General features: G+C 39.3%; 1 protein-coding gene and 1 long non-coding RNA gene across 8 annotated transcripts; both read left to right on the top strand.

The window, feature by feature from the left end:
- Window positions 1–8,636: 8,636 nt before the first annotated feature.
- Window positions 8,637–12,351, top strand: LOC147636376 (uncharacterized). Of its 5 annotated transcripts, none has more exons than XR_015266521.1 (11): window positions 8,637–9,235; window positions 9,353–9,533; window positions 9,709–9,842; window positions 10,012–10,124; window positions 10,272–10,398; window positions 10,484–10,633; window positions 10,732–10,874; window positions 11,328–11,407; window positions 11,501–11,550; window positions 11,669–11,779; window positions 11,864–12,351. XR_015266521.1 is itself a non-coding variant. In XM_086801803.1 (11 exons), exons 1-11 carry the CDS (start codon window positions 8,786–8,788, stop codon window positions 11,944–11,946), a joined length of 1,635 nt encoding a protein of 544 aa, XP_086657929.1. In that variant the 5' UTR covers window positions 8,637–8,785; the 3' UTR covers window positions 11,947–12,351. The 5 variants fall into 5 exon arrangements, 4 of the variants coding, with proteins under 4 accessions (XP_086657929.1, XP_086657928.1, XP_086657930.1 ...); XM_086801803.1 differs by having other exon boundaries at window positions 10,732–10,887; XM_086801802.1 differs by having other exon boundaries at window positions 10,732–10,887; window positions 11,501–11,573; window positions 11,617–11,779.
- A 6,097-nt stretch (window positions 12,352–18,448) lies between these two features.
- LOC147636375 (uncharacterized) lies at window positions 18,449–29,569 on the top strand. 3 transcript variants are annotated; one of them, XR_015266399.1, is made up of 3 exons: window positions 18,449–18,992; window positions 19,082–19,199; window positions 29,168–29,569. It is a non-coding gene; the product is annotated as an uncharacterized LOC147636375 (long non-coding RNA). The 3 variants fall into 3 exon arrangements; XR_015266400.1 differs by lacking the exon at window positions 29,168–29,569 and adding an exon at window positions 27,475–27,648; XR_015266401.1 differs by lacking the exon at window positions 29,168–29,569 and adding an exon at window positions 24,121–24,715.
- The last annotated feature ends 36,484 nt before the right edge of the window (window positions 29,570–66,053 follow it).

Below are 66,053 nucleotides of genomic sequence, written 5' to 3'. Positions count from 1 at the left end.
CCTACAAGGGATGGTGGTGGCAGTTACATTTTTGTGGCACCTGTTGCCTATCAGTTGCTGCGCCTCTGTAATCGATTGTTCATCGTAATCTTACAAGGAATGGTGGTGGTAATAACCATTTTACATCATCTACTGCTATGATGAGGATGGAAGACTCCTCCCCTATGTCTCATGACCCATATATTAGAATGGAGGTGGGTTCCTTAACTCACTTTGCACTCTGCCTTTTTATTGACCATTACACGATGTCTCTCACCCTTGCCTCTATAGGGGGTCCTTCTACCTAGGTACACAAGTACTTAAGAAAAGTAATGTTTTTTCATACCTGAATAAGATAGGATTTTGCAAGTAATTAAACTAATATATGGAACTATATTCTTGGGCATCATTATGTCTTTTAGCTCTGAATATTGTTGGATCAAAGCTTTATTTTAATTGTTCTGCATGGTAAGTATTTGAGAAAAACGAAAGAGAGTTGCTTTGAACTATGAATACACATGGTTATGAACATGGGTTCATTCTAGCCATGATCATCAATCTGTTCAGACTATATCTGATGCGCTCAAACTAAAGATACGCTATAGATGGCTACGAGTTGCCTAGCACAGGGCACATAGCAGATTTACAACTATCCTCTGAATTTCTGCTGATACAATCTGACACCTTACTCTCCTTAACTTGAATGAGTTGATCCTTTAAAATGTCTTCTTAGGTCAGATATGACTCTGAACAACCTTGATCTTCAACCCTATCTCCTCAGCTGACCTTCTCTGACAACCTACTAACAACCTATTGACCGAAACGACCCCAGCTGACTCTGAGCTGACCACTACACCTGATTGTAATATCTGATTTAGCTAACTATTGTTGAACAACCTTGATCTTCAACCCTATCTCCTCAGCTGACCTTCTCTGACAACCTGCTAAATAATCGAAACTCACCTCAACTGACTTTGAGCTGACCACACTACCTCATTGTAATCTAATTCATCTAGCTGCTGCTAACCTCTATCAGAGTCCTCCAAACCCTCATATTTTTCTCCGGAACCAACAATCTTCAATCCTCAAATCCCTAGCTCTAGGACCCTACTGAATATGTTAGTTGTCCTCTACTGACTCTTATTTCACTTAGTTCTGACTAAACTGATTCTGTTGACTCCGCTGATTCAGATCTCCTTAAGTACCTCTATGTCTTTTAACACTCACAAATCTTCAAACACTTCATATCCTATAAAGATTGACCACTATAGTCTCTTACCTCACTTTAGCTGGCCTTCAGCTATGATGACTGCCTGAATCCTATCTATTTCAACTCATTGATTTGACTCAAATCTTGCCACTTATGTATCATCGAAGGATTAAAAACCTTCCAAAACCTTAGCTCTCACAAAGATTCAGCCTTATAACCCCTAAACTGACATCAGCTATCTTCTAGCTCACTCTGTTAGATATCCTTCAGCCCACAAACTGTTTGACTGACTTAGACTGACTTCTGACTGTCAAACTAGACCCAAAAGAGCTTCCTCTAAAACCAACAAGACTGAGTCTATTCTTCCACACCCTTAGCTGATAGGTTTTGACCCTCACGTGACCCTATTGGACAACGGATGACTCTCAGACGTTGCTATATGACTCAAACCTGATTCAACACACTTTAGATCTTCACTCACAAGTGTTTTTACAGTCTTACTGAGATTATTATAGTCTTACTTAGTTTTGAAAGTATGTTTCAAATAGTAACATCTTATTGAAACCTACAAGATTTAGATCTAGGGGTGCTCCTCCTCCCTAGAAATTGTATGTAGGAGCTACATAGCAATGAATACTTTGCTACCTTCAGCTCACTTGGTCTACTCTTACTAAGAGGAAGTAAGATATTAATGAACTTGCTAAATGGAGGTTCTTTTAACATTAATTTAATGGTGACTGTTGGATAAAGACATAACAACTCAACGTTTCAGTACATGCTGTGTTAAGTGCTACTTGTACTTACATAATTTATGCATTACCTAGCCCAAGGCACACAACAGATTTACAACTATCTTCTAAATCTCTGTTGATACAGTTTGACACCTCACCCTCCTCAGCTTGAATCAGCTGAAGCTGTGAAATGTCTTCTTAGGCCAGATATGACTCAGAACAACCCTGATCTTCAACCCTATCTCCTCAGCTGACCTTCTCTGACAACCTAAATTGACCCTACCTGACTCTTAGCTGACCACTACCTGATTGCAATCTTATTCAGCTAACTACTATTGACCTCTATCAGATTCTTATCATCCATATCCTCAGATTTTCCTCTAGAACTAGCAATCTTCAATCCTCAAATCTTTAGCTATAGGACCCTACTGCATACATCAATTGTCCTACTGACTCTTATTTGACTCAGGTATGACTAAACGGATTCTGTTGACTTAGCTGATTCAAATGTCCTTACGTCTGTGTCCTTTGACACTCATAGCCTTTAAATACTTCAGATCCTATAAAAATTGAACAACTACAGTCTCTTACCTCACTTTAGCTAACCTTCAACTATGATGACTGCTTGAGTCTTATCTAATTCAGGTGATTGATCTGCTCAGATCTTTCTGCTTATGTATCCTCTAAGGCTTAAAAACCTTCAAAACCTTGAATCTCACAAAGATTCAGCCATATAACCCCTAAACCAACATCAGCTATCTTCTAGCTGACTCTGTTAGATATCCTTCAGTCCACACACTGTTTGAATGACTTAGACTAACTTCTGACTGTCAAACTAGACCAAAAATAACTTCCTCTCAATGTAAAAAGACTGAATCTATTCTTCCACAACCTCACCTGTGATGGGTTCTGACACTCACCTGACGCTGTCGGACATTGATGACTCTCAGCTGATGCTATCTGACTCAAACCTAACTCAACATACTTCAGATCTTCACTCACAAGTGTTTTCAGTCTTACTGAGATTATTACAGCCTTACCGAGTTTTGAGAGTTTGTTTCAAATAGTAACATCTTATTGAAACCTACAAGGTTTAGCTCTAGGGGTCCTGCTCCTTAGAAATTGTATGCAAGTTTGCTAGTTACATGGCAATGAATACTTTGTTGTCTTCAGCTCACTTGGTCTACTCTTACACTGAGAGTAAGTACACTCTCCTTTCACCTATTTGATCTAGTTATGTTCATGTCCTCCTTCTAAAAACATATCATTTTAAAAATATTAAATTATAAGCACTTCCTCTAGGGGTGCTGCTCCTAGAAATTATATGCAGGTTTGCCAATTATTACATAGCAATGAATACTTTGCTATCTTCAGCTCACTTGGTCTACTCTTACTGTGAGAGGAAGTACACTCCCCTTTCACCTATTTGATCTGGTTATGTTCAGGTCCTCCTTCTAAAAGAATATCATTTCAAAAATCTTAAATTATAAGCACTTCATTAAACAATCATACACGTACATGCTCTCTCTCTCTCTCTCTCTCTCTCTCTCTCTCACACACACACACACACACACACACACACACACACACACTACATAGGAACATTAACTAAAGATATTACACACACAGTACACTAATACATAGGCACACTAACTATAGATGTTGCACACACACGCGCACACACACACACAAACACAAACACACACACACATGCACTACATAGATGTGAATATATATACATGAAATATCGATGATGACCAAAGATGAATGAAAGGAACAAGCCCACAAAGTAGGAAATTCTTGATACTAAGTCAAAGTCACCCACAATCTTGAATGAAAGGAACAAGCCCACCAAGCTACACTGCCTGGCAGTGTTTGGTGCTACAACAAACAAAAAAGAAATTGTGTAAAGCTCCTTGGGAAGTACAGTTGTAATTGGTAATCTCTGGTACAAAGTCACAAAAAGCACCAAGACTCCTCATGCCCATTTATCGGAAATTATGAACTCAAACTTTACACACACCCATATGTTTTTACACAAAAGAACCTAAAGTTAAAATGCTTATCACATATAGAATCTCCTAGTACACCATCTCCCATGACTGCACATGTATCAAGGAGGGTCACTAGCAACAAAACCCTCTTGCCCAAGTTACTTCCTTCTAATACCTCCTTTATTTTTGTGCTAAAACAATAGGGTGAAGCAAGATAGTGTGGTACGCTTGTTGGCGGGGCAAAGACCAATGGGCAGTTGTCAAGTGCAGGGCGGGTTGGAGCATGCAGGTGTGAGCGAAAGTGCATGAGGTTTTGATGTGATCCATGAGTAATGTACATGGATTAAGTGAGCCATGTGACTATGAAGAGTGAGGCCATAGGTGATGCCAGGGTAAGTCAAACAGTAGTGTGAAAGGTGGCCATTGTGTGTGGTGTGAAGGGTAGGAGATGGATGGTGTGGGTGAGGAGGCTAGGTCGGTGTGGAGGGCGAGGCAATGGAGAAGTAAGGTGAGCACACGATAGTTTGGAAGGCATAGGCATAGCCTGTTTGGATGGGCTTAGGCGATGTGTAAAGTCAGGGGCGGTGTGAAGGCGTAGTGGGTGATTAAGGTAGTATTGTCACGACAATTATAAAGTTAAGCTTGTGGCACAGTGAAGGGCAAGGCCCGCAGGCAAGCATATGGCATAGAGATGGTGAACATTTTACAGGTGGCCCTGGCAGCTTTGGGACGATGACTACAAGTACTCGAAGAAAACCCTCAAAGACACCTTCACAAAATGCCAATGCCACACTAAATCCATCATTTTTTGGTTGTCACTTTAGTGATGCAGTAAGTCCATATTTTTTCGGTTCTCTTTAGGGTTTTGAAGTTCTCTTAATTATGCAATCTTCTAAGCTCGAAGATGCTAAGCCTAGCTTTGAAGTGTGGGCTATACTTTTGCATCATATATTGAGGTAGATCTAGGACAGGATCCAATATATTGAGGTAAATCTAGGGGAGGAGCCAATACAAATATTAGTGGAGGAGCCAATATAAATATTAGTGGAGCTAGGTTAAATTTAGTGGGAAATTAAGTATTGAGCTTAAGGCGGAGGAGGGCTTGCCTATATGTGGTTGTGTGTGTGTGAGAGAGAGAGAGAGAGAGAGAGAGAGAGAGAGAGAGAGAGTATCATTTAACCATATTAGGGAGAACAATACATCTTTTGATAATTTGGGCACTGCAAGGTGCAGAAGGAAGGAGGAAGAGAGGGTGGGGTGAGCCCCTTTTTGCTTAGAGGAATATGGGGGGCCATGGGAAAGTCCCCCTTTTTAAGTAAAAAACAAAGGAGGGGGAGGGGGGGACCTAGTGGGGGTCAAGGAAAGCCACTTTTTCTTAGTGAAAAAAAGGGGGACCAAGAAAAATCCTACCTTTCAGTGGAGTAAAAGGAGGTCCAAGGAAAGCTCATGTTTTCTTAGTGGGCCAAAGGGGGGGCAAGGAAAGCTCCCCTTTTCTTAGTGGACCAAAAGGAGTGGGGCGGCAAGGAAAGCTCCCCTTTTCTTAGTAGACAAAAAGGTGGGGCCTAGAAAAGCCCCCCTTTCTTAGTGAGAAAAAAAGGAAGAAAAGCTCCCCTTTCTTAGTGAAAAAGAAGGGGAGACAAGGAAACCCATTATTGAATTCACTTCTTGAAGGAGATGAAAGAAGTGAACGTCACAAACTCCCCCCTTTTTTTCTCCTTTTTTACCACCTTTTACTACAGTGCATGTGCATGTACATAATATAAAGGAGCAAAGAAAAACAAGAGGTCTCCCTTTAGAGAAACCTTTCATATAACCCGCTTGAAAAGTTATAGAAAAGGTGGGTCTAACCTACATATATTACGAATATACATACATGCATGGATGGATGGATAAGTGTATACACACACAGAAAAACATACATAAATACGTATAAATATACATGCATATGTATGCATATGGCATTTCGTGTAAGTATGCATACTTTGGGGATGGAATTTTTAGAATGCCTAGAGTAGGCCAAGTACAGAAGACAATTATTAAAAGAGTTATATTTGATATGTATATAAATAGTTTATATTATCGGTATCTTATATTTTCTGATGATGGTGTTATGAAAGACAAGAACTAGTGCATATTTTTATATCTTTAAAGTTATGAGCATAGTGACGTAGTATAACTTTATCTATAATGAGTGGCATAGACTTGACTATGGCCGGTCAATTATTGAATGTTCTAAACCATTGTTCACATGTGTTAGTGTCTATGACACATGCACATGCACATAGGACATGGGTTTGGCCCACTCTTAAAAGGAAAAATGTATAAATATAATTATTTTTCCATTTTCATCACATCATGTTATATAAACACAATTGTCATACAAACATCATGTTATTTTCATCACATCATGTTATATAAACACAATTTTTTTCCCTTTTCATCACACCAACCTCTCTCTATCATCAAACTTTATTTATGCTATAGTATGTATGCATGTCAAACCCATATGCATGCTTAACCTTCTACAACGAACGTGAAGGTTTCTTTTTCTCCTGTGGTACATCAACGTATTTGAAAACCTTGAAAAAAATAAACAAAGAAAAAAATACTATTTTCCTCCACCGATTAGTCTCGACGTACTCTTGGAGGTGCCGAGCCCTAGAAAGAGAGTAATGCAATACATACATACATACATATATCATATTATACAAAGATTATAATGCATATATATCTATCTAGGAGAGAGAGAGAGAGAGAGAGAGAGAGAGAGAGAGAGAGAGAGAGAGAGAATATTGCAATACACACACACACACACACACACACACACACACACACATAAATACATACATATATTGAAAGAGAGAATATATATACATATATAACTATTTAATTATTTTAAAAAATCAACATATTTATCATAATAAAACACACACACAAATACACAAACACATTATATATATATATATATGAACGTGTGTGTGCATATGCGAATGTATATGTGTGTGTGCAGGCATGTGAATTTTTTTATGTGGGCATGTTTGTGTCTATGTGTGTGCACACGCATATGTGTGTGAGAGTGTGTGCATGTACACATGCAAATATGTGTGCACATGTGCATCTATGTATACATGTGTGTGTGTGTGTGTGTGTGTGTGTTTTATGTGCATGTGTGTGAATTTTTATATGCGGGCATTTTTGTGTCTACGTGTGTGCATGTGCACACGCATACGTGTGTGAGAGTGTGTGCATGTACATGTGTAAATGTGTGTGCGCATGTGCATCTATGTATACATGTGTGCCTATCAATGTGTGTGCACATGTATTTGTGTATGTTAGTGTGTGTATATGCATGTGTATATATGTAAGTTCATATGCATGTATGTGTATGTGCGAGGTTAAGTGTGTGCCTGTGCATATTTGTGTATGTGCACATGCGTGCGTGCATGTGTGTGTGTGTGTGTTTTTTTTTGTGTGCATGTGTGTTTGTTGTGTGTGTGTGGTGCATTGTGTGTATGCACATGCATGTGTTTATGTTGGCATACATTTAAATCTATTTATATATACATACCTATAAATATATATATGAATATGTGTGTGTGTGTGTGTGTGTGTGTGTGTGTGCTTTCTCACCCATGTGCACATACTATATGTGCTAGTGTGAGCATGAGAAACTCTCATATATGTGTGTGTGTGTGTGTGTAATATATTATATATGTAAGTGCATGTATGTGTGTGTGTGTGTGTGTGTGTGTGTGTGTGTGTGTGTGTGTACTTATATATATGAGAAACTCATTCAATATGCAAATGACTTGATGATGACAACTAATTGTGAGCCCCAATGCATCTAGTCTTGTGGAAAAAAACAGTTCCTTTTAAAAAGTTAAAAAATGTGAAACTCTTATATATATATATGAGGTTCTTTCAATGAGAAAAAGACTCATTAAAAAAAATCATTTCTCCATTATGTGAAGGCCTCTCCTTCTCTTGCCAAGTGGGGCTCTCCTTTACTTGCCACATGGCAGGTTACAAATAAGTGATATGCACATACATGCATGCGGACATGTGTGTGTTTTTTTGTGTGCATATGTGTTTGTGTGTGTATGTGGTGCATTGTGTGTATACACATACATGTGTTTATGTTGGCATACATATAAATCTATTTATATATACATACCTATAAATATATATATATAAATATGTGTGTGTGTGTGTACTCTCTGACACGTGCACATAATATAATACTATGTGTAAGTGTGTGTATGCACACATGTCTGAGTGATTCTATGTGTGCTAGGGGGAACAAATGGGAATATGAGAAACTCTCATATGTGTGTGTGTGTGTGTGTCTAATATATTATATATGTGTGTGTGTGTATATATATACATTTTTATGTGTGTGTGTGTGTGAGTGAGTGCTTATATATATATAAGAAACTTATTCAATATGCAAATGATTTGATGGTAACAACTAATTGTGAGCCCCAATGCATCTAGTCTTGTGGAAAAGAACCATTCCTTTTAAAAAGTTAAAAAAATGTGAAACTCCATTATATATATATATATATGAGACTCTTTCAATGAAAAAATGACTCATAAAAAAAAATCCTTTCTCCATAGGGCCCTCCTCCTCATGCCAAGTAGGGCTCTCCTTTACTTGCCACAACTTAATTTATGAGTTCAAAGGTTAAGGTAGGCCTGTTAAGGTAAGCCTAAACTGAAGGAGTCCTTAAATTTAAGCCACTGTTCGCCGTCATTTTGTGCACGTAGCAATATGGAGAAGATCACAGCAGGAAATGCCTTTTGAACGGGGAGAGAGAAAATTCTTTGGCCCGTGACAGCCCTCCCACCCCTTCTCTCTCTCTCTCTCTCTTATGGCTGTGATGCCCATGGGGTGGACAACTTTACCCCCTTCTCCTGTGATCGCCGCCCTCTTGCCAGTGGTGCTGGCAATGACCTGTGGCTTTTGTATCTCGGCGCATGGCCTCGGCCAGCTGCACCGCTCACCCCAGTTTATGCCCTCGAACACAGCAGCTTATTATCATGAGCTGAAGAAGAGATCGGCCTCCCCCTCCACCTACATCTACAGTTATCAGACCTTGTTCTACACGCAGACCCTGGACCACTTCAGCTTCACGCCTTTCTCGTACCATACCTTCCAGCAGCGCTACCTGGTGAGCACGCAACACTGGGGAGGCCCAGAGCGCCGCGCGCCCATCTTCGTCTACTGCGGCAATGAGGGCAATATCGAATGGTTCGCCAACAACACCGGCTTCCTCTGGGAGATCGCTCCCCGTTACGCTGCTATGGTGGTCTTCACGGAGGTAATTATTCTATGCAGAGATTAGTCGCTTCATCATGCGGAAGCTGTAACATCGATCTCGGCCTGTTGTTGTTTGCGCATGTGTGCTAATTACAATTAAGCTTCAACATTTATGCAGCATCGCTATTATGGTGAATCCATACCTGACTTTGCCAAGGAAAATCACACTGCCGAAACGCTAGGCTACCTCACATCCGAACAGGCAATCGCAGATTATGCAGGCCTAGTTCTGGATCTGAAGAAGAACCACTCAGCAGAAGACTCTCCGGTGGTGCTGTTCGGGGGCTCCTATGGCGGAAGTGGGCTAAATTATTGATATTTACTCGTCATGATTTAATTAGACCTTGATGGCTACTAATTAAGAAATAAGTAGTACAGTCGATGTAGATGAGATTCTGCTGATTAAATTTAAAGAAGCGATTCCTGGTGGTTAATCATGATTTGACATGCGATCGTGGCCTATTCTTCCCGCAGTGTTAGCGGCTTGGTTCCGCCTTAAGTACCCGCACATAGCCATCGGTGCTCTGTCAGCTTCCGCTCCTATCCTGCAGTTTGATAATCTGGTTCCTTGGGATGGATTCTATAGAATAGTGTCGGAAGATTTCAAGGTAGGTAGGCCAGTGATTGCATTAATCTCCTTTCATGTTTATTCGGCTGGCGCAGGAGAAACCTTGCATTAATTTATAATGTGCTCAGAGCTGCATGCTGCTTATCAGAATGAGCCCAATTTTGCATTACTTTTACTTTTGTGTTTTTTTTTTTTGACACCTGCAACAGAACGCGAGTGTGAGTTGCTTTGACACCATCAAGAGTTCGTGGGCTGCGTTGAGTGGAGCCTACGAGGAGAGTGGAGGCATGGAGAACGTTAAAAAGCTGTTCAAGTTCTGCAGGTGAACTACGATCATTAGCTGTTTTGCGAGTGCAATTTTATAGAAGAAAAATTAATGTATATGTATGTGTATTATAATTGTTCACGCTGGAAACGGATCAATAAATTGATACGATTGATCTTCATGCGAGGTTTTGCTTTCTCTCAGCAACGTCTCTGCAGACTTATCCTCCGTGGAGGACTTCTTGGAAACCGCTTGGATTTACATGGCAATGACGGACTACCCTTACCCGGCAAACTTTTTGGAGCCCATGCCTGCCAATCCTGTCAAAATGGTATGTAAAATATGCTGGTGTTTGATCTAATCTCACAGAGCAAGCTTTTCTCGAACGTGATGTGTGTGTGTGTGTGTGTGTGTAGGCTTGCGACGCAATGGACTCATTCCCAGATGGCACAGATATCCTTTCTAGAATCGTGGCTGGTGCAAACGTGTACTATAATGGCACAGGTGAAGTGCAGTGCTTTGACTTAGGGTCAGATCCCCATGGCATGGCCCTCTGGACGTGGCAGGTATATATAAGACTCAGCTCTTCTGGTGACCAAAACAGAAGTTTTAGCTGAAAACCATTTAAAAGCTAGCTTGCTACTGTGCTGACACATATACGCAGGCGTGTACTGAAATGGTGATGCCTTTGAGTAGCAACCCCGACAACAGCATGTTCCCGGCTTTCAATTACTCATACAAGGGCACCATAGAGGCATGCAGCTCGTTCTATGGCGTGAGCCCAAGGCCACATTGGATCACGCAAGAGTATGGTGGTCATGTACTGAGCTCTCTTTAATCCACACTCTCCCCTTTCCTTTGAAGCTAGCGCCTACTTACATATAATTTGTCTCGGGAAAGGGCTAGATACATACACACACATACATATAGATATAGGCATGCATACATGCATGTATGTATGTAAACATACATATGTATGTATGTAGACATACATATATACATAAAGATATATATGTTTGTCTACAAACATACATACATATTATATATACACCTACATATAAATAGACACATATATTATATATTAAATATAGATATAGACATACATATATGCATGTGTGTATATATATATATATATATATATATTTGCTTCTGTCGACGTTCAAAGTCCACTAGTTTGTGAGTATGTAGTAGAGGACATTGTGAATAAAAGATTTCACAAACTTGATTTCATATTTGTTAATTCAAATATTGGGAAGACAGGATATACGCTCGGTGCTTAAGCGGTTTGGTAGCAATATTATATTCTCCAATGGTCTTTTGGATCCCTGGAGCAATGGAGGGTAGGGCGAGATCATCTCTCCTCTGTTTATATTTTAGTGAACAACCCTCCTGGACTTCTCTATCCATGTCCATCTAATTTTCTTTTCTTGCAGTGTGTTGGAAGATATCTCAGATAGTGTGGTTGCCTTGGTAACTGCCAAAGGTAATTATTACAAGGAGACCAAGGCTGCAATTTCAGTGTTTCTCTCTCTCTTTCTCACTCACAAAGGCAAGATTGAGTGATTTTGGTTATCTAATTTACAAGTGGGTGATGGTGGCAGGAGCCCACCATCTGGACTTGCGAGCTTCCACGAAAGACGATCCGGACTGGCTGATTGAGCAAAGACAAGAGGAACTAGAACACATATCGCGCTGGCTACGCCAGTATTATGGTGACTTCCAAGCCTCTCGCTAGTCAACACTCTGTGGCTCCCATCTCTGCACACTCACACTATTGGAATGGCTGCTTGTTCTAGAGTTCTACATGCACTGCGACGACGTTGCTGTAAACGCCGTCTTGAGGATACGACCCCCTACGCTACCAATTGCTTTGACTTAGTGAATATAGCCACCGTTAATTAACCCGGAACCCAACTCCACGCACCTCGGTGCTGAGAGATGCTCTCTCACTGCTGACACCCTCTCCACCTTGTACTATAGCCACATGATCGTGCACATGTGCACCGTCACGTGCGACGATGGTGTCTACCGTGGGAGAATTCAAGCAACCCTCTCCATTTGAATTATGGTGGCACGGGAGCTGGTGCCATCAACGTTTTGTCGCTACTCTCCACAACAATGTCTACTCTCTCTTTGCAGCTCTCCCCTATCAGCCACAACATTGTTAATTCCCAGTCAAAGTACAACATTGTTAGTTCACGGTCAAAGTACAACATTAATGTTTGGCCGTTGGTGGCCGCCTTCTTTACTTAAATGGAGCTTTGCAGGTTGCAGTATGCCAAAACAAGATATGAATATGCACATGTAGCGGCTTCCTTTGTATTTGGGCTTGACCTCCAATTCTTGCTTAATTTTGTAGAAAAGTTCCCGTAAGGAGTTATAGTAACAGTTACCCTACATAGTGAACCCCCTACTTACCATCACTATCTTATAAAGGATATGCATTTACATTAGTTTCTAATTTAAGTAATAGTTCCCCTACATATAGTGAAGCCCTTACTTACCATCACTATCACTCTTTTACAGAGGGTATGCATTTACATCATTTTCTATGTTGTATTCTAAGCAAACTCACTGGTTGTGCAACTTAAACATGCTTCTTGTAATTTTGAGAAGCCAGGGAGAAAAGAGATTGTGAGTGGTTAAAAAAGGGACCGTGTAAGGCTAAAGCATAAGTAAAGTTGAGACATTGCTACTATGAGATCATGGGTGGATCATCAAATGTTTCTTGTAAGTGGTGGTGGTTTTTTTCTAAGAATGTCTATACTCCCCACTTGCGCACACACAATGTGAAAACTTATTTCTTCCGAGTGGTGGCTGTATTTTTTTTTCCTAAATGTGTCTATTTCTTCAAGTGGTCGTTTTATTTTTTTCCGTAAGTGTGTCTCTACTTCTCTCTAGTGGTAGTGTTTGTTTCTCTAAGAGTCCCTCTACTCCCCACCCACCACTAGCCCACAATGTGGGAAACTAAGAGTCCCTCTACTCCCCACCCCACCACTAGCCCACAATGTGGGAAACTAAGCTTGAAGCAACGTTGGAGTGGTGGGGTTGTTTGTCTCTACTCCCCACCCCACAACATGCACACAATGTGTAAAAACTATTTCTTGGAGTGGTGGGGTTGTTTGTCTCTACTCCCCACCTCACCACTTGCACATAATGTAAAAACTATTTCTTGGAGTGGTGGTTTCTCTCTCTCTCTCTCTCTCTCTCTCTCTCTCTCTCTCTCTCTCTCTCTCTCTCTCTCTCTCTCTCTCAAGTGTGTGTCTACTCCTTGCGTGGTGGTCTTTTTTTCCTAAGAGTCTCTCCACCCTACCGTTTACCCACAATGTGGGAAACTAGCTTGAAGCAGTGTTGGAGTTGGAATGAAAGATCTAATACATAAAGATATGGTCTTCTAGCACATGGCACTAAATTGCAAGTAAAACTTAGGATCTTTGAATTAAGTGCTTGATGCATGGATAAATCGATATGCCAACACCCTAGAAACTAATGCTAATACATTTTTTTTAAAGGTCACAAAGAAATTGGAAGGTCCTTATAAGGTTCTCACAGAAACCTTATATAGTCTTTAAGGTCATGAAAGGTCCGGTCCTTATAGAGTCCCTCCCCACCCGAGTCCTCCCATTCTCCAAGCGAGACTTTTTGCGTGAGGAAAAAATCGAGTGACACATTTCAAGACCACCAAAGGTGTGCAACATAAATTCACAACAAAATGACAATAACACAAGCACATATCGATTTTTAAACATTATGTTTTTTGAGACACTGCATGTATCCTTATAAACCAAGTTGAATTCTAAATAGACTAGCCACAATACCAAAACGTTATAGTCAAAATAAAACATAGAATGCCTAGTATGGCATGTATGCATATGTGCCAATCAATCGGATGTACATTCGTCATCAACAAAGGGATTCCATCTTGAGGAGGACTCTCGAGTATCTGCATCATAACGTCGATTAGCTCCCATAGCTGAAGCCATCATCTCTACATACTCTTACAGTACACTTCGACAACAAAAGGAAAGGGGAGATTAAATTTATGCCACACATAACTCAATGGAATATTCCAACAAATGGAGAAGCCAAAATCCATAAATCCACAAATCCATAATGAAATCGAGCAAAATATGGCAATCCAAAACCAAGTGGCATGGAGAAGCTCACTAGTCATAGGCATTGTCTCCAACATGTACATCTATATCATCTCCAACATCCCTTGAGGTACCTACATCTGCCTGCTTCCCTAGACTCCTATGCAACATAGCGATCACAAAGGTAGAGATGATATGCTCATCCCTATGTGACCATGGCCAGTTAAAAAGTCTATATCATCTCCAACATCCCTTGAGGTACCTACATCTGCCTGCTTCCCTAGACTCCTATGCAACATAGCGATCACAAAGGTAGAGATGATATGCTCATCCCTATGTGACCATGGCCAGTTAAAAAATCACATGAAGGATACGCATGGACAGTTAAATAGTGAAAGCAAAGTACTTACATTATAAACAAGCTTTGCTAAATATCTTCGTGTCAATGGAAACCAAAGCTCATCACCCTTGGTGTAATTCTTCCTAACCTCCATGATGAGCCTGGAATCCCTTTCCGGCAAGTCATGCATGTACGAGGACTGATTAGCTACACATATATTTATACACTTGACAATCTCATCCCGCAAGGTAGTGGGAACCAAGGCATGTGTATTGAGACTGAGAGGACATGCCATGTTAGTTCCCATGAATTATTTACATTGAATTCATGTTAAAAGATACTCACAAGTTTATGCATTGCAAACTTGAGAGCAATGCAATCTTGCTGACCTTGCACGGATCAATGATCATGCAAAGGACTCGATAGTGTTTCTCCTTTGTCATTGAGAAACTCTCATTAATTTCCACAATCGATGCCACCAATCGGTGGTTTCCCTCTCCCATACATAAAAGATGTGATTGGAGAGAATCGAGAGGGCCGAAAATCGAGTGACCTCATCCTCGAACTCCTTGTTAATCTCTTGCAATAGGGGATCCCAAGAAGACATCACCACATATGTGACCATGGCTTCCTCACGGGAGCAAGTACATAAGGACAAAATGAACACATGCTCAATTACATAACAAAGACCGTATTAGGTATTATGGGAGAAATCCCGCATTATGGGAGTTTTGAAATTGATAGGTTCCATGTATTATGGGAATTTCCCACTTAAAGTGGGAAAAGTTATTGTGGAATTTCTTAATATAGAACGGAGGAAGGTAGTGTTGATAATCACCATTCAAACCAAAAAAGTGGTACTATTAGTATTTGTGCATAAACATATTTGAAAGGAGTAACTGTTTGATAATCATGTAGGAAGGTGGTGTTGATAAACACCATTAATAAGAAAGTGGTATTTGTTTCTTTGCTAGGACCTGGCAGCACACCAAGTGAGTTGTACACTACACAAAATTTATGAAACAATTGAACAAATAAGATAGAAACATTTTTATATCAAAAAAATGTAAGAGGCACAAAGAAAAATTTCATTCAATAAGTGAAAATAAAAAATAAAGAAGATACCAAAGTACATCTCTTTTGGATATAATTAGAATTATAACCTAAAAATCCACATTGTCAATATTGAATCTACAAATGCTACTCCTCATTGAAGGAACCATCAATATGAGCTTCATCCTCACAAGCCAAGCCTAAGCATGCCAAGTTCTGGAGATGTTATCGGTATTGCATCTACAATTGCAGGTTCCACAGGCTCTTCTTGATCTGCATCACCGCATCTTTCACTCCACTCTCCAAATTCTAGCTCCCTTGTGAAAGGCCTTAAAAGCATTTTTGGCCAACGAACATTACTCCATAATCCATTTTTTAGATAAATGGTATCCATTGTAGGGAATGGTAGTTCCAGATCCTTCAAGCATTCCTCCACAAGTAATGACACATTTCCTTCACCAATTTTTGTTCCACTACAAGTGAAATTAGGATCAATTCTACACACGCAGCCAATACCAACAGAATCATTGTTCAACGTCATGTAGACCCTCCCTCCAGATTGGAAATCCATCCTGCACATAATCATGTTGGACTTGTTAAACTAGTAATCAAATCTAGCAAGCAATTTTTTTTAGTTTGGAACCTACATCAGACTCTACCATGAAGTATAGCTCTACCATGTGGCCGAGCTAGAACTAGCTCTATCATATGGTAGAGATAGAATCCATTGAAGACTATCTCTACTATGTGGTGGAGTTAGACTTCAAAGCATTCTAGCGATACCATGGTGTCTAGATAGATTATTTTGATATAGCTCTACCACATGGTAGAGCTAGATCAATGAATTCTAGCTCCGTTACATGATATAGTTACATTGATGCATTATAGCTCCACCACATGATATAGTTACCAGATAGTAGAGCGGTAGAGCTAGTTCAATATATTCTAGCTCCACCACATGGTAGAGCTAGACCTCTAGGCATTCTAGGTCTACAACGTGGTTTATGGTACAGCTAGATTGATGCATTCTAACAATATATTCTAGCTCCACCACATGGTAGAGCTAGACCTCTAGGCATTCTAGGTCTACAACGTGGTTTATGGTACAGCTAGATTGATGCATTCTAACTCCACCACATGGTAGAGCTAGACCTTAAAGTTCTACGATGTGGTTTAGGTAGAATAGTACAGCTCTACCACGTGGTAGAGCTAGATCAAATACTTTGAGGTCTAGCTCTACCATGTGGTGGAGCTAGAATTGCATTTAAGTTCTAGCTCTACCATGTGGTGGAGCTAGAATGCATCGATCTAACTGTGTACCATGCAGATCAACAAAACCAATTACTCCAAGAAGAGACCTACTTCACATGTCAACAAGAACCAAGGAGCTAGAATTGCATTTGATCTTACTCTACCACGTGGTAGAGCTGTATTCTACCTAGACCACATCGTACAGCTGTAATTATTTGAGGTCTAGCTCTACCATGTGGAGGAGCTAATGCAGATCAATAAAACAAATTACTCCAAGAAGAGACCTACTTCACATGATGAGAACCAAGGATCTAGAAAAAAGATCAGACTCCATTAGTCCTAAAAATCTATATAAACTATTAGTATCTCATTCAATGCAATAGAAGTGTTTATGTAATCATGGTTTGTGTGTGAATTGATCTTCCCTAGTCCTTGATACCTAACAATCTATGGTAGGAATCAATGTTTCAAATTCAGGGCTTGACAATGTTATAGGAATTGCATCTGTAATTGGAGGATTAGAATGATCCCCTTCTTCATTTCCGCTATAGCTTTTGTTTGATCAAATTAAGTTGCCATTCATGATAGTAGATTGCAAATAAATCTTTGGCCATCGAACGGCACTCCATAATGAGTCTTGGAGAGATGAAGTATCCATTGTAGGAAAAGGCAGGACCACATCTTTCAAACATTCCTCCACTAGTATGGATACATTTCCTTGCCCTATCTTTGTACCAAAGTCCCCTTGAATTTATACATATACTTTAACCTATAATAAAAGCTATAATCAAACTTATAAGCTTACAGTTATATTTATTAAATAAGCTATAATATAGTAGCATTAAAATAAGCTTTTATTAACTACAAGTTACTATAATAAGCTATATAGTTATAAATATTAATATAATTTAAGTTACTATAAGTTATATAGTTATAGTTGTAGGTTAATATATAGGTTAATGTACATAATTTAAGTCACTATAGGTTATAATTTATAAACTTTAAAGTATATAGGTTTATATATAAATAGGTTTGATTTATATAGCTATAGAAAGTTTATAAATAAGATATATTTAGTATAATTATAAACTATAAATAGACTAAATTAAGTTACTATAGTGAACCTATTAAACCTATTAATAAGCCAATTTATATATATCTTTAAGTCTATTTATATAATCAAACCTATAGTTACTATAGTTAATCTATTAAACCTATAAGCCTATTTATATATCCCAGCAGACGAGCAGCCCCATGATCATATAAATACCATTGTTATGCATCTCATCTTCCATCTCCACATTCAAGCATAAGTGATTCAGTATTCAATATCTTGGATCTTCATCACTTGGAGCATAGAAGCATACCACATCATAATACACATCATCCAGAATTAGCCAAGGAGGAAGTGCTTCAGTCCCTTGTGTTTCTGAGCCTATAATAGATTTTATCATATTCATCCACTCCATCGTTTGCTCCAGCCAATCAGGGTTTAAGTTACTATAGTATAAGCCTATTTATATATATCTATTAATTATAAACTTTAAATATAAATATATCTATAAGCCTATTTATATAAACAATCTTATAAGCCTAATCAGTTTTAATTTTTAAAGCACGCCTTAGCCCACGGTGACCTTAACCCGTCTGCAAAACGCAAGTTCCTTATCCGCTCTCTGTGGCACAGGTTGCTCTGGCCTTTCCCACTGTCAACAATCAAGCGCGCACCTCGTGCACGCGGCTCTGGGGACCAGATCTGAGAGGGGAGAAGAGAGCACCCCAGAATTCAGGTTCGTTGCGTGCACGTGGGCGCACTGGCGTGCACGCGGCTAATTGATTTTGTCATGGGGCTCCTCGCTATCTTTTTTTGTTTGATTCAGGTGCACTGGCAGCCAAGGTAAATGCTAAGCTTAGCCAAGCTTAGCTTATAGGTAGCAACAGTAGTGAGAGGTGCATATGCACAGCAAGCGTGAGAGGCGCAACAATACAGCTAGGAACAGTACAGGTGGCAACAGTAGTGAGAGGTGCAACAATACAGCCTCAATACAGCCATGCGCAACAATACAACAGGACCTGGTTTTCATGTATGGTGGAGGGGGCTGTTCTCATCGACGCCTTGATGCCTTCCACGATGCTCTCCGGAGCTTTCATGTCAGAAATTCTTTGACGGATGTTCCTACCTTGGCTGTAGGTGTTGCTGTTACAGTATTTACCAGAGTTGCGTAGATTTCTACTGCTTCTACTCTCTAATATCTCCTGCTTTTACTCTCCACCAGCTTTTCACTACTGCCCGTATATCAGCTTCAATACCTTCAGAGTCTCCCCCGGGGCCGTATCAGTTTCAACATCACCATTCAATTTGCTAAGAAGTGCAACCCAAATCGGTAGATTCAGGTTTTTTCTCTTCAACCATTCCTAGTTTTTTGAATTCTTGCATGCTTTTATTTTCTACTCTATGTCAATGTGTATAATCTGAATTTTAATTGACATGTGCAAAACTTTAAATCTAATCATAGATAATGATTTAATATGAGACAAAAAAATGTGTACCTTGTTGTATCGTTGAATTTGATAATGGATGCGGTGATGTCCAAGTGCTAGTTGTCAATGACAAGATGGGAAAAGAGGTTTGTATTACACAAGCAACATGGACGTCAAGGAAAATTTGAAAAAGACCAAGACCATTTTAAATTTTAAAAGGGCGAGAAAATTTGAATTTAAAATTGGGCGGGATAATTTGAATGCTCTACCACATGCTAGAGCTAGAGAAATGCATTCTAGCTCTACCACATGCTAGAGCTAGAGCTAGAGCTAGAGAAATGCATTCTAGCTCTACCACATGGTAGAGCTGGAGTTGAAATGACTTAAACTAGTGCAAGATGACTTGAAATGACAAACCATCCATCTAGTATCGTACCTCTATCTTGACTTGAAGAGTCAAAAATCACCTACTCTTACCTACTAGGCCTTTCAAGGTTCTATCCTAGAGCATGCACAAAAGACCCCTCTCCACCTTCTTCATAGCATTGCTTCTCCCCTCTCTCCTTGCTTGAAATTGTACTTTCCTGCTCTTACACTCTAAGCATGAGATCTATGCAAGAGAGCTCTCATAATAATGCAAGATGTAGCTCCTATTGCAAGACCTAGCTCTATGCATGAGAGCTCTTTCACTTTTTACATGAGATCTATCCATGGGAGCTCTTATAATAATGCAAGATATAGCTCTATGTATGAGAGCTCTTAATATAATATTTAATGCAAGATCTAACTCTATGCATGCGATCTCTATGTATGAGAGCTCTTAATGCAAGACTTAGCTCTATGCATGAGAGCTCTTTCACTATATACATGAGATCTATCCATGGGAGCTCTTATAATAATGCAAGATATAGCTCTAGCATGAGATGTATGTAAGAGAGCTCTCATAATAATGCAAGATCTAACTCTATGCATGTGAGATCTATGTATGAGAGCTTTGAATGCAAGACCTAGCTCTATGCATGAGAGCTCTTTCACTCTATACATGAGATCTATCCATGGGAACTCTTATAATAATGCAAGATATAGCTCTGTGCATGCGAGCTCTATGTATGAGTCTTTGAGATCTTAATGTAAGATCTTTGAGATCTTAATGTAAGACCTAGCTCTATGAATGAGGTCTCTAATGCAAGACCAAGCTCTATGCATGGGAGCTCTATATATGAGAGCTCATAATGTAAGACCTAGCTCTTTGCATGAGAGCTCTAGTGCAAGACGAAGATCTCTATAGCTCTCGTGCATGATATGAGAGATCTATGCATATGAGAGCTATTAATGCATGAGAGCTCTTACAATGCAAGAGGGATCTCATGCATGAGACCTCTTAGAATACAAAAGAGCTCCATGCATAAGATCTCATGTATGATAACTCTATATGCATGAGAGCTCATCGATATGCATAAGAGCTGTCATGCATGAGATATATATGCATGACAGCCCTCTATGCATAGGAGCTCTCACAATGACTCGCACTTGATAATAGTTGATCTATATGCATGAGATTTGCGATCTATATGCATGGCAGCTCTCACAATGAATCACACACAATGATAGCTCTATATTTATGAGATCTATATGCATGGATCTCTCATGGCTGAGATCCACGCTTGAGAGCTTTATGTAAGATCTCTCACAATGCATGAAAACTCTCTATGCATGAGAGATCTCACACCTTGCGTAGATATATCCTAGATCTATATGCATGAGAGCCCTCTATGCATAATCGATAACACATGCATCAGAGTAAATAAAAGTATGTAAATAATTCTCTATTGTGTTATTCTCTTGACCTCACGTCCTGACCATGCTTTGGTGTTAGGTCCTCACCACCTACCGAGTTGTGGTAAGCTTTAAACCCAATGCTCTCTTTTTTATGTTGCAACCCACAAGGGTGCTATGGGAGTTTTTTATAAGAGCATTAGAGATCTCATGGCTGCAAGAGATCTCTATGCATAAGATCTCTTATTTTCATTTATTTGCATTGAGTGTACGAGCTCTCGTGCGCTGCATGATATCTCTATATGCATGTGAGTTCTCTATCCATAAGAGCTCTCATTTATTAAGAGCTCTTTTGCATGAGAGCTCTCATTTTCATTAGTGTAAGCGCTCTCATGCATGAGAGCTACATAGAGTTCACATGCATTGAGCTCATGCATGTGAGAGATTATTATGCCTAGAGTGATCACATGCATGAGCTCAATACATAAGATCTCTCACATGTAAGAGCTTAATGCATGGATCTCTCACATACAGACTGCTCTCAATGCATAGAGCTCTCAAATGCATAGAACTCTCAGTGCATAGAGATCTCACATGCACATATCTCTCAATGCATAGAGCCCAATGTATGATAAGATACTGAAACATAGTTCATAATATGGTTTTATTTGAAATTTTGCTGTATAGAAAATGTGATATGAGAACGAGAAAGTGATACTAGTGGTCGGAAGGCAACACACCATGACGAAATAACATTGATAATAACCCAAACGAATCCACTCTCCAAGCCCTCATCTCAAGAAATATGGATCTAGCAGATGGATTTAGTACATGATGTAGAGGATTTAGTACATGATGTGGTCTAGGTTGGATACAGCTCTACCACGTGGTAGAGCTAGATCAAATGCAATTCTAGCTTCTTGGTTCTTGTCATGTGAAGTAGATCTCTTCTTGGAGTAATTGATTTTGTTGATCTGCATGGTACACAGCTAGATCGATGCATTCTAGCTCCACCACATGGTAGAGCTAGATCGGATGCAATTGTAGCTCCTTGGTTTTCGTCATGTGAAGTAGGTCTTTTCTTAGAGTAATTGGTTTTGTTGATCTGCATGGTACACAGCAGATCCGGGTTTCTTGCCACACATTTGTCCATGCATGATTCGAATTTCATGCCTCTTCGGTGCTGTTTGGGCCACAGTTGGAAATTTCCGCCATTTGGCACGCTCATGCATCTTTTTCGAGAACCCGGATTCGGACAGTTAGAAGTTGAGGATCTGGGACCCCATCAGAGAACGGACCACACGGACTTGTGCTAGGGAAGTTGCTCTATGTCCACATCACTCCGTGCATGGATTTGGGCATCGCAATCACTTCCAGTGCGTCAAAGTTGAATCCCAATGACATTCAACACACTTGTTTATCTCCTTGGTTCTCGTCATGGTCTCTTCTTGGAGTAATTGGTTTTGTTGATTTACATGGTACACAGCTAGATCAATGCATTCTAGCTCTACCACATGGTAGAGCTAGACCTCAAATGCAATTCTAGCTCCACCACATGGTAGAGCTAGACCTCAAAGCAATCTAGCTCTACGATGTGGTCTAGGTTGGATACAGCTATACGATGTGGTCTAGGTTGGATACAGCTCTACCACGTGGTAGAGCTAGATCAAATGCAATTCTAGCTTATTGGTTCTTGTCATGTGAAGTAGATCTCTTCTTGGAGTAATTGATTTTGTTGATCTGCATGGTACATAGCTAGATCGATGCATTCTAGCTCCACCACATGGTAGAGCTAGATCGGATGCAATTGTAGCTCCTTGGTTCTCATCATGTGAAGTAGGTCTCTTCTTAGAGTAATTGGTTTTGTTGATCTGCATGGTACACAGCTATATCCGGGTTGCTTGCCACAGATTTGAGTTGATCTGCATGGTACACAGCTAGATCCGGGTATTTGACGGCCTTTATCGATAGATCCAATGCTACCCACAAGCTTTCAAGCTGCAAGCACATCCCAAAGCATGCCATCCAACAGCATCATGTTCATCCATGAGTATCAACTAGATCCCAAGGCATTCATTATTGAATGAATAGTAAGAGATAAACAAGATACTATGTTCTCTCGAGGGTGGAAGTTAGATTGTGCAAGTCAAGAAATAACTCTTGAAGAGCTGCAAGCTTCCATTACTTATTGTGTGAAAGGCAAACAAAAAAAAGAGAAAATGCCCTCTAAAAATCCAGTTCAAAAAAAGGCAAAAAGCAGTACAGGTATTATGGATGTAGATGAAGCTTCTTAAATCTACAGTAGAGAAAACAGGCTTGGAAAATTCAACAAAAATAAGATTTGTGGATCCCAAAGTTTTGGAAAATGAGGTGCAAAAGGCACTAAAAGGGGTATGGAAAAATACTCTAAGTATTTTCCATTCAAGCACAAAGAGTATGAGATCCTTGTAGATCAATGCTGGCTAGCTCCTGATCACTATAACTCCCGTCAAATAGAACCTCACCGTGTGGATGAATACGTGCTATTTTTTGGTGCAAGTGCAAACAGGCTAGGAGCGTGTGCATACTTGATGCCTGTAAAGAATGCTGGGGCAAGAAGAAAGGAATTCCAATGAAACTAAGTGAGGTAACAGAGGAGAAACTCACTGAGTATTCATATTGGATTATTGATGGCCAACATTCCATCTATGCTGTAAAATTCTTACGGTATCAAGAAATGGAAAAAGATTGTCGTGCTCAAGACTTGATACAAGCGTATGAAAAAAGGAAGGCTCGAATTGTTGTAGATCCAGAGCCACAAGTTGCGACGACCATATCTGCTATAGCTAATGAAGAGGCCTAATCATTATATGTCAAACAACCATACTATGATGTCTTGTAGCACTTGAGGAGTCAATGGATCTTCAATAATTCTCCGTCAAGGCTAGCATCTGGAGTAACAGAGGGCTCATCATCTTGTGTAGACTGGGATGTATGTCCATATCCCTTGCTCTCTTATAATTATATGTTTTGAAAAAAATACTTGATTTTGATCTTTTTTTCTTTTATTTCTTTGCAGAAATTTTTGCGAATGGCTAGAATTACGGTGGGAGCATCCTTCATTTCAAAGCAGTCTCACATGGTGGTTTACTCTGATGAAGTTCTCAAAGGCTGGCTTGAAATCATGGAGAAGCAAAACAAGAAACCAACTGCCACAGTTTTCAGATGTCTTGCTGGGCTAGATGAACAAGAAGTCAAACAAATACAATAAAAAATCAGGTCTGGAAAAATTGTTCTTTCAAAGGGTACTAAGGATGTAGATGTAATTGACATGCCAGAGCGTATCAAGCAGCTCAAGCAAGATAAAATTATTCAAGATGCATTGCTTGTAGAGTTCAACACTCTGAACAAGGACAAACAATGTCAAGATTGGTCAGAATTGACTATCACCTATAGCATCAATGAGGTTGTATACTCAGTTCTTTTGAAGTTATGTGATGTGTATATAAAGTCAAAGCTACAGGTTGGATCAAAGAAGATTAATTTTCCAGTAGAAGCAAGGCAATATGTGGAGTGGAATATCAGCCTTAGCAAAGAAAGTTCAACCTTGTCCTTGGATCTTCCTTGGTGTATTTATGTTGTGAGTCTTCCATTCGACGGGAGTTACTACTTGAAGCGCCACCTCAACAATCTAATTTCCATTGGGTTATGTGTTCTGGATAACACTGAAGATTTGGGAAGAAATATGCATTGGGATGTGGAATCATTTTGCAATCTTTTGAACGGCATTATGATCATTACAACAGCTGGTAGATCTTTGCCATCCCAATATGTGTTGCTTACCTTTCTAAATATTACAGATTTTATTCAGTTGCAAAATGCTTTAAAAAATTTGAGTGGCATAGCAAAGGAACAGTATAATGGGGCATTGCATTTTCGACGTGACAACCAATGCATTGGTGCAATAGAGTTCTTCACATCCTTAGTGTTTTTCAGCAAGGGAGATGGTGAAGGAATACCACGGAAAGATCGAGACATGGTGAAGTTCGTTCAGCTCGAGATTTTTTGGATTTTGAAGACAGTATGTAACTTCTTAATGGGCTTTCCTTGTGTCTTCAATACTTTGATTTGGTGATGTTTTGACTTGTTATATCCTTGGTTCATTTTTTAGTAGTATTTAGCTATTTTGATTTTATACAATGCTTTTATTATTTTTGTAGCTCTCTCCAAATTGGGCTTTGGAATCTAGAATCACCAAGTTATGGATCCTTACATGTTCATTAACAAATTCACTTTTTACATAACCAATTGGTGAATTTGGAAAGCCTACTTAGTGGTCGCACAATGGCCAGCTGGTGATTCTGAAAATCTAGCTTATAAATCTAAGATGATAGAGCTAGAGATCCTCTCATTTACTTCAATCCTACCCTGTGGTAGATCTAGATTTCAATAGGTCTACAATTTGGTGGAGCTAGCTACCTCTTCAAAGTGGTGGACCAAGAATCCATTAAAGTCTAGCTACCTCTTCAAAGTGGTGGAGCTAGGCCAATGCACCCCCCAAAGACAATTTTTTGCAGTGCATCCATTTAAGTCTAGCTCTACCATATGGTAGAGCTAGGCCAATGCATTTCTAGCTCCACCACATGGTAGAGCTAGTTCAAATGCAATTCTAGCTCCTTGGTTCTTGTCACGTGCGATGAGCTAGAACCCATTGCAGTCTAGACCTAGAACCTATGGAAGTCTACTGGCTCCACCCATAAAGAAGCTATCTTGATCCCCAACTCAACCACGTGGTAAAGAAGACTTATAAATTCTAGCTCTACCATATGGAAAATTTAAAACATCTAAAATTTTAGCTTTACCATATAGTTGAGTGGTTTTGTGTTTCTCACCTCCACCTACTCTTGGAGCTCAAGGGTGGATCTCAAGGCCTACTTCCAACAACAGCTCCCTTGCAAACTGGCTCTACCAAATGGTAGAGCTAGAATAATGGGTGTATTTGGAAATCTATTTTAAACCCTCCAATTCTAGACTGAGCAAGTAGAATTGATAATTGGTATCCAAACATGATTTCCTTTTAGATTACACCAATAAACATGTGTTACGAGTGAGTGTTACAATTATAAATTCTTGTAGTTTGAAAGATTGTTGAGTCAATGCTACTTTTTTTTCTTTTCGATCCCGAAATTAAGATAGTAGCAGGAAGTGAATTAGCTACGGAATGCCACAATCAAACTGTGGATGAGAGCTTCTCCCACGCATTCAGTGATGTCCATCCAAAAGGTTTAAAGACAAATGCTGACAATGAAATTGGGGTACCTAAATCTCCAACAAATGAAGCAATGGGTGAGAGTTTCCAGCCCGAAGAAGAAGTACCAAGAAGTACCGACATTGCTATCTGCAAGAAATCAGTGTTGACAATTGTGTTGGACCTGAATGGTCTACTACTGAAACGTTGTCAACAACAACCATCTTTAATACATGAAACTATTCAAATGGATTCAAAACAATATATTGTACTAAGGCCAGGATGTATCCAATTCTTGAAGATTTTATTAAAAAATATTAATGTTGGGATCTGGTCTCAACAGCGACAGAGAGTAATGTTCTTCAAATATTGAGAATATTACAAGACAAAGCAGGAGAGATATTACCTTTTTTTGTAGTTTGGGCTCAAGAGGCTTGCGAGAAGGATAAAAGTGGTAAAATAGCTAGACCTGATAATCCAACAGTTCAGGCAATGTTCAAGCCATTGTCAAAAATCGCTTCATGTTTTGATTGTGATGCTCATAGAACGGTTCTTATTGATGACTCTCCATACAAGGGATGTGCTTCTCCTGATAATAATTGTATATATCCTACAAAGTTTGATGAAGACAATATTCTCATTGATGAGCTGGTCCCTTACTTATTGTAGCTTGATGAGAGTGAAGATGTGCATGAGATCATTGGCTCTAATCGTCGCTACAGACAACCTCTAGTATTCAATGAAAATGAATACAGAGGTGTGGTAGATTTTTGGAGAAAGCGCAATTTAAATTGGTCACAGAAGATAATCTACACTGATAGGCTACCACTATCAGAGATTATACAAAAGTTTGTTGACAATCAAGAGGTATTAGCGAGACAATATGAAAACAAAAGAGAAGAGATAATAGAAATTATGGCAAAAGAACGAGTTAGTATTGCTAGCATGAGGGGACCACAAGTGATTTCTCTAGCTAGAAAATTGGGTTCTACCACAACGCAGTTGAAGGCAGCCAATGCAAGGGCTTTCATAAACAAGGTGTTAAATGAGTACAATCTTCTCCAACGGGATAGAAATAACTAAGGTACTATCCAACATAAATGATAATTATAACCAAATACATGATTTTATACAACAATTTTGTATTCACAATGAAGAAACTTAATTTATGATGGTTTCTTGTAGATTTATTTCAAGGATATTGTTCCAAGGAGTATTCACTTAAAGAAGCCATTTGTCACAAGGATTGTATTTTTTTTGGAGGAATTTTATCTTTTTGTAATCATGAATTGACAAGAAATTTTTTCCTGTTTTTAAAGTAGTGGCAAATGTATTACTCTTCAGATAATTTTATAAATGTTGGAGTGCACTCTACTATAAGGGGCCTCCTAATTTGAAAATGTATGGAAGCTTGATCTTTGTCTTATGATTTTAATTCCTACATATTTGGACTATGGTAGAGCTAGATCAATGCCTTCTAGCTCCACCTCATGGTAGAGCTAGACTTCAAAGCATTCTAGCTCCACGACATGGTAGAGCTAGACTTGAAAGCGTTCTAGCTCTACCACATGGTAGAGCTAGATTAATGCATTCTAGCTCTTCCACATCACCACATGGTTGAGTTGGATTTCAAACCATTCTAGTTCTACCATGGGGTCTAGCTAAAATATTTTGATACAGCTCTACCACGTGCTAGAGCTAGACTTCAAATATTATTTCTAATTTTGCCATGGGATCGAGCTAGAATACTTTGATATAGCTCTATCACATGGTAGAACTAGATTTAAAAATATTCTAGCCCTACCACATGGTTGAGCTAGAATAGTGCATTTTAGCTCAACCACATGGTTGATCTACATCAATGCATTCTAATTTCACCACATTCTGATACCTACTAGCACATTTTGTTGCGTCTTTTTAGAATCAAATCGATCTTTGCATCTTGGGTCATTTTGTAATGCAACTAAAGTCAACATTTTGGAACAGTATATACTATTAGTCTAATGTTAGCGTGCATAGTCACATTTGTTTTGTAATTGTTTAAAATCTCTCTTTGCATAAGAGTAGTTGTAACATGCCTTCCCCCACATTCCCACCTTTATCATTAAGCATGCTCATTGTTTTCCAGGTCATGTGATTGATTCTAATTGGTGACTTCTTTGTCACAAAGCATTAGTATGTCACATGTCCAAGAAAATCCAGAGTGTACGAAGACAGTTGGTTCAGCGCCGTCTTGACCGTCTACAGGAAATTGATGCAAGGTTGTTCTTTGTGCATCCCTCTGAGGGGGTTATCATACTGACATGGTATTTGTCAGACCCAATATGCATACCCCTACGCAAAGAGGATGATAGGAGGGCTATTATTCTAAACCTCAATGGTTTGTTGTGCTATGTTGTCGAAACCCAATATGATGAGAAAGATTCTCCTTAACGAGTTGGTAAAATACCCAATTAACCAATATCGTTATGTCCTATGTCACAAGGATGCACATGAGTTCTTAGATTGGTGTATTCAATTCTTTTATGTTTTTATTTGGAGCGCATGTAGGAGAACTAAGCTCTCTGGAATAATTGACACAGTATTTCTACAACAAAAGCCCAAGTTTGTAGGTGTTCTCTCACAAAAGAATTGTTCAAAATCCACATGGGTTGTGCAGAATAGACAAGTTTTCTTTAAAAAGCTTGAGACCTTTTGGGGTCTCCATCCTTTGTACAACAAGAAAAATACATTGATAATTGATGATAGCTACTATAAGGTGTTTAAGAATGAGCGAGGAACCTAGTTAATAGTCCCAGAATTGTACCATCAACCTTCCAAGGAAAGGTATAGTTTTTTGACAGAAGATTTAAGAAATTGGTTGTTTTTATGGCTACAGAATGAAGATCGGCAAGAGTATACATGGGATAATGCCTTTGAAGAAAAACCTAACCAATTCTCAGATGATGTGATGAAGAAATGGCTTGAAGAAGAGAAATTGGAAGTAGAGAATAGGAAAAAGGCAGAGGTGTGGAAGCGACAGCAGGAGGCTGATGCTGAGGCAAAGAGGCAAGAACAACTTGAAATTCAAAGAAAGAAACGAGAGGAGGCTGAAGCTGAGGCACAGAGGCAAGCATAGAGTGAAAATTAAGCAAAGCAACAAGAGGAGGCATCATGAAAGTAATACACCCCCATGAGCTCATTTTGTTTGTCCGTAATATAATCAAATGTAGAGGATGCAAGTAATTTGGCCTTTTTTTAATGTAATAAAAGTCCATATATTGAAATATGATATTGTAATCAGGCCTCTGATGGAGCATACTGTTCAAATGTTTGCCTTTGCAAAGCATTGAACAAATTCTAGCACAAGCAATAAATTCATGTTCATTTACAATGTCTTATTATAATTGAGCCATAAATGGAGTGCATCCTTCTCTAAGGGGACTTCCTTTATCCTTTTATCTTTTGGTCAAACTTTGCAAATTATTATTATTTTAGTAGAGTAGGTAAAGACTTTTAACTATCATTTTGACAAAGGGTATCCTACTGCAAGGAGACTCTTTCTATCTTTAATAATGTTAATTTGTAGTAGTTGGGTATATAAGGAAACTTTCACCATGTCATATTATAAATTCTTGTTTATTTAGTCTTTGTTCATTACAATGCAGTCTTAAAATTGGAGAGTGCGTCCTACTCTAAGGGGACTCTCAATATACAATCTCTTGTATCAATGTTTTTACTTGGGAGTCTAGATTGAACAAATGGTAGATCTTGGTTCTTTCAATGCGTTCTTGCTCCACGTGGTAGAGTTAGCTCAGAATTCTAGCTCTACCATGTGGTAGAGCTAGAATCCCTTAAAATCAAGCTCCACCATATGGGATGGTAGAGCTAAAATTCTATGTCTATATCTACCATATGGGATGGTAGAGCTAAAATTCTATGTCTATATCTACCATGTGGTGGAGCTACCATCAATTGAAGTCTAGCTGTATAATTTCATGGAGCTAGATAGCTCCACCATGTGGTATCTTATTGAGATCTAGCTCCACCATGTGGTGGAGGTAGCAGCCATGGTCTCTTTATAGAATTTTGGACTTACCACATGGTGGAGCTAGTATCCATGTGTGGTAGACCTAAACCTTTGGAAGTCATACAATACGACTAGAATTTTGAGTCTAGATCTACCATTTGGTGGAGCTTGCATCCACTGAAGTCTAGCTCTATAATGTCCAAGTGGTGGAACAAGATCTAGAATGGATAAGTCATGGATCAAGAAATCCTTTTCAGCTCTATAATAGACAAGTGCTAGATCTAAAGTGAAGAGATAAAGTGATTGACGTTGGACTACTAGCCATGCTAGACACCTCAATATGAGCAACAAGGCAAATATCTCGCTACATTGTCCATTTCAGACAAATAACTACACGAGTTTTCTTCAAAAAAGTTCATTTCTTTTGGGGTCTCCATATTTTGTACAACAACAAGAATACATTGAAACTCGATGATAGCTACTACAATGTGTTCAACAATCAAGATGATAATCAAGATAATAATTGAAAGAATAATCTAAGTGTGTGATCTTGTGAGTACACAAAATGAACATGCTTAAAAAGAAGCTCAATACCTCATTCAACCAATACACCCCCATGACACTAGCACATTTTGTTACTCCCTTTTGTAATTGAATGTAAATGGTCTTTGTAAATGGTCTCTATTATAATAAAATATAAAGGGTCTTTGTAATCTGGCCATCTTCGGGAGCGTGCTGGGTGGTTGCAGGATCAGGGTGCCCAGTTTTGTCCACTCAGGCACCCTGTAAATAGTAAAAAAACAGGCATTTATTTACATTTAAAGGCCAATCTCTCCTAGCTAACGAAGGAATTTCCTTTCAAGTTATTTTGTTGGAACGTCACATGCAAAGTTGGGAATATAGTTGCATAATCTAATTAAGCATTAGATAGTTTAAAAATCTCATTTCCTTAGGTACAAGCTCAATGTATACACCATGTCCCAAATTTGGACTGGTTCCATAAAATGCTAATATCTTTCACATATAAACTCATATGAGATTTCTACTTTGCATCTTAGATCTTCACATAATATAGAGCTTAACTTGATTTTTTGAGAAATTTTTAAGCTATTTGTTTATTTTCTTTAAATATTTCAAGATCTTTAAAGTGTTATAATATATGCCACTTTTTGCACCCACAATAACTACCACTTAAAAATGCATAATCTTGTAGATCAAAAGAGTGGTAGATAGTGAGACATTGGTAGAATGTGGTGGTTAGTCAAAATTGCAAATCCAATGGTTCGATTTTTAATGATCTCTTTTCTAAAATTCTTCCAGGCTATCAGAAGGCCTGCAAATACTAATAATCTAATTAGTAAAATTACATTTTTGATGTAAATCATCTAAAACCTATAGGGACTAGTGTACTTGTATTGGTGCATCTATGGAAAAAAAAATAGATCACTCTAAGTATGGAAAGATCATTTTTTTATTATTTTATCATATTTTTGGTTAATTTTGATAAATTAGACTAATTTATATTAATTTAAGTTATATTGGGGGTAAATTTGAGTGTATGTGTATTTTCTATTAGTTTCTTGATCTCGTTTGAAGTACCTTTCCCTCCCAAATTTGTTGTCCAAGAATTGTCCCAGTCCAGCATAAACTGGACAAAACTGGACACCCTGATCTTGCAACAACCCTGCTGTTCAATTGTGTGCCTTTTGCAAGGCATTAAACATATTTTAACACAAAAAAATAAATTCATTTTCATTTACAATGTTTTATTATAATGGAGTCGTAGATGGAGTGCATCCTACTCTAAGGAGACTCCTTTTATTTATTGACAAAGTGCATCATACTTTAAGGGGACTCTTTAGTAGAATAAGCTTCATCAAAATGAAATCTTTTAACTGTAATTTTGACAAAGTGCATACTACTCCAAGAGACTCTTTCTATCTTTAATAATGTTGATCCGTATAGCGATTGTATATATAAGTATACCTTCACCACCTCAATTTATAAAATCTTGTTCATTTTGTCTTGTTCATTACAATGAAGCTTAAAAATTGGAGAGTGCATTCTACTCTAAGGGGACTCTCAATATACAATCTCTTGTATCAATGTTTGTAATTGGGGGTCTAGATCAATCAAATGGTATATCTTGGTTTCTTATGGACTGTAGAATGGCCAAATGGTGGATCTAAAAATCTTTAAATCCTCCTCAATGTGTTGTAGCTCCACATGGTAGAGCTAGCTCAAAATTCTAGCTCGACCATGTGGTGGAGCTAGAACCCCTTAAAATCAAAATTACACCCCCATGATACTAGCATATTTTGTTACTCCCTTTTATAAATGAATGTAAATGGTCTTTGTAATTGGTCTCTATTATAACAAAATATAGAGGGTCTTTGTAATTGGGAGCAGGCTGTTCAATTGTGTATCTTTGCAATGCATTGAACAATTTTTAACACAATAAATAAATTCATAGATGGAGTGCATCCTAGTCTAAGGAGTCTCCTCTTATGCATCCACAAAGTGCATCCTACTTTAAGGGGACTCCTTCTATCCTTTTATCTTTTGGTTGTTAATGCAAAAGTTTTATTATTTCTTTAGAAGAATAAGCTTCATCAAAATGAAATCTTATAATCGTAATTTTGACAAAGTGCATCCTACTCCAAGCAGACTCTTTCTATCCTTAATAATGTTAATTTGTAGTGGTTGTGTATATAAGGATACCTTCACCATGTCAATTTTTAAAATTCTTGTTCATTTAGTCTTGTTCATTACAATGAAGTCTTAAATTGAAGAGTGCATCCTACTCTAAGGGGACTCTCAATATACAATCTCTTGCACCATTGTTTTTAATTGGGGGTCTAGATTGACCAAGTGGTAGAATCTGATCTTGGGTTCTTATGGACTGTAGAATGGCCAAGTGGTGGATCTAAAAATCCTCTTCAATTGTAAAATATACAAGTGGTGGATCTAAAAAATCTTAAAACCTTTCTATTTCTAAGATCAAGCTAGGTTCGATCTAGCATCACTTGATAAAGCAAACCATTTTTAAATTTTTTATAGGTTGAAAAAGGTAGATTCTAGATTAAATGCATTAAAATTTTCAACGTGGGAATGGGATTTTTTCCACTTTACGTAATACGGTCTTAACATGAGATGTGTCAGGATCTTAAGATCTATGGTATGTGGATTCTAGCACCTCTAACTACATGACCAGTCATGATGAGTGGTTTAGAGACATGTAGAAAATGAAGAAACCAGGTTATGTAGAAATAGGTGATGATATTGTGCATCCCATTGCACATGTTGGTAAAATGCCATTGTCTATGCAGGGTGTCAAAATGAAGTACTTGGCAAATGTACTTCATATTCCAAATATTATAAAGAACTGATTTATGTTAGATAGATGGTTGAGTAGGGTCTGCAAATGAGGTTTAATCCTCAAGGATGTTTTGTAGAAGACTTCAAAAATAAGTGTTGCAAGGGCAACATAAATGGTAGGACATTTACTTTGGATATGAACATGCCTGAGATAAAGGTAGCCATATTTGCGCATGGAATAGGTGTCATTGCAAATACTAACATATGGCACAAGCACATTGATCATGTGAATATACAACACATGAAGTCTATGTAGGCCTAAAATATTGTTATAGGTTTGCCAAAGTTTAAGGTTGATGGCATGTATAAAGTATGTGAAGCATGCCACCTTGGTAAGTAAGCCAAACATGCATTCCCACATGAGAAGCATGTTAGGGCAAGGCCATTAGATGTTATACAGTATGTGAAGCATGCCAGCTTGGTAAGTAAGCCAAACATGATTTCCCATATGAAAAGCATGTTAGTGCAAGGCTATTAGATGTTATACATTCATATATATGGGGACCGACTAAGACTACAACAATTGCAGGTTGTAGGTAGTATTATGTTACATTAATTGATGACCACACTAGGAAAGTGTGGGTTTACTTCATGAAGGAGAAAAGTGAGGTGTTTTATCACTTTCAGAGATTTAAAGTCTTGGTCGAGAAGAAAAAAGGCATGCAAATAAAATGCGAGAGATTAGATGGTGGAGGATAATATTTCTCTAATTAGTTCAACAATTTCTTGAGAAAGTAGGAAATCAAAAGATAGTTTACATGTAGGTACACTCTCCACAACAGAATGGTGTTACAGAAAGAAACAATAGGCACATTGTAGAAATGGCAAGTGACTTGAGGCTGAAAAGAATATACCACATAATTTTTGGAAAGAAGTAGTAGCAACTGTTGTGTACATTATGAACAGGAAACCCACTGCAAATGTTCATGGTATAACGCCAGGAAACCCCTTGCAAATGTTCATGGTATAACGCCTGAATAGAAGTTTATAGGCATAAGACCGGATGTGTCATGTGAACGTGTTTTGGGTGTATTGCATTTGTGCATGTTCCTGATGAAGTAAGAAAAAATTTAGATCCAAAGGCAGAGAAATGCATCTTTATATGATATGCTATGGAGCAGAAAAGTTATGATGTTATAACCCTACCACTCATGAGATGCGAGTAAGTAGAGGTGTTGTTTGAAGATATGAGTATCTAATATGCACCAGTAGTAAAGACAACAAAAGATGAAGATGTAAGAAGTGTTGATGCTGCACCACATGTACAACATACTTCTTTCATTAGCTTTCAAAATATCTCAATCCTATCTTGGACTTGTGTCTGTTCACACGCCTCCCACCTGAGTGACCTCCAATGGGCGACCTGAGGGTAGTTCAGGCAACGCCGACTTACACCCCCAACCGGTCACAAATTGGGTGCCATTTCCTTAACAAAGCAATTAATCACACGTAACATACTTATTAAAAACTTTTCAAATTTCAAACCCTCCTTCCCACTCGATGTCTCCACCTCTCTAAAACTCCTCCCCACTTGGTTTCCACCTGCAGACTTGATTCCTTGCCCACAAGCCCATTCTTTGCTCACTGTAGACTTGATTCCTTACCCACAAGCTCGTTCTTTGCCCCTGTACTGCTCTCCATAAGCCATCACTAGCCACCATCATGCCTCCCTCTTCTCCAATTCGCCCTTTTCTCTTCTCATGTTGCTGGGACTGCTGCTCTTTACTCATATACTCAACATAAAAGAGCTTACAATTAGCCATGCTCCATTTTCACACACCGAGCCAAGCGACTTCAGTTGGCTCACATGGTGTCCTCGCGTCGATGTCACAAGCATCTACTTCTCTCATGTGGCCATAGCTTCTTGTTTTCTCAAATGCTCAAAGCATTCAACATCAGACCACATTATGTATCACAGTTCTATGTGAAGCTGTGAGCCCTCAACTGGTGGAACCACTATGTCAAAGCAACTCAGGGGGGGGTGGTTGCAAGATGAGAGTAGTCACTTTCGTTAATTCTCTCTAAAATTGAGATATCGATGCAACTCGTGTAGAGTACCTCAATCGTGATATCGCCATCAATTAAAACACAACACGTGCCTCCCGAGCCTAAAGTGCCATATCTCGAACAAGATACCAACAACTAACGCCACGCCAGTAGGTCTGGGTTTTAAGTCACCATCCATGTCACCAATACAGAGGTCACCACCACCACATTATATCGATCGAGATATGCATGCCACTCGGATCCACGTCAATGCCACGGTGGATCCCCCTGGACATCCCGCTCAGATGTACATTTAGTATATTCAATGATGCTATCACCACCGTGCACATATCTTGAACGAGATAAGGCAATATAATCTCGACCATTTAGAAATCTCATTCGAGGTATAGAGATGTAATCTCATCCATCCACATATCTCTTTCGAGATACCAAGATGAAACCGAAGTTGTTTAAAAACCTCGAAAGAACGAGATACATCTACACAATTTGACCCGTCCATTTTTGTACATTTGAAGATGCGATTCCAGCTCCGTTTATATATCTCGATCGAGGTATGAAGTGAATCTCGATCGTTCAAACATACCTCAATCATGGTAATGACCCAAAATCTAAGCCACCCATGTACCTCGAAAAACGAGGTACTTAATTCAAATCGTAGCCGTCGATCCCTCACAAACCCTAAAATCAAATGCATATCTTGGCTGTTTGTCTCACTAACCCTAAAATTGCACATACATCCGAATCCTACATCTTGCAAACCCTAAAATGCATGCCACCGAACCTCAATCGAGGTTATAAAACCAGAAAGTTTTTTTTCTGTCTCATTTTGTCACACATCGTTTTCACTCTCCTTGCTCTCTTGATTTGGATTAGTAATTAGTGGGCTCATCAGCATTGTTTTATACCTTCATTAGTGCTACTTAGCACTAAGCACTGGACCTTTCACATTCACCTTTCACATTGACTTGCCCATTTGTGTTAGGCTTAGGTTTTAGCACGGAGTCACATGAGGAGGGCCATGAGGAGGGCCCCTCATCTATTGTGGACCTCATTGTTGTGGAGATAGACAGCGAGTTAGCGGCTATCCGTAGGACTGCTAGAGACACATCGTCTACATTACATATCGTGTCAGACTTGGAGGTGATGCTATCGTCCCTTCGTAGCCTTCACGATATTGTTTATGTAGATGAGTGGATAGTCCACCATCGCACTGCTCCTGTGTCACATGGCCTGACATATCGTCAGGTATGTGATCTTGGTCCGATTAGAGATAGAGCCTACTTAGATCTTTTCCTTGATAGCCATGGGATGAGGCTTGGGGTGGGCAAGCCCCTTACTATTTTGCGGTGTTTGCATCCTCGTATGGCGGCACATATCTATAGTTGATATGTTGCCACATATGGGAGGATGCCAAACAACCACCATATTCCCATATACTTTGCAAGGCAATTATATGTGGAGTTTGTCTTAGGGGTGGAGGTGGATTACACTAGCCATCGACCTGGTGATGGTGTTGGCTGAGGCCGTCTCTAGGACCAAGGTAGGCGGCCTCCACCAGCCCTTCGTGTAGCTGTGCAGATCCTGCGTTTGTGCCTTTGTCAACGATCGAGGCTCTTGGCACCTAGGTTGGCATCAATGTACAAAGAACCATGGAGAGCATCCAGCACATGGTGCGCACTTGTTCTCATGATTGATATTGATGATAGATGTTGTGGTATTTACACATTTATTACTTCTTAAGTTTTTTCATAGTCATTTGTCTACATGTTTATATGTACTTTTCTATATTTTTAAAATGAGCGACATGGTTGATTGTGTCACGTAGGGTCCCACACCTACTAGAGTGAGAGACTCACTCAAGAGTTGATAGAGGCGAGAGTAGAGATTGACCGCCTTAGAGCTGCATTACGGACGGCAGAGGCAACTATTATAGAGGCACGACATGCGAGAGAGTCTGACATCTAGTAGGTAGGTTTCTCTTGTATGTATGTAAAAAAGTTATAATTAAGGTCCAAAGTTATAAATTATTTAAGTAATACCTAATGAGAGAGACTAATCAATTATTTGTATAATTTACTTTTTGAGTAGGCTCGGACTAAGGTGGAGAGTTCTAGAGCTGAGGTGGATCATCACATTATTATGGAGCGGATTGCACAGCATAGGGGGCAAATTGATGCTTGCATGTTCAGGAGTTCCGTAGATCCTCAGACGTGACAGTGCCTTACTTGCCTCTATATCCATCGCCTGTTATACAGAGGTTTTTCAACGACCTCTCCCTCAGGATGCACCACCATTTCTCCATGATGCCTGTTGTTGAAATATACAAGTGAATAGGGTGTGTGCGGGAACAAGCCCTTGCCTAGAGGCTGTAAAAGAGAATGTGTAAATGTGAGAGAACCTGTGAAAAGGTGAGAAGAATCTACTGGGAGAGAATAAAGGGTAGCATGAGAAGATTTAGGAGGTGTGGAGATATTTTGGGAGAGGTGGAGAGAGTCAAGCAAAAGAGGTGGAGTGAATCAAGGAGAAATCAGTGGGATTAGATGCTTGGATGTAAACACTATAAATTGAGGCATTGGCCTAATGAGAATTTGCTGGTTTTTGATTATCCATGCCTACATTAAGCTATTAGTTAATTACTCATACTAATCACATCTTAATTATCATCTAATCACTTTGTTAATGATGTTGATTCTAGCATTTGATCCACCATAGCTCATCACATTGCTGTAATTTTAACATGGTATCAGAGCCAAGCCTAGAATCCATCAAGTTTATGAGCCCATTATCTAGTTAATTAGGATTAGTAGATAATTAGAAAATAATCAATTTTTTAGTTATTTTCAACTAACCCTCTGTACCCTGAGGAGCTCCCTCTCCTTGTAGGCTAAACCATTGCCCAAACCCTTCTAGCCCAACATAGCCAACTCATGTGTGCTCCAGCCAGTCCAATCAAAAGCGCAAACCGTCAACGCAAGGTGAAGAAAATCGCGAATGAAGAGGCACCATTTTTCTGAGGTGAATTTGACATTGCTGCTGCTCGAGATCAAATGGGTCTAATTCCTCTTAGCCCCGGGGGTTTTCAAGCAATCTCTACAAGCTGGTGAAGTTAGAATTTGATTTGATCAAGTCTACAGTGAGATCCAAGCTCTTCATCAAATCTGCAGGTGACTTTGGTAAAACAGAGATTGAGCATTCAATGTTTGGTTAAATCTTGTGTTTCTTGGCTTAATCCTCTACTAGACTAATTGCTATTGATGGCCTTGAAAGGATTTGAGCTCATTTGAACTCTAAGGCCTCAGATCTGGGCTCCCCGCATACTCTGTTTTTTGCACACAAAACAGAGGATTAATTTGCTAATCAGTGATTAATCAACACTAATCACTATATTTTGGTACAATTGAGGGTTCAAATTAACCATTAGGTATCTGATACAGATCCCTATAACTTGATATTGCAATCGGAGTTGGTTTGATACTCCAACCATTCCGTACAAATTGGTTACCCTTGATTTAATGTAATTTTTGGTAAAATTATGCTGATAAATTTGTGATAATTATCATTTTGCATTTAACCCTTGGTTAATGCCTATAAATTACACTCAAATTCAAGATTATGCACAACCAGAGTTGCATTTGGGAGTGTGCATAAGAATGAATGCTATATGCATTATGTATTGGGCACATTACATCAGTGTAAAAATGGGATCAAACACTGCCCTTGTCCACAATAAGGCAAGAGGTAAGACCTCCCACATAGATTTGGGTTTGCATTGCATAATGACATAAGATAAACATCAAAAACCCGAAAGAAATATCAACAAAACATTTAAACATATTTCTCCCATGGAGCAAGAAGAACTGATGGACAAGCTCATGGCCCCAGCCACATGAAAGAAGAAGAACGTCTCTTTCAAGAGGAAGATCCACACCAAGAAGAAAAGCTAGAGGAAACATTGAAGGAAGACATGGACACGAGAAGAGAAGCTGCCACAACAAGAAGACTGAAAGAAGAGGAAGACATGGACGCGTGAAGAGAAGCTTCCACGACAAGAAGACAGAAGACAAGAGAAGATGTGAGGCTCCAAAGAGTGAGGAGCCATGTGAAAATCTCAGAGAGAGAGAGAGAGAGAGAGAGAGAGAGAGAGAGAGAGAGACCCCACAACCTAATGTAACCTACCCCAACAAAGTAAAACCAACACTGAGCCACCGATGATGTAGGCCACGTGGTAGATGTATGTGTGAGCACTTTAGTCAAGGTCACGGGCACTTATAGTAGCCTTGGACACATAGAGAGAGAGAGTGTGTCAAGGACTATGAGTTTAGGGACTTGAGGCACTGGTCACGGACTATCAAGTAAGAGAGAAACTTGGTATAGGGTCCACGTTGTCGTGCCATGGCACGTCTATGGTGTGAAACCATGCATGTGAGGCCATTAAATACAAATTCAGATGCATGGGATTAAGTGCCATGACTTGAGTCATTATATGATGCCCATGTACATATGTTCATATTGTAAATGAGGTTCAATAAGACGAGCTGATGGTGATGCCTGCACGTGAAAGTGTTACGAGAACTCCGAATGTGATGATGGTTGGTCAGTCTGAGCGAATTCTGGATGCAGAGATGGCACTCCATTTTTAGCATGAATATGGAGATGGCCGGCAGTGCATGGCTCCAATGGAATTGATGTGTTTGGTAAGTTGATGCTGTTGACTATGAGCTGTGGGCACTTCTTACATCTGTTCTGGAAGAAAGTCATGGATGCCGCACTTGAACTTGAAACAAGGTGATGTAGAGGGCATTAGTGGCCATTATTGAGCTTTAAAAATAAATAAAATATGATACAGGTGGCCAATAATTAGAAGAGATACGTGGAGGTCTTATTCGTTTTGCCAGCAGAGGTTCCAGAAAGGTGGCAAAGGCGTGGAAGGTGGGTGAGCGAGTGGAAAAGGAAGAATTTGCCGCCTAGAGGGGGCCCCGGGGTTCGGCAGGGAGGAAGTGTTGCCGCTTGGTATTGCTGGTGAGGCTGGCAGGAGAGAGGCGGAGCTGGCTGGAGCTTGTACGAGAATTGAGAGAGAAGAAACCTGCAGTTAAACCAGTTAAGAGAGCGCTTTTGTGCATGAGAGCATTCAGGTTGGGGAAGATCTGTTCATCCCATTATTGGTGAAGAAGTGTTGCATCCATTATTGGCTTTGGTGGGATCGTGGGGTGTGAAGAAGTTGTCGCAGCCTGAGAAAGAAGGTGAAACACTACTGGGATCTGTCTCTGAGATCGATCTGCAAACCATAAAATGAAGGCATCTCAGCCATGATGGGTGTAAGGTGGCAAATACTCTTTGTTGAGTTCCAGTTTATTGTTGGTATATTGTGGTGTCATTTTCGGTGGTTATTAAAAAATTGGGAATCATTCCCCTACAGCTGTGAGTAGGCTGAATCTATTGTGGTAGTGAAGGTGCTTCTCGACTCGTTGTCAAGTGTATCGGGGTTGTTTCTATTTTAATCTCTATTGGGAAGATCTCTTATAATTCTAGGGCCATTGGGCTGTGGTTTTTTTTTGGGTGTTTGGGCTGAGGATCAAAGAGATGAAGGTGACGGGTTTGCAACGACTGGGGTGTGGCCGGCTGTAGAGAGGAGCTGCGTCGACTGTATCACAGAGGGAGGCGGCTTGTGACGGCCTCAGGGTAGCAGTTGAGAGGGTGTGGCTCTCTGGTTTTGGAGAGATGCATGCAAGCAAGAGGTGGACCAGTGTGCAGAGCTAAGAGGAGAGGGCAAGTTCGCCACAAAAGAAGGCGCTGCAGTGGCTTCGAAGGCAGAGGGAGCCTGTGAAGGTGGGGTGCAGCTGACAAAGGGTAGGCGACTGGTGGAAGTCGCCTTGGGCTTTCGACAAGTGAGGAAGGCTGGCGACAGAGAGAACACGAGTTTGTGGGCTGTTGCAGAGAAACGCTTGTAGAGGTCTTAATGTCATAATGTTATATGATTTCTTGGGTTTTGGAAATCATGTGATGATGTATATATGCTATATGCCATCTTTTGCTTTGTGAGTTGTTGGAATCTGAAAGCAGGTTTTCATGAGATCAAGAGTCATCTTGAAATGATGATGTTGACATTATGTGAAACATGTGATGTGAATGGTCACATGTATATGGGAATCTTTTGAAGATTGTGCTATGCCTACATGTGTTATGTATGAGACACTTGGATAAAGGGTCAGGAGATCTATGCTTGAAGCGGGTCATGCTCTTGACTCGTAACGTATATGCATTCATCAAGCTGAATTTGGGGTTGCTTTGAAGTGAATTGGCACATGTACATGTCGACCAAAATTGAGATGTCATAACCCCCTTGAAGAGATATATATTCTGTTTCCTTGCTGGGATTTTAAAACGACTCTCACAACTAGAAGTCTCGCACTTGCCCAGCGAACGTCACGACAGCTTTGGTGAACCCGACGTGAAACTGCTGGGGTAAGAGTTAGTGGTGAAATATACAGTGCAAGCTATGGCTGAGAATCTTGAGGGACAGGGGATTTATTTTGACCCCGGGGTTATGCAAATGTTTCATATGTTTACTATGTATATGCAACAGCAGCAAGCGGCTGAGAGGGGGCAAATTTCCACGACTAAAACACTGCAGTCAATCGTGAAAAAGGTGGATCAATTTGATGGTAAAGACATCACAAAGTACCTGCGCAATTACACAAAGGAAATGGAGCTAAACAGGGTGACTGAGGAGGATATGGTTCGAAGCTTTGAGCTGGTATGTGTTCCTGAAATAAGAGAGCGCATAAGAGGATTACAGGCAGCACATGGTGGCAGAAACTGGGAGGAGTTCAAGCTTGCTTTGAAGGATGATTATTTCATGGAGGATTCCGAGCGGGTGACCAAGCGAACTTTCTTGGAGTGGGTTACAAAACCCAAAATTGGAATTTCTGCCACAGAGTTGCTAAGAGAGTTTGAGAAGTGCTGTGCCCAGCTGTCAAGGATAGAGCGGACGACCTTTGATAGGGAAAAAACAGAGCTCTTCTTACAAGCAGCTGGGAAAGATCTCCAAGAAAAACTGGAAATTCTCCTTGAGGATAAGGATACGGAGAAGGGGTTAAAGAATGATTGGAATGATGTCGAGGATGCGGTCACCATACTAGCAAAGCGGCAGCGAAGGAGGGATAAAATGGTGATGAGCTCGGCAACTCCTATAACTGTTACCCCTGAGAATCTACCAAAACCTGCTGCTGCTGCTGCAATCCCAAAGATAGAAGGGCCGATGGATGAGCTTAGTAAGGGCATGCGAGACCTAAAACTGAAGATATCTAGGATTGAGGAAAAAGGGCTACCATTAGGGCAGGCTTCTATGCAAAAGCCTCAAAGCAAGGAAGGGTTTACATTCAGATGTATATGGTGTGATGACCCAGAACATGCGAAAAAAGACTGTGCCAACTATAAGGAAGCCCTCAGAAACCAACTTGTATTTTCAAAGATGGAAAAATCCACCTTACAGAGACTGGTCTTCCGTTAAGCACAAACTTTGGGAAAGGAGGGATGAAAAAGCTGGTTGAGGATATGGCTGCCAGCCATGCCATCTCTATGGTTGAGGCAGCAACCTATGGGTTAAAGGCCGGTCAATCAAATCAGGAATCTGAGAAGGATGAAGACTATGAGAATGAAGATTTTTGGCCATCAACAATGGAGCTAATTGCATCAGAAGGTGTCTAAGGAGGCTTTGCATGAGGCAGGAGACTGTATACATCTTGAGACTGGCTGGGAAGAACTTGTGGATTCTCAATCTGTTCATGCCTACATTGCAAAATGTCAGAATAATGAGGCACAGGTAGAGGAAAAGTGTAAGAGGGAAAATGACGAAGGAGATGCCATGGATGATGGTTATGATGCTTCTATGAATGCTTTACCATGTTTGTTTGATAGTGTTCAAGGTGTTGATGATATGCATGTTGCTAATGATGTTATGGAGGATAGTGCATATGTGACCGGAAGTCATACGAATGTTGTTTCAGAGGATGTTTGCTTTGCAGATGGTGGTTTTTGTTTGGAGTCTCTCTTTCAAGACAAGGAGGTTTTGTTAGAGGATTAGTTTAGTGAAGTTAATGTTTATGTGGATGAGTCTATTGCTCAAGTCAGTGAGGATCTTGGGATGGCTCAGCTGCTTGATGATGATGAGTTTCTATTTGCAAACATTGGTAACCAACAATCTATGAATGAGGCTTCTTGCACTCTTGATGATGCTAGAGATGTGTTTTGTTTACATGGCAAAGATGATGCTTTTGATGTTTATGCTATTGATGGACCGGGACATTTTGATGTAGCATCACACCTTGATTTTCTTGCACCAGTTTGCATAGATGCATGTGAAGCATGTAAAGGCTTTGACAGCATATTGGTGGTGAAGATAGATGAGGAGGTAATATGCAAAAGAGCACAATGTGATGAATGGCTTGCTATGATGCCATTATGTGTATTTGAACCAAGGATATGTTATAAGTCAATGGAGCAGGCTCATGTGGAATGCAAATGGGTATTTGATCGTGGTATATGGATTGTTGGCAACCATGACAAATGTATTTGGGGATTGAATGCAGAACAATGGTGGATAATCAGGAAGGCTTTGTTTTTTTTACTTGTTTAATATTTATGGATACCAAAGCTTGGTTTGAAACACTTTAAAGTGTTCCAAACATGGGGGATGGCCAGACAGGTTCTTTTTGCATCCACAAAGGGGAGCAAGCCCAAAGCTTTGCGGAAAGCTTCGAACTTCTCACGAGGAAGCGCCTTTGTGAAAAGATCGGCGAGGTTGTCCTGTGTTAGCACATAGGCCAAGCTGATCTCTCTTGTTGAGAGTCTCTCCCTGACATAGTGATAATGCACCTCAATGTGCTTTGTGCGAGCATGAAAAACTGGGTTTCTCGCAATTGCCAATGCGCTCTGAATGTCAGTGAAGATAGAGGTGGCAGACTCCTATCCAACACCCAAGTCAGCCACCATAAGCCGTCTGAGCCACACACACTCAACCGTAGCTGTGAAAGCTGCCCTGTACTCAGCTTCACAACTAGAAGTGGCCACAATAGGTTGCTTCTTACTCAACCAAGATATGCATGAGCTACCGAGCATGAAACAAAAACCACTTGTTGTGGACACTCTTGTGTCATAGCAACCAGCCCAATCTGAGTCCGAAAAAGCATGTAAATCTAGCGGCAACGATCCCCCCTTGGGATAAAACAACCCAAGATGTATGGTGCCACTCAAGTAGCGAACGATGCGTTTAACTGCCTTCCAATGCTGAGACCCTGGGCTATGCATAAACCTGCTCACCTGTGAGACTACAAACTGAATGTCCGGCCTCGTAATGCATACATAAATGAGGCAACCAACAGCTATCTGATAGAGTGTGACATCAAAGTGATCTCCAGCATCATGAAGACTCAACTTCAAACCTATCTCCATTGGAGTAGCAATAGGCTTGCAGTCTTCAAGGCCAAATCTCCGCAACAATGTCTCAATATACTTTGTCTGACACAAAGCAGTACCTCCATCACAGTGCTTAAATTGTATCCCCAAATAATGATGCAAATGTCCCAAATCTGACATCTCAAAAGAGGCATTCAAATCAGCCTTAAAATCAGCAATATGACTCTCATTTGGTCCTGTGAGCAGCATGTCATCGACATAGAGAGCAATGATTAGGTGTACACCATCCACACGTTTAACGTACAAAGTGCTTTCTGTTGGACTATTCTGAAACCCATGTGCAGTCAAATATGCATGTATCTTTTCATACCAAGCTCGTGGAGCTTGCTTTAAACCATATAAAGCCTTTTTCAACCTGCACACTTTGTTTTCCTGCCCTCTTTGAACAAAACCACGAGGCTGCGATACATACACCTCCTCATGCAAATCTCCATTCAAGAACGCAGTCTTTATGTCCAACTGATGTACATTCCAACCATTATGAGCTGCCAATGCACAAATGCTACGAATGGTAGAAGTGGGAGTAAAGGTCTCATCAAAATCAATGCCCTTTTCTTGAGCATAACCCTTTGCAACAAGTCTAGCCTTATAGCGATCAACACTGCTATCTGGCTTTCGTTTCAACTTAAAAACCCACTTACATCCAATGGCCTTTTTACCAATAGGCAAATCACACAAAGACCATGTACCATTCTTCATTATAGCATCATATTCACTTTGCATTGCAGCCAACCAATTTTTTGAATTTTGTGCCTCATCAAATGAAAGAGGTTCTTCCTCTTCACACATACTAGACACAGCCAAAGCATAACAATCTGATGTATAAGAGGCATGCTGAAAACCTGAACGAGTATGACTAGTCATAGGTGCATCAATCTTACTATCACGCAAGGTTTGCACCAGCCATTTAGGCATACCTCTAGCCTGCTCATTTTCAGCCCTATCCTCATGAATTACATCCTGTAAATCTGCATCAGAAATAGGCTGATCTATGATGTCGTTTGAAATCTACATAGGCTGAATATTTGCGTCATTAGGACTTACATTTGAATTCCCACCTGTAAACAGAGGCAACAATGTATCAAATACATCCCGTGAGCTCACACTTGTCTCTTTGGTACATGATAACAAAGGCTGCACAGCATCTTCCACAAAAACAACATCTCGACTAATCAAGATACGCTTTGACTGCGGATAATTTTAAATGAAAATGACACTTTTGAATTAAAATTCCATCTCTTATGCATCTTCCTATGCATAAACTCAATTTAGATGAGAATTGACACTTTTGAATTAAAAATCCAACTTTTTTGCATCTTCCTATGCATAAATTCAATTTGGATGAGAATAACACTTATGAATTGAAATTCCATTCTTTTATGCATCTTCCTATGCATAAATTCAATTTAGATGAGAATGACACTTTGAATTTAAAAATCAATCTTTTATGCATCTTCTTATGCGTAAATTCAATTTAGTAGGAATTATACTTTTAGAATAAAAAAATCTCTCTTATGCATCTAAGTTATGCATAAAATCCATTTATGAAAATCACACTTTTAGTATAAAAAGAATATCTTTTATGCATACCTCTATACATGAAATCCAATATGATAAAAGTAACACTTTTACAATAAAATAATCAACTTTTATGCATACCTCTATGCATGAAATTCAAATATGATAAAAGTCACACTTTTATAATAAAATAATCAACTTTTATGCATACCTCTATGCATGAAATTCAAATATGATAAAAGTCACACTTTTATAATAAAATAATCACTTTTCATGCATACCTCTATGCATGAAATCCAAATATGATAAAAGTCACACTTTTATAATAAAATAATCAACTTTTATGCATACCTCTAAGCATGAAATTCAATTATGATAAAAGTCACACTTTTATAATAAAATTATCACTTTTATGCATACCTCTATGAATGAAATCCAAATATGATAAAAGAAACACTTTTATATTAAAATAATCAACTTTTATGCATACCTCTATGCATGAAATCCAAATATGATAAAAGTCACACTTTTATAATAAAATAATCACTTTTTATGCATACCTCTATCCATGAAATCCAAATATGATAAAAGTCACACTTTTATAATAAAATAATCAACTTTTATGCATACCTCTAAGCATGAAATTCAATTATGATAAAAGTCACACTTTTATAATAAAATAATCACTTTTATGCATACCTCTATGAATGAAATCCAAATATGATAAAAGAAACACTTTTATATTAAAATAATCAACTTTCATGCATACCTCTATGCATGAAATCCAAATATGATAAAAGTCACACTTTTATAATAAAATAATCACTTTTTATGCATACCTCTATGCATGAAATCCAAATATGATAAAAGTCACACCTTTATAATAAAATAATCAACTTTTATGCATACCTCTATGCATGAAATCCAAATATGATAAAAGTCACACTTTTATAATAAAATAATAAACTTTAATGCATACCTCTATGCATGAAATCCAAATATGATAAAAGAAACACTTTTATATTAAAATAATCAACTTTTATGCATACCTCTAAGCATGAAATTCAATTATGATAAAAGTCACACTTTTATAATAAAATAATCACTTTTATGCATACCTCTATGCATGAAATCCAAATATGATAAAAGAAACACTTTTATATTAAAATAATCAACTTTTATGCATACCTCTATGCATGAAATCCAAATATGATAAAAGTCACACTTTTATAATAAAATAATCACTTTTTATGCATACCTCTATGCATGAAATCCAAATATGATAAAAGTCACACCTTTATAATAAAATAATCAACTTTTATGCATACCTCTATGCATGAAATCCAAATATGATAAAAGTAACACTTTTATAATAAAATAATTAATTTTTATGCATACCTCTATGCATGAAATCTAAATATGATAAAAGTAACACTTTTATATTAAAATAATCAACTTTTATGCATACCTCTATGCATGAAATCCAAATATGATAAAAGTAACACTTTTACAATAAAATAATCATCAATTATGCATAACATAAAAATTAATTTCTCCATGATTACAATAAAATTCTTTCAATTAATCTAGGATGATAATTCCTAGAATATGGTAGGAAGTTCTCTTTTCATGCTTTGAATGAAATTATTTTATGTGTAATTTTTATAAAAATTTTGCCATAGCTCCGTTACTATGACTGATAAATCTCAATTTATTTTGAAGGATAAAGCTTATCATTAAGGAAATGATTAGAATGATCCCTAATTGGATCATTAATCCAATAATGGATTGAATCAAAAATACATAAACTAAAAGCATAGAAAAAAGGCATTAATTTGACCTCAAGCATAGATTAATCTTGGATTAAGGAAAAGCTTTATGAAAAGCTTCATTTGGATTGAGAATGGGTCATGAGTATGACCATTTCTTGAGTGAGAGAGAGAAATTACATAAAAACCATTGGAATTAAGCATAAATGGAAATTTATGTAATTCTTTACTATAATTAATCAATTAACTTCATTAGCATTCATCTAATTATGTAATTCTTCACTACCATTCATCAATTAACTTCAATAGCATTCAAAAACCATTCCAATTAAGCTTCTCAAGCTTGAGAGGGGTTGAGAAGAGAGAAGCATTGAGAAATTATAGAAAAGATCAAAATTTACCATTTACCTTACAATTTGCTTGATTCTTTGTTCACGGTAGAGGCCCCCAACCAATCAATTGGTTAAGTATGTTGATGGAGCCACCAATGGGGATTGAAGAAAGAGGGAAGCTCCAATTTCTTCAATTTGGAGAGAATTTTAGAGAATAGTAGAAATTAGCATTATTTCAGCATAACTCTAGTATAGTAAAATTCTTTTATTTTTTTCAAAGGACTCATGTTCTATTTATAGGAGAGGGAAGCTCTAACCAAAGCTAACTGAATTCTAGAATTTTCCAGATTCAGTTTGGTTGAATTTGGACTAGATTCGGATCTAGTTTGGTTCCTTTTTTATTCGGTTTGGTTCCATTTTGATTTGGTTTGATTCAAGAGAGAGGAGAGATAAAAATATCACATTATTTTTGAGTTTAAAACTCACTCAAGCATGTGAAATATGCACCTCCTTTAATGGACTCCCCTTCCTTACATATGTGTCAAAATAGAATTATTATACCTAAAATATCTTATATTTTTAATATTGCTCATAGTTTTTTACTAATAAACCTTGTACATTTTCAACTCTTCATCTTATGTGAGCATTTACTCATTTTTGGATATCAAAAATATCTCATATTTTTTATATTACTCATAGTTTCTTACTAATAAACCTTGTACATAGTCAACTCTTCATCTTATGTGAGCATTTACCCATTTTTGGGTATCTTCTTTTACAAATTGGATTTATCTCCTCCCTACACATGGATTGATGCTATTGGCCCATAGGAACCTTAATTGGACCATAATCCAAAAATTTCTGAAAATCTAGACCCTTAGGCTAAGGTCCTTTATACCCATTTCCAATAAATTCCAATTGCACATTGGAAAGTTCTTTTTGAATTTTTGTTTCAGGGGAACTTATTTCAATAAGATGAGTTATTTTTCTATCCAAAAATATTCATAATCTGAATATTCTCTCTCTAGAATATTTTCTCTCTATGTCAAAACAGGTAGAGACGAGATCTCTTATATTTCTAAAGAGGGAATTGATTACAGTGGAATATGCTGGACATTTTGAGAGGCTGGGGAGGAATCTTACAATGGCACTCCATTTTTAGCATGAATATGGAGATGGCCGGCAGTGCATGGCTCCGATGGAATTGATGTGTTTGGTAAGTTGATGCTGCTGACTATGAGCTGTGGGCACTTCTTACATCTGTTCTGGAAGAAAGTCGTGGATGCCGCACTTGAACTTGAAACAAGGTGATGTAGAGGGCATTAGTGGCCATTATTGAGCTTTAAAAATAAATAAAATATGATACAGGTGGCCAATAATTAGAAGAGATACGTGGAGGTCTTATTCGTTTTGCCAGCAGAGGTTCCAGAAAGGTGGCGAAGGCGTGGAAGGTGGGTGAGCGAGTGGAAAAGGAAGAATTTGCCGCCTAGAGGGGGCCCCGGGGTTTGGCAGGGAGGAAGTGTTGCCGCCTGGTATTGCTGGTGAGGCTGGCAGGAGAGAGGCGGAGCTGGCTGGAGCTTGTACGAGAATTGAGAGAGAAGAAACCTGCAGCTAAACCAGTTAAGAGAGCGCTTTTATGCATGAGAGCATTCGGGCTGGGGAAGATCTGTTCATCCCATTATTGGTGAAGAAGTGTTGCATCCATTGTTGGCTTTGGTGGGATCGTGGGGTGTGAAGAAGTTGTCGCAGCCTGAGAAAGAAGGTGAAACGCTACCGGCCGGGATCTATCTCTGAGATCGATCTGCAAACCATAAAATGAAGGCATCTCGGCCATGATGGGTGTAAGGTGGCAATTACTCTTTGTTGAGTTCCAGTTTATTGTTGGTATATTGTGGTGTCATTTTCAGTGGTTATTAAAAAACTAGGAATCATTCCCCTACAGCTGCTGTGAGTAGGCTGAATCTGTTGTGGTAGTGAAGGTGCTTCCCAACTGGTTGTTGTCAAGTGTATTGGGGCTATTTCTATTTTAATCTCTATTGGGAAGATCTCTCATAATTCTGGGGCCATTGGGCTGTGGTTTTTTTTTGGGTGTTTGGGCTGAGGATCAAAGAGATAAAGGTGACGAGTTTGCAACGACTGGAGTGTGGCCGGCTGTAGAGAGGAGCTGCGTCGACTGTATCACAGAGGGAGGCGGCTTGTGACGGCCTCAGGGTAGCAGTTGAGAGGGTGTGGCTCTCTGGTTTTGGAGAGATGCATGCAAGCAAGAGGTGGACAAGTGTGCAGAGCTAAGAGGAGAGGGCAAGTTCGCCACAAAAGAAGGCGCTGCAGTGGCTTCGAAGGCAGAGGGAGCCTGTGAAGGTGGGGTGCAGCTGACAAAGGGTAGGCGACTGGTGGAAGTCGCCTTGGGCTTTCGACAAGTGAGGAAGGCTGGCGACAGAGAGAACACGAGTTTGTGGGCTGCTGCAGAGAAACGCTTGTAGAGGTCCTGCAGAGAAACGCTTGTAGAGGTCTTAATGTCATAATGTTATATGATTTCTTGGGTTTTGGAAATCATGTGATGATGTATATATGCTATATGCCATCTTTTGCTTTGTGAGTTGTTGGACTCTGAAAGCAGGTTTTCATGAGATCAAGAGTCGTCTTGAAATGATGATGTTGACATTATGTGAAACATGTGATGTGAATGGTCACATGTATATGGGAATCTTTTGAAGATTGTGCTATGCCTACATGTGTTATGTATGAGACACTTGGATAAAGGGTCAGGAGATCTATGCTTGAAGCGGGTCATGCTCTTGACTCGTAACGTATATGCATTCATCAAGCTGAATTTGGGGTTGCTTTGAAGTGAATTGGCACATGTACATGTCGACCAAAATTGAGATGTCATAACCCCCTTGAATAGATATATATTCTGTTTCCTTGCTAGGATTTTGAAAACGACTCTCACAGCCAGAAGTCTCGCACTTGCCTAGCGATACCGCCCATGTCACAGCCAAAAGTCTTGCACTTGCCCAGCGATACCGCCCACGTCACGACAACGTGTGCTAAGGTGTGCTAGGCACTAGTGGAAACTTGGTATAGGGTCCATGTATGCTAGAAGTATTCACTTGAGGGGAGGTGTTAATTAGTCAGTTTTTCCAAACTACCCCACTACATGTTGAGTAGTAAGTTTCCCAACTACCCCACTACATGTTGTGCTATCTCTTGTGAATGCATTTCTAGGAGAGATTGGAGCATGCCATATCATTTTTGGTGCCGCTATCGAGGGAGCGCCATTGTGCTTCTATAGTTTTGCTTCTTTTTTTATTCTCTCGAGCACTCCATAGCCCAATGGGGTGAGTGACGTGTTCACTTCTTGCATATGATTAGAAAGGTGTGTAAAGAAGAAGACATTATTTTGCTTATTATATCTCTTGTGAATCTATTTGCTCGAAGCATGCTAAGAACTAGCTAGATACATTTAGAATGCATAGTTGCATACAATAGTTATAAATCTAAGAGACTTTTACATTCCTTCTGAAAACATGAAGATAAGCCTAGGCTTAGATCTAATTTTTCATTTTATTGTTATTATTTTTCTTTGAATAGAGTAGATAAGTAGGTTAGCAATGCATTAGAAAAGACTAATCAATAAAAAATGATAAGAAACCCCTTATTTTTTTCTGATTTCCACTAAATCAATGGTTTTCATGCTAGTCGTGAATAGGATGTGTGCGTGAACAAGCCCTGGGCTAGAGGCTGTAAAAGAGAATGTATAAATGTGAGAGAACCTCTGAAAAGGTGAGAAGAATCTATTGAGAGAGAATGAAGGGTAGCATGAGAAGATTTAGGAGGTGTGGAGATATTCTGGGAGAGGTGGAGAGAAATCAAGCAACAGAGATGGAGTGAATCAAGGAGAAATCAGTGGGATTAGATGCTTGGATGTAAACACTATAAATTGAGGCATTGGCCTAATGAGAATTTGCTGGTTTTTGATTATCCATGCCTACATTAAGCTATTAGTTAATTACTCACTAATCACATCTTAATTATCATCTAATCACTTTGTTAATGATGTTGATTCTAGCATTTGATCCACCATAGCTCATCACATTGCTGTAATTTTAACACCTGCTGCGCTCTATGTCTCGAGGACATTGACAGTAATGGTGGATATGCTCTGGGATGTGGTCATTTTTTCCATTTGTCTCTTGCATCACCCAGGAGCTAGTATGCTTCTCGGCATGTCCCCCTTTCCGAGTACACATCGACCTAGTGACATACAAAGTTTTGGGCATTGACGATCTTCACCTAGGCTTCACTCGAGTAGATGCTAGGACTTTCAGGCCTCTTGATTTTACCTCAAGTAGATGTCGCCGATGAGACAGAGATCAAGAGCTTGAGGTGCCTCCAAAGATTTAGAGTGCACACGAGTTTGATGCATACCAAAGAGTCCTTCACGAGACCCAGATCACAGCATACGAGTGTGTGGGTGGTGTTGGTCCTAGTGGCACCTCGGGTGATGGTGCCATTAGGTAAATTTTGGACTCAACTTTGGGCCTTTTTCCTCTAGAGATAGAAAGGCTTTGGAAGAGACGTTTTTCATATAGTCTTTATATGGATATATTGTTATTATAGAAATACGAAATGCATTTGACCACACTTTATAATGTCATTTATTTAATATTTATGAAAATTAGAGTGTTGTCAGCTCATTTAATAAATCTCAGCTCATTTAATGAACGGTTTTCAATCTAAAAATTTTCCTCGTTTCAGCTCATTTAATAAAAGTACTTTTTTCCTCTAAAAATTTGAAATATTCTCTTCAAATTTCCTATCTCATTTAATGAATGGATTTCTCTCTAAAAATTTTACATGTTTTGGAGTTTATATCTTCTTCCATCTCATCTTCTTACATCTGCTTTTATTTTCTATTTGCTTCAATGGAAACCACATGTCCTAGGCATCCCTGCTCCTCTACTAGAGCTATTATAGTATACAACAGCTTTGATATGGATAATCAAAGGTGGATCCCTACCACAATCTCTATTGGTAGTTGGATTATGTTGCAGACGAGGAAGCAAAAAAGTACAAAGAGAATGAGTTCATCGCCACTTACAAAGGCAGAGTTCAAGATTTCAAACTCTCTGACATAGGTAGGAGCATTAAGGAAGTCCTTATACAACATGCCTACACGCACTTAGAACTCCGTCTCTGCAATGTTTGCCTAATGGAATCCCACTCCATAGACCAAGCTGTAAGTAAATGTTTTTTTTAAATATTTTTACGTTATGTTTATGTAATGTGTTTCATTTCTATACTTATGCTTCTCTTGTATTCGTATGTATAGATATATATCCTTCAAACTTAATTGACTGGTAGCCTATAGGTAGTATTGTAGGAATCTTTGATGCTTTTCATGCATCTATTCGTGATCAGCTATACAAAGAAACATCAAGCAGGTCTTTGGCAAAGAGAGGAGTTTTCTTTTATAATGAATTTTACACAGCACCTCATAGTGTTACAGGTTATGGATCTTTGAAAGCATTACCACTGCCTTCAATTCGACAGTCCAGAATGGCCAATACCAACAGTAGAAACAAGTGAATGCTTTAGATTAAAGATATACTAAGACGAGCAGAGGTGTATAAGACCAAATGTAGCAAGTCGTCAAGTGAAAATCGTTGTCTTTATGCCATTACATGTTTTTGTCGACTTCTTTTATGACGAGAAGGTCAAAAAAACATCGTCAATGTTTATCTGTGAATCATAGAAATGTTTGGATTTCTTAAATCAAAATTGGGATGTGAAAGCATTAAAGGGAGTTACCTACAAAATCCAAAGGAAATCTATTGTCTGTAAATATATAATTGGCTCCCAGAATTGTATTTTAGCCTTTCATTATATGAGATGGCATTATGTCAATGGAAAAGTTGTATCAATTGATCAAGACTTGGAGGATGACATTGATGTTATTAGAGCTATGGTTTGAACATGAGCTCTTGACAGTACTCAATATAAGGTCAAACATCTCACTGTGTCAAGTGAGAACAGACTTGGCAAATGAGGATGACCTACAAGTGCGTGATGATTATGTGTTCAAGTGCAACGACCATAAGGTATGTTATCCAATCTAACCTCGAAAACTTAGTATTCATTTCAAAACTATGCCATAATCATTATTACTTATACATTACTTGATTTTTGGAAATAAATACTAAGGAGAAAAGAAAGGACCATTCAATGTAAAGACATTACAAGGAAGTAAGTTTTTGTGGTGCAAACGACCATCACATAGAGATAAATAATTAAAAAATGGAGATAAATGTATTTTTGATAGCATATACTTACATCAATCATGACAACATTTTGTACTTCTCAGAGCAATAGAAACTAAGACAAATATTCTACATTTTCTTATTGGATGTTTAAAACATTGAAAGCATGTTCTTATTTTTTTTTACGAAGCATGCTCTTGGGCATGGGAAGATTCGTTGTTGGGGCGATGAAGTTTGTCGTTGAGGGGGTTCTTGCTTTTCGGGATGCTCTTGGGGTGGTTGCTCTTGGGGAAGCTTGCTCTTCTAGAATAGAAGCTTGTTGTTGTTGTAGGATTGAAGCTTGACTTTGTGCTTGGGGCAGTGGCGCAATTTGTTGTTATTGGGATCTCGAAGCTTCCAAATTGACGTCTTCAGATCCATCAGATTCTGGAAGCTCGACAACCAACCTGTTGACTTGTGTTCGGTGGTAGTGCCTGGCAGTGGTCCTGGTCATGGCCATGGTGGAGGGGGCACAAACGCAATAGGGATATTAGGCGGATGATCCTGAATGTTGATACTAATCGTGGATTCTACAGAAAGCAAAACAAATAGACATGTGCCGTCAAAGAATGAGGAAGGAAAGTAAGATATCATTTTTTTAAAAAAAAAGAGCATGCCTACATTCTGCGGGCAATGAGAGAACTAAGTGTAGCAACACCCTCCAACCTCAACTATGGCCATCATGTTGTCAAAAGTGTGCAGCGGAAAGCGTGAGACATAGGCACAAAGAGAAGGAAAACAAATCTGCATAATGATGAAGAAGCAATGATACAATCAGCCCTATGCAAGGGGTGGTCCCCGTATGTGTGGGCATGATGAACTACTCCCCTAAGGGAGGACCCGGGCCTGGAAGCCCCTGTCTAAGTGAGTACAAATGAGGAGGAGGCAAGCCTTATATAGCCCCAAGATAAGCTGGCCGACTTGCTCCAGAAAAGTCTCACGACTCGACAAAAATAAACATGTGATAATGGGTGGCCAACCCTACAACCAAGGGCCTAAACATGAGAAAAAAATAAGGTGCTGCTCGGGATAAATCTAGGCACCCCTGATACACAACTTGGGCACACTACCAGGAGATGAATAATGCGTGAAACCGGTCCAAGGAGATGGAAAAGGAAACCTCCAAAGCAAGTCGAAAAGTCGATCTTTGGGCAGGGCCTCGAGTCTATGCACTGAGGAGAGTAAATATTACTTAGCCTATACTGCTTATGGATTGGCATGTGGGGTTAAGGATCCCAATATTCTAAGTGATTATGGCAAAAGGGAGCTTCTCAGATTCACAAAATCGAGGGTTCCTCTAGTTTTATAGTTACAGGATGTTGCAGAGCCATCTTCAAAGGGCAAGGCTTCATGCACTCGAGGATGTTAGTGAGCAAGTTAAGGAGTAGTAGTATATTCCTATCTCTTGTAATAATATTCACAGGAAGCGGTACGAGCGTAAGAGCTTCATCTACTCTTCCCTATTTGTGTTGGCGACGACTACACCCTTTTCGGGAGCTCTACGCGAGGCACCGGCGCAGCAGCAAACGATCTCTGATTGAGGAGCTTTCTTCGCAAGAGTAAAGCTATAGGGCAAATGTACTATCCTATCAGACCAAATTTTTTGGGCCAAAAACACGTTTCGGGCGCATTAGGACCTCTGTTTTTTGGAAAGCAGGCGATTTCGAGCACTGCGGGTAAGTCATCGATTCTCCGCAAAACTCTGTTTTAAGAACTGCAGGAAGATAGATTGGTTGTGCAGACATTGTGTGTGCTGCAAGGAGGTTAACACTTGCCATTGGGTGTATGTATGCACATTGAGGTCACTAGTTGTGACATTTGAGTGTAATACAGTACCGCTGCAGAAAATACAGTAGTTTGTGCAGGACAAACCAAAGTGTTGTTTCTGGTAAATTTGTGTGTTTGGCAAGATGTCAAATGATGGCATAAACCAAATTGTTGCTGAGAAGCTGATAGCAACAACTTCTATGCTTGGAGGTTCAGGTTGACAAATTTCCTCATGGGAAAGGTTTACTGTGACTACATAGAAGGTGAGCATGAAGAGGCACCAGAGATACCGGAGATCAATCCGACTGCTGCCTGCAGATGTGAAAGACTTCAAGGATTGGAACCAAGGAGCCAGAAAAGTTATGTATTGGCTCTCTATCAGTATACAGGACACCATGATTGGGCACATACAAGATGCCAAGTCCCCCAAGGAGGCATGGAATACCTTGGTAAAACTCTATGAAACGAATACCAAGGCACAAAAGATACAGTTGAAGAATGAACTTCATACTGTGGAGAAAAAGAGTATGTCTGTGAATGACTATGCATTGAAGATCAAGGGTATTGTGGAATCCCTTGCATCTATTGGCGTTTCAGTAGATGATGATGATAAGGTGGAAGTCTGTCTACGTGGTCTCGGGCCACAATACAAGGCATTCACAAGACGTCTATTCAGACTCACGAAAACATTTCCAATTTCACACAGATTTGGTATCTATGTTGATTATAAAAGAGAAGAGCTTGGGTGAAGACCAACAGTCTTCATAAAACAAAAACGGTTCAAAGCAACAGGCCTTCCACAGAAGTTCAGGAAGAGGACGAGGTGGTAGAGGAGGCCGTGGACGTGGCCGAACAGGCAATCAGAGTTATGGCCCAGCAGAGCAAAACAACAACAACAAGCCTAGAATTCACAACAACAATAATACACAGGTGGAAGAGGCCAATTCAAAGGCAGGGGGAGTCAAAGAGGTTGTGGAAATTGGCAAAGGCAATATAATGATACACGTGGATGCTTTTATTATGGTAAGCCTGGACATGTGCAAGCAGATTGTTATAAGAAGCAAGCTGACATGCAAAATGCAAAATTGCAGCAAAACAACTATGCATCCTCGAGCAGAAACAATGAGGATAATGAAAGGTTGTTTGTTATGCAGCATGTCGTTAATGCCATGTCTGAAAATGTTGAAGCAGCACATAAAGATGATGTATGGTACATTGATTCAGGTGCTTCGAACCACATGACAAGTCATGGGGAGTGGTTCAAAGAGATGAAAAACCTTGAAAGACCAGGTTTTGTGGTGGAAACAGGGGATGACCCTGCTCATCCAATTGCCCATGTTGGAGATGTGCCATTGTCTATGTAGGATGGCAAAGTGAAGTACTTGCAGATGTACTTCATGTTCCGAATATAACAAAGAATCTAGTTTTAGTTGGCCAGATGATTGAGCAGGGTTTGCAGGTTCGGTTTAACCCTGATGGTTCTTATGTTGAAGACTTTAACCAGGTTGGTTGCAAAAGGTAACAGAGTGGGCAGAATGTTTACATTGAATGTAAACATGCCTGAAGTGAGTGTTGCGATGTTTGCAAATGGTTCAGGAATTGTTGCAGACATAGACATTTGGCATAAAAGAATTGGACATGTGCATGTGCAGAGAATGAAGTCTATGCAGACTAAAGAAATTGTGATAGGACTGCTAAAGTTTAAAGTTGAAGGTATGCAGAAAATATGTGAAGCATGCCAACTTGGAAAGCAAACAAAGCATGTATTTCCACGTGATAGAAATGTGAGCAGAAATGCACTAGATGTTGTGCATTCAGATGTATGGAGTCCTACGAAGACCACGTCTATGGGAGACTATAGGTATTATGTGACATTTATTGATGAGACTATACAAGGAAAGTGTGGATATACTTCATGAAGGAGAAGGGTGAGGTGTTCACTCATTTTTAGAATTTCAGAGTTATGGTTGAAAAGCAAACAGGGAAATATGTAAAGTGCCTAAGGTCAGATGAGGGGGAGAGTACTTCTCCAATGAGTTCTCTGAATTTTTGAAGAAGAATGGTATTCGGAGACAGTTTACATGCAGATACACTCCGCAGCAAAATGGAGTTGCTGAGTGAAAAAACATGCACATTGTTGAGATTGCACGAGCATTGATAGGAGAGAAGAATATGCCACATAGCTATTGGGCTGAGGCTGTTTCTACAGCAGTTTACATCATGAACATGACTCCAACTGCAGCCATACATGATGTAACTCTAGAGGAGAGGTTTACTGGCAGAAAACCTAATTTGTCTCATCTGAAAGTCTTTGGATGCATTGCGTATGTGCATGTGCCAGATGATCTGAGAACTAAGCTGTATCCAAAAGCTGAAAAATGTGTGTTTATTGGATATTCCCTTGAGCAAAAGGGATATAGGTATTATACCCTTGCTACACATGAGTTAAGGCTAAGCAGGGATATTGTTTTTGATGAGATGAGCAGCTGGTATGCTACTGAAAAAGAAGCTGTTGTTGGGGCTGATGTGAGTGGAAATGTGGTTGCACAGAATGCAAGTCAGCAATCACAGTCTTTGAGTGGACCAAGAGAGTCCTCATCTAGTGGTTTAGTTCATAGACCATGGAGTGGAAGGCTGCGTCATAATACCAGTCCTGCAAATGTGATTAGTACATCATATAAAGGCAAAGAGAAAGTGATTGAGCCCCTTAGTATGCCTGACATTTCTGCAGGGCATTCTCATGTTGATGGAGAGTCTAGTGGCTCAGAGATGAGCCTTAATGAGGATCTTGGGATACCAGCTATGAGAACACCTAGTATAAAGAAGGCTATGGAAGCCATGAATGCAAAGTTGCAAAGATCTGGGAGAGTGAAGAATCCTGTGCAGAGGTTTACCTGTGATGGTTTTGTGACACATCACTATGCATACATGGCAAAAGTTGTGTAGGTTGTAGAGCCCACATGCATTGATGAGAGGCTGTTGAAAATGTGTGTTGGGAGAAAGCTATGGATGAGGAGATGGATGCACTATATGGAAATGAGACTTGGGATTTAGTGCAATTGCCTGAAGGCAAGAAAGCAATTAGATGCAAGTGGGTGTACAAAGTAAAACATAACAGTGATGGAAGCATAAGCAGGTACAAGGCTAGATTGGTAGCCAAAGGATATGCGCAGACATATGGCATTGATTATGAGGAGACTTTCAGCCCAGTTGCCAAGATGGCAACAGTGAGAGTTGTGATAGCAGTGGCTGCTCAAAGCAATGGTCTTTACATCAGATGGATGTAAAGAATGCATTCTTGCATTGGGATTTGCAGGAAGAGGTGTATATGTTGCAGCCACCTAGTTATGAGGATGTGAGTCACCCCGAGCATGTTTGCAGGTTGAAGAAGGCCTTGTATGGCTTAAAACAAGCACCAAGAGCATGGTCTGACAAGATTTCTGAATATCTTGTCACTATTGGCTTTCATGTAGCCAATGCAGATTTCTCGCTGTATGTGAGACACAATGATAAAGGGGTTATGCATGTTGTCATCTACGTAGATGACCTGATCATTACGGGGGACCATGATGCAGAGATCTTTGATGTGAAGATCTTGCTTAGACAGAAGTTTGAGATGAAGGATCTGGGGGAGCTCAGATATTTCTTAGGCATTGAGGTGATTAGGTCACCACATGGTATTGGATTACTGCAGAGACAGTTGGCTTGGACATGTTTTCCAAGTATGGTATGACAGGCTGTAAGCCTATCTCAATGCCATTGGATCAGAATGGCAAGTTGAGTGCAGATTCACGAAAGATTTTGGAGGATCCTACTATGTATAGGCGCATTAGCTTGATCTGCATGACGATCACTAGGCCAAATTTGAGCTATGCTATTGGGTTGGTGAGTCAGTTTATGCAGGTTCCTCGAAAGCCACATTTGGATGCATTGAGATGCCGCATATTGAGGTATGTGAGGTCTACTTTGCATTGTGGACTATTTTATGAAACTAGGACGACAGAGATATGTGTACATGGGTACACAGATGCTGATTGGGCTGGTAGTATCTCAGATAGAAGATCTACTAGTGGCTTCATGTTTTCTTTAGTGAGTGCCGTGACTTGGAGCAGCAAGAAGCAGCCTACGATTGCTCTATCGAGTACAGAGGTGCTGCTATGGCAGCATGTGAGGTAGCTTGGTTGAGAACGCTACTTGCAGATTTGGGTCTATCAGTGGGATAGACAAGTTGTCATTTTCTGTGACAATATTAGCAGTATATAGTTGGCCAAGAACCCAATTTTTCATTCTCGCACGAAGCATATAGAGGTCCTTTATCATTTTGTTAGAGAGAAGGTTTTGGCAGGAGACGTTGACCTTGTTTATGTCAGCACACAGGATCAGGTCGCTGACATCTTCACCAAAGCATTGGGTAGAGAGAAGCTCCATAGATTCAAGGCTTCGCTTGGTGTACATGAGATGTGTTGAGATATCAAGCTCATCTAGTGAGGTGGTGGACACTGATGACCCGCTTGGGGGGGATAGGCCCCACACTTACACCACTGGCATGGTTGGTGAGATCATGGGTGATATGCGGCCAGTGGGATGACAGGCTGTGTGACAGCCATTCTAGAGAGACTGGCAGTTATAGCGCCAGCTCATTTAGTTGGGTGATTCACACTATAGAGAATCCTAGTATGTATTTGGTTGAGTACTCTTATCTTTGTATATGGTGATTCACACTATAGAGAATCCTAGTATGTATTTGGTTGAGTACCTTTTCATATTGTGTGTACTCTTATCTTTGTATATGGTGTGTTGAGTGTTGTGTGAAGAAGAAGAAGAAGATTTTCAGCCTCTCACCTTGTGTGTTCTCTTTTAGGGTTTTGTGAGTGTGTGTGTGCTTGCAAGAGCTCAAGACCTCTTCTCCCCCTGTATCTTTTCATAGCCGATCCCCACAGTTAAGTGAGTGTGAACACTTATGGCCATGTATATAAGTGAATATCTCTCATAATACAACATAATCTCCCATTGTGTAATTGAGTCTTTCTCCTATAATCCTCTTGCTAATCTCTCTCCCTAATGCATGCTAGTTAGTGTGTGTGAGTGAAGTGAGGTGAGAGGAGGGACGACGAGTACCTGTAGTAGTGCAATACGGCAATGTGATAACACTTACGAGAGGTGTGGTGGAATTGCTTCTCAAGGATTTTTAGAGCTTGGAGATCTCAAGGGTCACGAGCTCGACCATTGGAAAGATCCTCATCATGACAGTTGTGGTTCACCAGGTAATCTCTTGTTGAATGTGTTTCAAGGGGGGTTAGGGTGAGCCATAACAGTTCTACATGCTAGAAATTTTAGTACTTTCAGTGGATCCCATATATATGCCAATAAGAAGAAGGTATACTCCTCGTAGTCTTTTTGGGGAAAAATAACTCCGAGTGGATCCCACATATATGCCAATAAGAAAAAGGTATACTCCACTCGGAAAAGGCTAAGGACCCACATTTGTTATAATTTTCCTCAGTAGCAGCCTACTGCATTCAACATTATCGGAGACCAAAGGAAACATCTTCTCCTTTGGATTAGAGGATGGAGAACCATAGATCCAGTTATAGGTACTACAAGCAGATTCATGAAGGTGATCATGGTGCTCATTGACCAACCAAAGGAATGCTACCAAACCTTCTGACCCCGACATTCTTCTCTTAAACATGAATAAAGGTCCCATAAAGAGGTGGTCATGATGCTCCATTCATTTTACGAGATAATACCTTATATATAAGTGGTCCTCATCACACTTGGGCATCCAAAACAAAAGGTGGTCCTGATGCTCCATTCATTATGAGATAATACCTTATATACAACTTACTCTTATTCAACCGAAGACCAACCAAAGGAATGATGTCAAACCTTTGACCCTAACATTCTTCTCTATGGCATGAATAAAGGTCCTACATAGAGATGGTTATTATGCTTCATTCATAATGAGATAAATAATACCTTATATACAACTGGCCCTTATTCACACTTGGGTACCCAAAACTCATAAGCTAAAAAGATTACTGGTTTTGTACGGTTACATGGAGGCTCCACAGTGACCCAGGATGGGGGGCTCCACAATGGCCCCTCACCATGACTGAAATATATAATTTCTCCCTAATTCAATTGATTTTCCTTGAATTATTTTCATAATGTAGTTGTTAGAGATCCTGTATAGGTGAATCACCCTCCATGATGCACAAGTGCGAGCAAGGCGAGAAAGATGTACAGTCGCGTCAGAACAGTTGCCTATGCAAGGGCAGGCGAACAAGATGTACACAACCCCTTGCGCAAGGCCAGGCGCGCAAGAGTACACATTCGCCTGCACAAGGGCAAGTAAGCAAGATCACACACGTGCCATGCAGTCTCGTGGAAGAACAATGTGCAAGGGCAGGCAAGCAAGATGCATGAGATGAGACAGTTAGAGAATACAGAGCACAATGGCTATCCCATCGCAAAGAACAAGGCTTTTTTATGGTGGAAATTTATTTGAACACTTTTGCTCATATCTATTTTACATATCAACCATGGACAACCAAGGCACAAGGAGAGGAGAGAAAAAAGAAATCCTAGATTTCTAAAAAATAAGAGGAAAAAATCCCTTCGATTAACCCTTTGTATTCCGATTGACCATTTGTACTCCGATTGACCTGTTGTATGCCGGCTTCCATTCCTACGTTTTGCTTCTTAATGTCTTTTACATACCGCAACAACGTGCAGGTTGAGTACTAGTTAATCACAATTCTAGAACAATATCCAATTCAAAGTAGGAAATTTTATGGTTTTATCCAACCCTCTAATAGATTTGTGGTGATTTCAATTTGATGGCAAGCTTGTAATAGTGGAAGTTGAGGATACTCCTACTTCTATATAACAAAGCTTGGTCAATTGTTCTGGACTTGAATACTTTTGATTAGGATGCTTGTATGTCGAGCATGACCTCTAAAAAGACCCTTAGTGGTAAACAATTCTAGGTCTATACCCATCTGGAATAGAGTCTTCGTCCTGCATTGTTTCAACTTTAATAAGTGGGACACTTTTGTGTTACAAATGTAAGTCTACATTAGGAGCAGTGGTAAGAAGTTATCCTTTATACGTAGGAAAAAAGAGTTGGTTACCAAGGAAAGTCTTAGAGATACTAGGAATTCTAGACCCCTCAATGATAATGAGCATTCTATTCATATTAAAGAGGTCCAACATTGTGAAGACCTTAATGTTGAAAGCATTAGGTTTAATCTTAGGCATTTGCCTCCAAAAACTCAAGCAAAGTCTAACGTTTTCTTTTCTAAACTTAAAACTAAAAGAAACAGAGAGATATCATTGAATGGGTTAAAATTAGGATCATTCAAGCCTTCATCATTCCTTAGATTTTGTATTATCTCCATCTATTGGATTGGAAAAAGTCACATGTTGCCTGGTTTGAAAGAATTCTTAGACCCTTTCTCTTGGGGTTGCATTGACATTTATGATCATATGATTGCTAGAAGAGCTACTTTTATGCGTAAAATGATTGATATTCATGAGATTTGGTGCAAGCCTGTGGGACATTATCCAAGATTCTAAATTTTATTTTCATGGGATTTAGGACCTTGACACATGGGATAAGTTTTTTTTCTAATGCTCCATACAAGGTCCCTTATCCTCATCCAATTTACTGATTCAAACTTGGAAGCTTTGTTGTGTTTAGCTCAAAAGCAATGGAAGAACGAGGTACACAAGGAACTCCCATGCCATAGAAAAAATCTTTTGGAGTTTCAAGTTTAAAGAACCCCTTGCACTTGCTTTAGGCTTGAGAGCCAAGACCCTTTTCAAGAAAGTGGTGAGATGGATTCAGGATACCAAGGACAGTAATGGAGACTTCCTCCCTTTTTTACAAGCCAAAAGAAGATTTGGAGTACCTCCCAACTACAAGGAATCATGGGATACACTTTGCTGCTACATTCATAACTTGGAGACAAGATTTAATGTAAAGTGTTGATGTGATATATTATACAATCATCATACTTCATCGCAAAAAAAAAAAAAAAAGATCCTATGTAGATCAAGAGTAAATGCGAGCAAGCAAAAAACAAGGCAAGGGATCGTATTGAATTTCTTGTCTTCTCTTCTCCATTCTGAATAGTTTGTTTTCGCTTGCTTTCTAACACCCACAAACACTCAATCTACTCTTTCCTGCAAGGCACTCTTGGGTATTGCAACAAAATATTGGAAGTCTCTTAGAGAAGAAACTTGGAGGCATAGAAACGAATCACTGAGCTTGGGATCAAAGAGGTGCGACATATTATGAAAGAGAGTAAGCTAATTATGTTTGGAGCCTCCTGATGAAAAATCTAGCTTGATCACGATATTGACAATAAATATGGTAACATGGTGAAAGCATAAGCGTGGGACCATCCAATTCCTAGTAAATGGCAAGCATGCATGTGCCTGTAGGTAGTATCAGCCAATATTGGACAAAGTTTACATGGAAATAGCTAGTTTTGGATGGTCATCTAGGTTTGAGAGTCATCGGTGACGTAAACAAGATGCTCGGGCAAGATGGCAAACTAATATTGGATAGGTTTGCCATGGAAAAGAAGTGAGGTTAATATTTGGGATTAGATGTTTGATTTAAAGTAGTGCATTTGAACACGTATCAACCTTTCATTAACGAGTTTTCACTTTACTCACACTAGAAGAGGCTCATATTGCATTGCTTATTCGTATATACACTTGGAGAAATTAATTTCTCTGATAGTAAAAGAAGCGTCAAGGACCTCTAACAACGTTATTAATGCTTAAGGTTTGTGTATCAAGTAATAGTGGTTTGTATACTAGGGGAGATCCTTGGTTAAAAGTGTTCTAAGTACTCGTAATCTAGAAAATGTGTAGTTTGTTGATTCTAAGGTAACAATTTTTCCCCCTTTTCCTTTGCCTATTTTTGTGGCATGTTTTTGCCTTCTTGTCCAAAATTTGAAAGCACACCCTGAATTTTCCCAATATTCTACATTGCCTTGCCGAAGTCCTAGTGACTATATCTGCATCTTAGATTCCATAAGTTTATGCTTAAAAGCTTCTTCTATGTTACAAGGTTTGAAATCTAGCTTCTAAGTTAAATATGGTTTTTTTTAAATAAAATTTCTTGGGACATCTAGATGTGTAAATGAATTAAAAGCTTTACATTTTTCCAAATGGATGGAGGGAAGAAACATTT

This window comes from Cibotium barometz, chromosome 8 (genome assembly GCF_041138505.1).
Source record: "Cibotium barometz isolate CiBa-2024 chromosome 8, ASM4113850v1, whole genome shotgun sequence".
Taxonomy (NCBI): domain Eukaryota; kingdom Viridiplantae; phylum Streptophyta; class Polypodiopsida; order Cyatheales; family Cibotiaceae; genus Cibotium; species Cibotium barometz.
The sequence above is the reverse complement of the archived record's forward strand: the minus strand, read 5'-3'. Positions and strand labels throughout refer to the sequence as shown.

Excerpts from the sequence above, each read along its gene's own strand:
- LOC147636376 (XM_086801802.1), top strand. The coding sequence starts at position 8,786 with ATGGCTGTGATGCCCATGGGGTGGACAACTTTACCCCCTTCTCCTGTG. Across the intron at positions 9,534-9,708 it reads CGGGGGCTCCTATGGCGGAA|TGTTAGCGGCTTGGTTCCGC; the intron begins GTGGGCTAAATT and ends TTCTTCCCGCAG. Across the intron at positions 10,634-10,731 it reads TGGCCCTCTGGACGTGGCAG|GCGTGTACTGAAATGGTGAT; the intron begins GTATATATAAGA and ends ACATATACGCAG.